Below are 50,525 nucleotides of genomic sequence, written 5' to 3' on the forward strand. Positions count from 1 at the left end.
AGCATTCCGACGGCAGGTGATGGGTTGAGACACGCCTCACGTTGGAATATTTCAAGTGCAAACATCTAGTTCACTTTTATGTGGAATACTGTAATAGATATGAACATTCCCCCTTCTAAAAATGTTTTTCAGTGTATTAACACCACCATGACACTTGTACAAGTCATATAAATATGTGTCATGTAAATATGTTTATCTTTCTTTCATCATTGTTGTTCATATTAGTCATCTAGTGCTTTGTTGTTTGAATGAAGACTGAAGTGTCCAAATTGGTTAGTACACAATGCTAATACTAACATCAGGTCTCACATGGAATCTAATGTCAGTGTGGGGTGTGGCTAATAGGTTTGCGTGTTGTTAGCCACGTAGTGATGGTGAAGATGAGAATGTCCAAAGTGTTTCCTGAGGTTGTGACGAAGACTCGGAAGTCATGGACACGTTTTGTAGGAGTAAATCTAAACTTATTATGTTCATCCAATAATTTTGCTAAATTGTCCAATATAAAGACTCCTAATGCATTAGCATACAATGCTCATGCTAACTGTGCGACGTGTCTAATATCTGGGGATAGTGCTCTCGTGAAGATGAGGATGTCCAAAGTATGTGCTGAGGTTGCGATGAAGATATGAAAGCCATGCAGACATTTGATCGTTTGATTCTTTTTTATTGTATTTCTTCAAGGAAGCTTTGCTGCTGTTGTCAGTAGAAACACTTTGGAGAGAAAAACTCAGCCTGCGAGACTTTTCCCCTTGTTAAACATGCCCATCTTCATTTAGCACCATCACCATGGAAACCAGGTGTCGCCATGGAAACCAGGCAAGGGCCGGACGAGCACAGTAGTGGAGCACAACAACTAAACAAAGTAAGCGTGCAGTAGAAAAGCAAGCGCAGGGAATGTTTATTTCCAAACTTTATTTTTGGACTTTTACACTTTAGTCTAATTAATGTCCAATGGAAGCACGTAAAAAGAAATTTAAATATGATTTAAAAAAAATAAAACATTTACATCAGAAGTCTTTAGTTTGACGTTAGTTTGTGCATGTTTCGCTTTTGGAATTTTTGCTTGTTTAATAGTGGTATAAGGCAGAAAAGATTGTTACTTAAAAAAAAAAATAAAGCAATTGGCACCAAAACAGTTTTTTTCTTTAACATTTCTTTTTTCTTAAACTTAGCGATGAGCACCTCATCCCGAAAGAAGCGACTAGTTGTGTGGCGCCTCTGCTTGTGGGGGACGGAACTTAGATGAGGAGGTCGGTGTCCACATCCTCTGCAAAGACACAAACCATTTACGAGCATGTCAATGTTAGCGGTGGTGAATTCACATAGAAAGAGCAGTTGTTGCTGTTCAAGTCCTTTCTAGGTCAGTAGTACTTTCTAATTGTCAAAAAAAATGCAGAAGAAGAAAATATTTGTGCCGTCTGTGGACAAGGAACGTTAATGCTGTCAACCAACTTTACACCAAACAAGTGTACAGTATGAACCTTCAATGATATCACAGAATTAGTGCTGCAAGAGTTAATGGATTTATTGATTATCAACTTAATTGACAACCCTTTTGATCATCAATTCATTGTTTCGACACCTCATTTAACTTAAAATTTTCCAAATCATGTCAGCAATTAAAAATTTGAGTTGTCCCGACCCGATTACATGACTGCAAATCCGGGCCGATCACGTAATTTTCAGCAGATACATATCGAGTGGAACAATCAACAAAAAAAAATGGAAAAGTTCACAAACATTTTCAAATTTACATTTTGGTTTTTTGAGACAATAAAAGGACATCACTTCCGGTTATGCGTATACCACGTCGGATTCAGTTTCTTTTACTTTTGTTATTTCGCCACTTCCTGTAATGTCACTTCCTATTTTGAATTAGCCAAAGCTATTGTAGAAACTTTGCTTGGAGCTATGCTACTACATATAATGATCAATCTTTTAGTGGGAAATTAAAGCATATAGTGCACGATATAACACTCCATCGTTCCGATTGTTGATTTGATGTGTGAGTTATCGGGTTAGTTGTTTCTACACTAATTTAGCAGCCAAGACGCTAACGCAGCAACAGTCGCTTCCCTGTGATGTCATCATTGAGCCGCACAATTCAGGCACGACCAACCAACCCACGTTAGTTGGATATTCTTTTTTTCATCGGCAGATACTCTTAATCAAGTGACTTGGACTAGGACTTTGGTGCCCAAAAAATGTGATGGGGATATCCCTAATTATTATTTTTATTTATTTATTTATTTACGTATTTTGCCGCTTGCTCGTAGGTGGGCGACAGGGATAGAGAGCAAACACTTTCCTGCAGTCCCAAAAATATCAATTCGTAGAAGGCATTTGCTCAGCGTGCAGATGAGGAATGTCAGGAGGTTGTGGGGTTGGATGTAAGAGGCTACTCACGCTCCTTGATGCCGAAGCAGCCGGCCCACTCCTCCAGGGCGATGTACTTGTCGCCGTCAGCGTCGCACTCCTCGAAGAAGCGCGTGGTGCAGTGCTCCATGGGAATGAGGGGGGCGCGCAGGGGCGCCAGCTCGCTGTGCGTCAGGTAGCTGTCAACCAAACAAGCGTAGTACAGTCAAGAGCTGACCTATCCACGGTCAACAGTTGCTCACCCGCTAAAAATGCCCATGTCGTTTTTTATGGGTTGTGCAAAGATTAATCTGCAATTAATCAATTATTAGTGACAACTGATTCATAGTTTCTTTAACCCTTCATGAAAGCAGATGTATTTTATTTTCCTCCAAAAAATACATGGAAAACAATGATCAACAATTTTGCCAATTTTCACACGTTACAGACTGAACCATGAACGTGAAGTTTCCCTTCATGTTCCGCGAGCCACAAACTGAGTTCCTATCGCTGGTGGGTTTTGGAACATCCCCTTCCTGATAAACCTGTGACCACGGAGGGTCCGGGAGTAGGTGGAGGTGTCTGAGCGCACGTACCCGTCGGCGGGGTGCTGGTCCAGTTGTTTGAACTGCCAGTGCACGGGGAAGATATACATGTTGTAGTTCTTGACGAAGTCGTGAGCCAGCAGGTCCAGGGTGTGTTCTCCCGCCTTCAGCCTCTTCTCATTCTCGTAGATCTTCTTCACCTGCAGAGCCCGAAGTCAAAAGGTCAACACACAACACCAAAGGTGCCATTTTGTTAACTTCACATTGTTGACGTCATAGCCAGCCAATGACAGTTTAATCGATTATCAAATTCATGGACAACTATTTTGAGAATGGGTTCATAATTTTGACGCCTTTTAACAGTAAACATGATCCAAATTCTTTAGTCCTCCTTTTTGAAATACCCTGCTAAAAAAAATGCATTCAGCAGCAGGGTTTTGTTTTCGTGCTGGTTTCACCAGCAAGACCAAAACGTCACCAGCAGCAAAACAAGACAGCCCAGATTCAAACAGCTCAATCTTCAGTCACTGGGCAACCAGCGCTATGGAATGAGCCACAGTCACCCGACAGAGCCAGTATGTTGGTAGGAGCTGGTGACCAGCTGGAGTCTTGCTGGTGTCACCAGCTACCAGCAGGGCAACACCTGCATGTTGGTCTTGCTGGGTAGCTTTGGCTCAAGTGGTAAAGCAGGTTGCCCACTGACCAAAATTTTGAATCTTGGCTGTTTTGTTTTGCTTTCTCTTCTGCTGCTGCTGTTGCGCACCAGCAAGATCAGCATGAAAAAAAAAACCCAACAGCATTTCAAATAGTCGATTGATTCCCAACCAAAACCTTATCCTGGCATGAGCCCCTTTCACGCAGTCTGTGAAAATCAAAGCCGGCTTTTTCTCACATCGATCTGTATGAAAGGTAGCGATACAAAATGGCGGGTTTTCGGTCATTCGCCAATTTCCTGGCTTCCGGGTTATATCCGGGGCATGACTTTAGTGGTACAGTAGCTGTGTAAAGGGGAGTCGTGGAAAGTTGGGACTGCAGTGTGAAATTTAACACCTGATAGTCACTTTTCCCGTGTACTGTCGGTGTGAAAGGGGCCAGTGACGCCGACCGTAAAGGTGGTATTCCTGAGGAGCAGACTCACCCTGAGCTTCTGCTTCTCGGTAAGCAGGTTGTTGTCCTCGTCACGCTCGTACAGAGTCACCAGGACGTTCTTCAGCCAGTCCCTCATTCGCAGAGGAAATTGGTTCAGCTCGTTGTCCAAGCAGGGCTCAATTTCTGCACAGTCACAAAGCCGGTGCCAGGATTTTAAAATGGAATTGCCGTGCTTTAGTGTCTTTGTGCCAGATAAAAGCCCCGCAGTAGAATTCTCAGGAGGGCTCAACTGAGCTCAACTTGAAGTGCATCGCAGCAGTTGAAACAATTTGGCATAAAAGCACAAACTAACAAAGTGATGTCGAGCAGTGTCCATATTTCCCAACAAATCAACGACACATGACAACTCTTTACTCCCGATTCCCCTGGGTGATTTTCTAATTAGTGTGACTTTTGTAGGGAAAGAAATGCAGGTCCATGATCCAAATCTGCGTAATTCTAGAGGAATGTATGGCTCCTGGCTATGCCTCCGAATGGACTTGTTAGGACTGCGAGCGACAGTGTCCCTGATGCTATTTACATTCCCAGCCACCCTAACTCTCAAACCTCATGCAGTTTGTTCCCTTTCAACATCTGAAAACTTCCTTTGGTCCTGAAGTTTTTGATAATCTGTAATAATAATAATAATAATAATACATTTTATTTATAAGCGCCTTTCAAGACACCCAAGGACACTTTACAATAACAAAAAACACAAAACAATACGGGTTGAGCAGCGGCAGCCAAAACGCGCCAGCGTTCACTCAACCCGGAAGTCAGAAAGAGAGTAAATCACACGTTTGGATGGATTGAAATTGACTTGAACTGAAATAAAAAAAGTTCTCAAACACAAAAAGTCCTGTGTTCAGCAATCATTTTGGGTCACCCTATATCATCGTCCATCTGTCTCGGATACTTTCTTCCAATTGGGTCTCATTAGGACCAAATTTGAAGTAGGAGTTTGTTAAAGGACACACCCTAGAATTTGCCCCAAATAGCTACTTGGGACAAAAATATCTGACTGTCAGTTTTGTGCTTGGGTCTTTGAGATTTTTTTCGTGTGTCTGATACTGACACTGACTGATCGATCAAAAAGGTACTAGTGGCTATGTGTGGCAGAGAGTGCTGCTGAGTGAGTTTTGGAAGGACTTGTGTTTGGGATCTATAAACGTGCTCGCAGGAATTGGTGATATGTTTATCTTTCATCAAATCAACAAACAAACAAAAAATGCAACGCACCGTCCAGTTCTTGGATCCTAATCATGTTTCTGATAAAAGCTTGTGATGCTAATATTGACTTGCTAGCATGCTAGCATGTCATTTTCTAGACGAATGGGAAGCATCTCTTTATCAATGCCGTCAGCCTGTTCTCCACTTGAACCTCGCACTCCCGCACTCCAGCCCGGTTTGAGTGTGTACACAAACGTGTTTGGGCACGTCTCAGGCGACAGAGCGGCTGCAGCTGCAGCCGCTCCCGCTTGGGATTATTTTCACACTTGGCAGTACACTGCAACCTTGATTTACAAGTTGAGTTCCGAGACGAAGATGTTGATGCAAATTACTCGGATACAATAAATATCATTAATCCGTTACAGTCCCTAAAATATCACGACTATCTTTTTAAATAACAGGATGTCTGCCTTCAAGGGGTGTAGCCGAGTGAGTGACATCAGAAGCTGAAGTGAGTCAGTGGCTTCATGCTCCTTGCAAGTGTTGTCATTTTGTATTTGTCTTCCATTTTTGTCATAGTTCTTAAAGATCTTATGTCGCATTTATTTATCCCAGTAAGGCAATTGAGAACCGTTTCTCATTCGCAAATGTTTTCCTCGGATAATTTGTTGAAAGTCACATGACCTTGATTCAAATGGCTCAATATTTACGGGGGTTAAGGTTCACCTTTGCATGGCCCGATGTAGTCCAGGTGCAGTTTGTGACCCTTCTTGGTTCCCTCCAAGGCGCACTTGGCGGCAAAGAAGTGGCAGGAAGTGTCGTATGTCTTGTTGTCTGTGCCGCAAACCTGAACACAACAAGGGAACAGTGAGATGCAATGATTTGGGTCTTCTAAATTCTTTCTTCATTTACTTTTGGTTCCTTGTCTCGTTGAACAGTGCGACGTTCAGTACTCAGCTTGGACCTTTTGTGTATTCAAACTGCGGTAACTAAGCCAATTCAGTTCCAAGGCCTAAAAAACCCCCACTGGTGATAAACATTTGTTATGCTCTGTACGGTGCAATACGGCCAAATGGACGACAGGTTTTTGAGATGCAATTCACTTTGCACTGACGTTGCGTGTGTGCGCGCCGGTAGCGCCTTCACCGATTCAAAGTGCAACCACGAGCATGCGCAGAGGATTTGAAACACAGAAATTTGAAGAACGTACGTGTTCAAACTGTCCCTCGGCGGGGGTGCAGGTGGAGGGGTCCTGACACACGCAGATGGGGGTGTTGCTGTCGTCCACTTCGCACACTTTGCCCTTCTTGCATTCGTGCTGCAGGCATGGATCTGGACAGAAACACATCATCATCAGGGGTGAAAAGGGAACATTTTAGACGAAAAATACAAAACTACAAAATTATTGCATCAGAATTTAAAAAAAAAAACTTTTTTTTAAAAATATATAAAAATGTTTGTCTTAAAATACACAAATATTGGAAACAGAAAAAGAAATTGGGGCCGGTTGTTAAAAAACAAAACTGTTTTTGTTAAAAAACAAAACTGGGTCATACTAGTTCAAAAAAAAATTACTGATAGCTAAAACAACCGAGAAAAATAGACTAAGAAGTTCCATCCATACATCCATTTTATGATCCACTTATCCTCACAAGGCGTGCTGCAGCCTATCCCAACAGCTTCGGGCAATAGGCGGGGTACAGCAAGATTAATTTACAGTGTTCTATTTACCTGCCACACATGTTTTTGGAATGTGGGAGGAAACCGGAGTACCCAGAGAAAACCCACACAGGCACGGGGGAAAACATGCAAATTCCACATAGGAAGGAGCCGGAGCCGAAATCGGACCGTGCACCTCTGCACTTTGAGGCCGACGCGCTAACTAGTCGACCACTGGTCCGCAGACTAATAAGTTAAACTGCCTTAATGTTACTTGAAGAAAAATAAATAAAAACTGACAATACAGTTGAATGACAGGTGATCGTGGGTGTTCCGACATGGGCGGTTTCAAGGTTAGCAACATACACAGTGAATGAGTTTGCTTGTTGGTTCAAGAAGACGCACTTACAAGAACGCACACTCACCTACTACCCGACTTGCAATTTTTTAAAATTCTTTTGGATTTATGACCTACAAGTTTTACTTTACGACTGTGTTAGCCTAGCTTAGCGATTTCACCATCGCAACGGAACTCCGTCGTAAACTGTGGGACTCCCTCTATATTTCTGCGCAGTTTGTTTTTGGGGAGAGCAAATATTTATAGCTAACATTTAGATTTTTTTTTTAATCCCATGTGGGTATGCATGTTTGTATTTCTTGTGGCAGTGTGCCTGCTTCACGACCACACTGCGCAATTTACAACTGTTGTCCTAATTATACGCCATTTCAGTCCTGAACATGCCATCTAGCTTGTGGTTTTGGTTTTGAATCTGGAGTCCACACGAGCGTGTAGCCGGTGAAATACCCGCAGCGAACCGTGGACGTGTGTGCGGTGTGACGTGCGTGTGCGCCCGCTCACTCTCGGCAACGTCGTCTTCCAGCTCGATGGCCTCATCAAACTCGCCGATCTCCACCTGAACCGGGTTGGCACCAACCTCCGTCTCCTGGGAAGCAGCAAAGGTCAAAAGGTCAGACTGGAAGTTGATTAAGCGGCGGCAGGAATGCGCGAGCCCACTTGGAGGAAATGGAAAACAATCGCCGCTTTTTAGAATCATTTACTATTTTTTCAGATCCTTGGAACCTGTTGGTTTTAGGATGGTCCTAGTTCTTATAAAGACTTCTCCATGATTGATCAACAAATTGATGACCCATTTAGTTGAGAAACTGTTTAGAAAATACTACTGCAGGGGCTGTTAATGATCTAATTGCTGTGGCCAATAAACGTCAGCAGGAGTTTGCTGTTTTTGCGCTCAGGCCATAGCCGCGTCTAATTATAAAAAGTATTGCTTAGGCATAATCTCAGGTCTCGGTGCCTAGGAACTATGTTCAAGTGAGGACAGGAGATTCATTTAGCGCCTGTGGTGTCAATCATACAGCCCGTGCGCGCAATGAAGAGGTTCGATCCGGTGGCCCCCAAAATGAATTTGAAGTGGGGGAAAAATACTCTTGCCATCCTGCAGTCAATTTAGATTTTGTGAATACTGAGAAAACAAAATGCAAATAATTCATGAATTAATTTCATTTTAAAACTGGAATACTGTCGTATATTTTTCAGTTCCAAACACCTGTGACTTAGTTTTGTGCCTTTGTTTGCAATTACTCTTTGTTTCAAGTGAATAGCAGACAGACAGACGGCTATACTGTACACGGACACCTGTACAGTACAGAGATCTCACATCATCTCAGCTCTTCGCAGAGGATATAGAATAAATGACAGAGGGGTGCTGGTATACTGAATGTCTAAATGTGTTGCTGTACCATTTGTGTTCAAACGTCATTTGCTTCAAGGGTTATATGTGTCCCCGCGAACCTTGTGAGGATAGGCCGATCAGAAAATGGACGGATGGATGGTTATACGTGTTTCATACTATTTGTTAAGGTTAGCAGTAAATGAGTGGGCTAAAGTCTAAGCCATGCGTTTGTTGTAAAAACACAACCTGTAATTCTCTATTTCATATAAACCCGCGGAAATGGAGTGATTCCCAGCACAGCCAAAGATTTATTTGTGACCATCGAGGCTTTGAAGTGGGACTGGCCCCATTCCAGAAGGTTCCGCCCTGAAGGAACCAGCTCATGAGCGGCGGGACCCAAATGGCTGACGGTAATGAGCAGCTGCGTCTCCCATGCGGTGAAGCTGGGAAGACGTCAGCGCTTCCTGAGAGGTTGCATGAGGCTGCTTTTTCCAGCTGTGGCGTCTGTGGTCCTTCGGGAGCACAGTAGTAGCCAACGTTCACACGCTAAAGTTCCCCCCCCCCCCACCCCCTCCTTCGAAAACAACAAAGCACTTCCAGAACATTCTGTCTTGGCATTTGATTTCCTGCTGAATGACTTCCAAGATGTAAGCGTCCTGTTTTTTCACATAAAGTCCTCCAAAACGGAAATTTGGGATTTGAAAACGATGAAGATGATGATGCGGGTGATCGGGACTGAAAGGAAACATGGTGACATCATCAGGACCAGCTGGAGAATCAGTCCTGCGGTTTGTCACGCAACCGTCTCCTAGCTGGTCATCCACTGTCCCACCTGGTCATTTTTCTTCCCATAGACAAAAACAAGCAGCACCGTTTGGGGTTTTGTCTTCTTCTGTCTGGATGTGATCATCTAACTGGAACATTTGCGGTTTTAAGAAAAGAAAATGGCAGCATTTGAACCAACTGTAGTCATGTTTTGAGTATCAAAGTTCCGTCTCGCCTACTGGTTTCCTTTCAATATCGAGAATGTTCTTGGTCACTCCAGTAGATGATCTTTTTTGAATTCCAGGGTCTGGTAATTCTAAACATTGACTCAGACTGAGTGAGACCACATTCGACCTCAAAACTGATCCATGTAAAAACGTAGTCATCCGATCCTCGCCTGGGCAAATGGAAATTAGGATTAGGCTTCTCCATTAGCCATTTAACAGACACGTTTTTCCAAGGTACCTTGAATAGCTCTGACAGCAAACCGCACAAGCATATTTTGTATAATAGAAGTAACTAATGACATCATCTTGTGCTGGAGGCAATGTAACCCCGTCAAGTTAGAACGAAAATAAAATTGAACGGGCGAAGTGGAATAAAAGTACAACTGGGATCAAACTATGAATCTTTCCAAAGACCTCAAATCTGTCTTCTCTGGATCACATTGCTCCTATCTGGAAAACCCAGAGTAAAAACTACAAGATCAATGTGATCTGTAATATCAGAAAAAGGGATTATGAAATCTGGATCAATTTGATCCAGATTACTTTTTTAGGCAAGTCTTTCTTTGGGCCAAAAAACAAACAGGAGCATCTTGATTTTTGCTTGAAGTCGAAGTTGACAAACCGCAAAGACTGCGGAGGAACTTTTCAGGGGTCTGACTGCTCGTGACTCACCTCAACAACCGAATCCTCTGCCGCGGGCTCGTCCACCACCAACTCCTCGTCCGCCACCAGCTCCTCATCCATTGGCTGCTCCTCGACCGCCACCAGCTCCTCGTCCATCGGCTGCTCCTCGACCGGCACCAGCGCCTCGTCCATCGGCTGCTCCTCAGTCTGACAAACCCGAGTAAAAGCGCTTTAATTCAACGGGCAGTGCAGACGGTGCACAAGTGCGGTCTTCGAGAGCCCCTATCCTCCATGTTTTGGATGTCTCCCTCCTCCAAGACACATTCAATTGTTCAGGATCATTGTCAAATTCCTGCAAAGTTTCGTAATGAGCTGATCTTTCCAATCAGGTATGTTGGATGAGGGAAACATCGGAAACAGGCTGGGTAAGGGTTCTCGAGGACTGGATTTGGGCATCCCTGTCTTAAGGCCAGAAGACTTTCTGTTTTTTCTGGTCTTTCTGAAGAAGTTGAAGACTTTACAGTGATTGGTTTTCAGAGATAGAGAGAGAGCGGACTTACAGGAGCGGCCACGGCGTGTCCGGCCAGGCAAACCAGGAAGATGATCCACACCCTCATCTTCAGTGTCTGTGGACACAAAAATCAAAATGAGATTTTTTTTTTTTAATCATTTGGATTTCAACACAAATGCTTAAAACAAAAAGTGACAATGAGCAAGGCCTCTCAGGGGTTCCCTGAGGGACTATTGTATGGATTTTTATGTCACAGTTCACTTAATTTGGTCTCACATCTACTGCAGAAGACTGCAGAAGGAAATTACAAAGTTATATTTACAAAGTTACAAAGGTGCAATCTGTCACGGAGGTTTTCTACTCTCATTTAATATTTTCTGAATATTGTTCCTGTCAAATGAACAACTACACTAAAGAATATGTGCATTTTGCAAACATTGAGAAGGTCCCCCGAGGACTTCATGAAGTGTTTCGGAACGTTTTCGCCCTTTCTGCGGCAAACCAAAATGATTGAGACGTCAACATGATTGCACGTTTTGTTTTCCAGATGTTGAACAAGCGAGCGCTCTGTCTTGTCCGTCTGAGGCCGTGTGAGCTTTCATTGTTGGGGAATGCCGTCTGCCTCCATCTCCCATCAAATGAAGGATTCCATCAAAGCTCTTTTGTTTGGGTTTGCGTTTCTATCATGCAGACATCAGGAATGTACGAAGAACGCTTGCAGGCTGCTCAGTACCGGCATCAAAGCACAAAAAAGCTCCCGCTGCTCTTCTGGCCTCCTTTCAACATCGGTATCCGGAATGTTCTCCTCCTCGCTCCACCGGAGGGTCTGATCATTTTTCTTTGAGTTCCTGCCCAGTTGAACGTAAAGGTGAACGCCGCTCGACATAACACAAAGAACACTCAAGTTGCCCTTTTGTTTGATCCACTTTTGTATATGTTGTCTTAATTTCACCACGGAAAGGTTCCGGTTTTCTGACAAAAGGAACTTCTGTTTTCCCACAAGACGAAAGCATACACTTGTCCAAAATGTACTCAGACGACGATGATGATGATGCTCAGTGAGCCTGTTTGTTTGTTTGTTTTGGTGGAAAGTTCCAGAGTGAGAACATTGCGCACAAGGCAGCATCTCTTCTAAAAATAGCCAGGAGGCAACATTGAGAAGATGATGAAAAAAAAAAGATCTCATCCGAGTGTGTTTGACTTGTAGGAACACCGCCGTGCTCATTGAGCGAGGCGGGGAGAGGAGGAGGTGACGCAAGTACCAAACAAAGTGTTTTATTTGGAAAAGGCCCAGTCGCTCTCATAAAGTAGCTCTTTGCTACACACGCTTGTTTGATTTGCTGCCGGACTCGGCGGTGTCAGCATGCCAGGAAAACTGCCGGACACAGAATGAGTGCTTTGCTTTCAAGGAGAGACTGACGCAAATACGGTCGTCTCCTCGCCGTAAACATCCTGACGTGTGGATGCATGAAATGAGAAGTTCATCAAACGGCACTACTACTACTACTACTACTACTACTACTACTACTGCAATCATACTTCATTTATCATGTGGGGACTAACAAAGAGCGTCCATAAAAAAACATTTTCTCTTAAATAGTGTGACCTTCTCCCACACGTTAAACTGTGAGAGTCCAAACTTTTTCCTCTGAGGTTGGGATAGAGAAAGATTGAAGGATGCTGCTTTGACATTTTTCAGCTTTAATTTGAACATTAAAGAAATATGTACAGTCGGAATTATTGAAAAACTCTTGATAATAGGTGGGAAGGTAAATGGATAAAAGTGACGGGTGATATCAGACAAGGATTCAATACGATACAGATTGTGTTTTTGGCTTCAACAGCAATGTTGCTAATGCTAAAACTGTTGCCAAAGCAAGCTAACAGTTGCCCATGACTGCTAACGTTTACATTTGATGGTTATCAAGCAGCAGTTAACCTTCAACAAGTGAAAGTGGCAAAACGCATTTCAAATTTAACTGTGATGCTCCTGAGAGAACATTGGAGACTTTCCAAGTTGTGCTGTTTTTTTGTTTTTTTTCTTTTCAGGTGTGGAGACAACGGTTCCACAGTCCAGAAAAAAAGGACAAGGGAAGGAAAGATGAGCTCAGCAGAGTGGAAAAGTAACCTGAGAACCTTCCAACTTCTCTTCCCCTTTATTCCTCCTTTCTTTGAGTTTCAACTAAGATTCTCATCTACTTGCAACTTGTCTCACCACAAATTTTTCTCTCGCTATGTTAATAGACGTGATCATATATACACTGCAAATGGCTTAAGCTTCGATACGCTTCAGCTCACCGACAACCAAAATGAGAAGCACCACAGTTAATAGACTGAACATGTTGACATTAACAATGGGAGTAAAAAAAACGGCCTTAAGAATCACAAAAATCTAGTTTCCGATTTTCATGCGGTTTGTTCCCTTTCGCTAATAGAAAAATATGTTTTTATTCCTGTTATTAGCAAAGTCAGCAGCACGCTAGTGGTGGTGGTGAGGGAGGCGGGGGTGCGTGTCGGAATTGTTTCTTTCTGACTTTCGGGTTGAGTGAACGCTGGCGCGTTTTGGCTGCCGCTGCTCAACCCGTATTGTTTTGTGTTTTTTGTTATTGTAAAGTGTCCTTGGGTGTCTTGAAAGGCGCTTATAAATAAAATCTATTATTATTATTAATTGCAGCTCCGAGCATGCACCTGCTCGCGCACTTCAGTCGAACATAAATTTCCTGTCAGCAAAGTTTGGGAGACGCATTGCACACCTGCCCAAAGTACTCCCTCAGGGAAAGGCTCACCAGAACAAAACAAAAAAAAGACAAGTGTCGATGAACGAACTTGTGAAGACGACGCCAAGACAATAAATACGACAACTTTCTCTGGAAATCGGTTTTGATCCCATTTGGGAGTGGTTGAAACACAGAACTGGACATGAAATGTTGATTTCAAAACTCACATACACATACCGTATATTTGTACCAAACTTTATTGTGTACTTGTGTACAACTGTTCTAACTCTTTCGGGTGCTGTACTTTCACAATTCGGGTCAATTAAAAAGACTTCTCGGTTCAAAAAACAATATTTGGACTGGGTGAGTGTTAATGAACAAACTCTTTGACTTGATTTGAATTCTTTGGGCTCATTTTTTTGGTAGTCAGTGCATTAGCAATGGAGCACAAATGTCGGCAGATCTTGATTTTGGTGCAAGCGCAAGACTCACTGTGCATTTTTTTTTCCAATTTAGCTGTCCAGCTCCTGGCAGAGTAACAATTTGGTGGTAGAAAGTTGACCTAAATCCACGTCTGTTCCGACCTCATCAAATCCTGGCGCAATGCAGATTTTGGTGGATTTGATCGGGGCATAGGCAGACTGATACCAAGCGCAGCAGACAAATCGTTGGTGGTTATCGTCAGATCATTCTGCATACCTGCTCACGTCGCTTTGCCTGACTGCACATTTTCGGGATCTTTGAAGTGTCAAAGTCTGTAAGCAAGTGAGCGGTTGCCATGGCAACCTGCATTCCTTCACGTGGGAGGGAACACCAGGCTGAGATGTTGTCGCCTTTTTTGCTTGTCCCTTTTCTCCCAAGTCTTTTCTTGGCATTCCAAGTCAAATGTCTGACTTGGAATGACCACTAACCCTCCCCCATACCCACCACCACCCTCACCACCCATGCCCCCCTGAACCCCCCCCCCCCCACCCTTTTACCTCCCCCACTGCCGATGTGGCAAACAATTATCATCCCGCAGCAACTCCTTTCTTTGTTGCTGCTTAGCTCCAAATGTTCAAACCATTTTTTCCCCAATTTTTCTTTTTTTTTGTCAAGTTACATGTTGACAGTAAACATCTGAAGATCTACAAGCATGTCACTTTGATGTTTTGTGTGGTGAAGTATAGTTGAGTATTGAAGGTTGCTGTCAATCAAACAAAACAACCAAAAAATAAGCAGAGAGTGGAAGAATTCTCAAAGTCTTACCTTTGGGAGCAGAGAAGCAGCGGAGCGGACAAGTCAAGATGAAGATGATCTTTGAGGGCTTCTGAACGCTTCCCACTGTGGTAGGACGCCACCCCCTCCCCCTCCTTCCCCCGCTCCCACTTTTCCCTCTTCTTACCCCGCCTGGTGGGAGAGGCCAAACTGTGACCACAAATTGAGCTGCTCTTGTTGACATTGCAGACCAAAGTGCTGCTAAAAGCACATCAAATAACTTGTGTGCCTCCCAACGCCAAGCTGATGTTTATGTCATGCAGCTGAAAAACTTGATGGAATTCCAATTGTACGGTCAGTTTTTGCAGGGCAGAAACACAAACAACCAGGGCCGTAGCCAGATATTTTTCAGTGGGGTGGCCACGGTGACACTACACCTCAGTGAGGAATGGATAAGGGTCATTCTTTGTCTCTACCATCCACAGTCAGGATTTTCATGAAATAATATTCACAACTCTCCAGAACAATGCCCATCACAATCACAATCAAGCTGGAAGAAATCTAATTTAAAAGGGACGTTTTGCTGAGCTTAATTTACATGATAATATCATTTTCTTTGCAGCGACTTTGCTTTTGTGTACTATCACATAGTCAACTGCAACGATTCGCTTGATAACAGCCGATTACAGTGATCAATTGTCTGAGACGGCCAACGCCATTTTCCACACTACGATCACTGGCTCATTCACTCACATCATATCTCAAAAGCACAAATACAGCAAAGTCTCTTCATTCTTCACAATTATAAATGCTGCTTGTTACAGACGTTTGCTCCTGATTATATTGGTATATGTATGCATTTTATTTCATGAAAAAACATGACTGTGGGTGGTAGGATAAACAATTACTATGGCCTTGCCTGCTTGCTGTATGTTACATATACAGCACATTTGACAATAAAGTTGTATTCAATTCAATATTCAATTCAATTCAAGTTCAATATTCAATTCAATTGCTATGGTGTGACAGTAATGATTTTGATTGACGTTAATGGTAGGGATTTCATGTTTATTATTTTACAGTTTGCATTGGGATCAATTATACATGTATGCTTGAAATATGCAGTTAATCTAAAAACAAAGTTGTGTCAGCGTAGCAAGGGGTCTCAAAAAATTCTGCATCCATCTGAAAATGGCAGGAAAAAAAAATCAGAGGTATTAAAATGTTACCCTCGGTATGGGCGTTGCCCACAGAATGACAATGGGTCCCTTGGGCCACCCCTGGCCATCCTGTAGCTCCACCCCTGCAAACAACAGACTGGTCAACAGTCAAACTCAGGGCTCACATATAGACACAAAAAAAAAAGTACAGGTGGTGATCAAGTAGCAAAATTTCGCATATAATTGACCCAGTCACGTTTTATTTATTTATTTATTTATTTGGGGGTAAACTCCAAATTCTTGGAAAAACGAGAATAGACTGACAATAAGCAGAAACGGGGGCAGGGGGTAACCTCTGCCCATACAAAAAAAAATTGGAAAAAAAATATGCAAATCTGTATTGGCATAGCGCAAGTATGTCGGTGTGCACTGGAGGTTCATTGTGGCTCTTTTTGGTGTGTGTATCTTGTCTGCCGGGGGGCAGCATTCTCATATTCATCTGTCGATCCGTTTGTCAATTGCTTGATGAATCAAGCAATACTGTATATTAATTTTCACAGGTAAATTCATTACGATTCATTCATTGATTTGGTTCATAACATGCAGGGTTCACAAATATATTCTTCGCTGGCAGTAATTCAATTCAATCCGGCTCAATTCCGTTCAATTAAATTCAAGTGAACGAGTTCACTGCCATCACACTTGAACTCTCTGGAGGAGGCCATTGACACATTTGCATTTGTCCATCATGACACAATGCATCTAATGTCTGATGTCAGACAGAGGCAATCGAGCGTGCCAGCTGTCTCATCCCTGCTGACAGAAACAGCTGGATTGGGCGAGGGGGTGGTGGGTGTATGGGTGCTGAGGGACGCGCAACGTGGCGTTTTCCATTCTGCCTGGAAGCTTCGGGAAAGGCTTAGAAGAGGGAGGGAGGTGAGGCAGGAAGGGAGGGACTCACTCACCCACTTTTTTTTCCCCTGCCAGGCTGCTCTTTTGTGTGTGTGTGTGTGTCCCTCCTTTATTTACCTCCTTACCTCCTCCTACCTTCTTCTTCCTCGTCGGTGTGCCGACGTGGCGTTGGGGCAGGTTGGTGTGAGCCCCGGGGGCCGTCACGTGAACGAGCATTGAAAAGTCACGTGGTTGAAAATGGTGCGGTGATTATCACAGCTGCAAGAGAGGAGAAGGTGTATTTTACCGCATTTTGCACCCACCAACCAGATCTAAAACGTTGTGGGCAAGAGTTGTACTGCTACCTCTCGCTGGAAAACACATTTCAACTTCTTAAAACAGACTTCAAGTCATTCAGATACTTTTTAAACGCTTCCTTAGTGCCTGTTCGCTCTCCTTCACTGTCAAAAAATGGGAGGCGGTCGAGATGACTAGAATGTATTTTTGAGATTCAAGTCATAGTTTTATCATATTTTTACAAGTGGAAGAATGACGTCTCAGGAGAACTGAGTGTTTTTACTTAAGTTTGTTACATCATTACTTCGTCAGTGTATCGTAGTTTCTGTAATATTCATTAGTTTGAAACTGTCATGTAGTTCAGTTTGTCGCATAGTTCATTTGTTTATTCGTTATTTAGCAGAATTAAAATGTTACTGCATAGCCAGGTCAGGCATGAATCGGGTTGTTTGTAATGTGCATTACTGTCACCTACTGGACGGGAGCGCAACATGTTATAATTCCTCAGTCAGTATTTTGATTTTTGTGCCTTGGTGGAGGTAATTTATTTTGACTTTTGCTGGTTGGAGTTTAAGTGGGGCTGTGACCCATCACATTCACTAGATGAGGCTGTAAAAAAATAAAATCATGGGTGTCTGGAATGGATGACTTCCGGGGCACCATGGCTCAGGTGGTGGGGTGGGTCGTCCCCCCAACCGATCGATCCTCAGCCCTTGTGACCCTGTCCGAGTGTCCTGCAGGAAAATCCTGAACCCTCAGTTGCTGCTGATGGTAATCAAGTGCCTTGAATACTATGAAGGTAGAAACACATGAGAGTCAGAGTTTTTTTTCCATATGTTTAATGTGATTTCAATGGTGGAGTCAAAATTTTTTCATGTTTTATGAACATGTTGGAACGTGCTGCGCATGCACGCACACGCTGACAAGATCCCATCTGTGAGAGTGAAAGAGTTTGTGGATGCGAATGAAAGCTTACAGACAAAATCAAACGTGCCCCGTCGACATGTTGCGATCAGATTAGCAGCATTTGGAGACTTAAAGAGCGTTACCGTGACGGCGGCATGCTTTCACTTCTCTGCGCACGCATCTAACAAAGACAAACAAGGTCCTCAGAATGCGGTAAAACAAGCTGGCGATCGTCTGCGCAAACTCTGAAGGTCCTCGGAGGACATTTAAAGTTCAGCGCTTCTGACATGTTGACTTCTGCTGTGACCTCTGACCTGTTTTCCTCAACTCCAGCCAAGAGTTCTGTCGCCACCTGCTGTCAGGCTCAGGAAAGAAGCGCAGCACCAACAGCTTTCCCTTGATGCCCTGGTGATGGGTCTTCTGTGGGGTCTAGATGATCTGCTGACGTTTTGATGTCCTGTTCACCGTCTGTGATGATCTCGTGAGATTTGCTCTTCAGTGGACACTAGCAGGGACTTGTGGACATTTTTTAGCTCTTCACCGAGTGTCAAATGTCAGAAGGAAGACAGAAAAAGTTTCCTGGTAGCTTCTGCTGTTGATCTTTTGTGATGTTCTCCAGTGGAATACGTTTCTCAGTTAAGAGTGACAAATATGTGAATGAGCAGATGATTTATCAGTAGAAATTCTGATGATCTCCTGTTGATCAATCAATCAAATGTCAAGGTTGGAAATAGAGAGATGGAGGAAGTTGAAGTAGATGCCACACATACAGTTGCTTTTGTTTTACTACCATTCAAAAGTAATTTGGAATCAATGAGCATGAGGGACTGGCGACCTGTTCAGGGTGTACCCTGCCTCTCGCCCAAAATTAGCTGATAGGCTGCAGAACATCCACAAACCCGTCAGGAGAAGCTCTACAGAGAATGGATGAATGAGAGCAAGCTCCAGTGTATCAGCAACATACATGTGATACTGTTTTAGAAAGAGAAGTGGTCCTGAAATTGAACCTTGTGGGACCCCCTTTCCAAAAGGTGATTCGGTCAGAGACAATGATCGTTCCTGGTCTTCTGTGATGTGCTCCTTGGCGGACATTAGTGGCCAAGAGTCATTTTTTTGTCTCCAGGTGAGTGGGGAAAAATGTCAAAAGGAAGACAAGAAAGATTTTGGTTATCCTAATAATATTTTGCAAATCAAGCTCCGTAGAAACGTTCTTGTATTTCAAACATGTATAGATTAGCGAGTACAATATTATATTTTTAAGGAGAGTGACAAACAGAAGAAGCGAGACATAAAAGGTTGTTGATAGAGACTATTTATTTATTTGATGTTCAGAGCTTTATTAGCTCTTTTTGTATAAAAGTAAAAATGTCAAAATATGTAGGATAAGTAGCAAAATTATATACAAATGAAATCTGACATGTTAGATGTGATGCTTGGTGCTCATCAATAAACTTTGGACCTACAGGAAGAAAACATGAAGGAACATTTTAGTGGGATCACATGAGGTAATGCATGTATTTTTTTTTTTAGGGAAGGGGGTCTGCAATGGATGAGGGTGCGTGTAGTTCACCTGGCGAAGGCGGACAAGGCCAGGATGCTGAGCAGGAACTGGAGGCTATAGAAGCCTAGCAGCACCAAGCCCAGCAGGAACTCCAGACGCAGCACCAAACTTTGCAGAAACAGGAAGTAGGCAGACAGCGTGATGCACGGCAGAAGCAGGAACAGAGACACCGCCGTGGTCACCGCGTGCTCACACAGGTTACCCTTCCATCCTGACACATACACAATATGGTTGTCACCGATATCAACAGTTTCAATCCACATCAAGAAGTTTGCTGAGAAATGGCCAGGGTGACCTTAAAACGGTCGCTTCAAACACAGATGCCAGACTTCCTGTGCTGTATCTGGGTTGGCTTCTTCACACGTTTTTGTGGGTCTACTCATGATAGGCGTGCCTAGCAAATTTCATGTTGCTATGTCAAATTGGGTTAAGGGATTGAATTGTCATTAAGAGTGATTAGTTTTACATTCAAACCAAAACGACATTTCCAGCATGACTTCCTGAGACTTTTTTGTAGGTCTTCTCATCATAGAAATGCCTCCTGAATCTCATGTGGAAAAGTCAAACTGACTTCAGGGTATGAATTTTCAAAAGATTTATTTCACATTTTAAAGTAAATTATCACACTTTAGCCGCTTTAAACTAATATGGCAGAGTTACTGGGGTGCTCCGGACATGGCTTCTTCAGACTTTTTTGTGGGTGTACTCTTACCATACAAGTCTACCAGATTTAAAGGTGCTAAATCAAACTGGTTGGTTCTTCAAAGTGTTATTTATTTTGGGATTTATGGTGAATCATCATACTTTGACCACTTCAAAGTAAGATGGCAGACTTCCATTGGTGTTAAAGGCATAGCTTCTTGACCTTTTTGTGGGTCCTCTCATGATAGATAATTCTACGAAATTTAAGTCAAACTGGCTTCATGGGCCTAACATGTTTTTTTTTCTTTTTCAGGTAGTGTACCGTGTCCCTTTAAATGTCATTAAAAAAACGAAACGTCCCGAGTGCAGCGTCACCACCTACCGTAGAAGATACGCAGAATCTCCAGACCGAGGAAGAGAAACAGCAGCGCCACGTCCAGAATCAAATTACTAGCCGGATAGGGCAGTAAAAGTCCTGCCGGGAAGAAGCAGAAGATCTTCAGGAAACTTCTCAACGCTCACTGTAGTTGGAAGTTTGTCGTCGGACGACCTTTATAGATGAACATGAGGATGTTTGCCAGGAAAAAGGCGGCAAAGTACCAGCAGTTGAGGTACAGGAGCACCTGCAAAGGGGTCGATGACAGCTGCGGGTGCATGTCAAGGTCACGCGCACAAGGTCAAGCAGACACGCAAGCAAAATGAAATCACGTGAAGGATACGATTGGCTGGCTGCCTGAAGCACAAACAAATGACATCACAGTCAAAACACCAATACAAGTTGAATGCCATGCACCTCATTAATAATACTAATAAGAAGAACATTTTAAAGCTCAACCTACTCAGCATGTCTTTACTGCAATGTTGGGAATTAAGAGTACAAATACTTTGTTACTCTACTTAAGTAGAATTTTAAGATATCTATTCATGCTTGAATAGTTGGTTTTCAGCCAACGTTTAGCTTTTTCTCTGTATAATTGAACACAGATAACTGTACTTAAAAATATTATCTTTTGTTAGCATAAAAACTATTAGCTTCTGCCCTTTAAAAATGCCTTGACATTTATTTGTTTTAGTTTTCATTAGCTCATTATTTTGTTAGTAAATCCACATTAGCAACGCTGTGGAAGCATGTTTTAATAGCATACATCTGAGGGAACAAAGGGAATACAGATTTCTTTTTTTTTTTTGCAGATTATGTTGAGTTTTTTTTTTAATCGTACCGGATTATCAAAGCTTTTTTTCCTTACATGTAACTGACTCATTTTTACTTTTTACTTGTATTAAGTACATCTCGGAGTCTGCACCTCTAAACGTTTATTTTGCGAAGGATTTGAATACGAACTTGGGCTTTTACCGAATCATCAGTTACCAGCACAAAAAAAGTGACGTAAAGCGGGCTGAATTTGCTTGACAACGGGACCATACGGACGGAAACTTTTAACATTTGGTAACTGGTGTTTTGAAAAGTTTATGATCGACGATCAGTGTTTCGCCTTTTTTCCAAATATTGCAGTTCAGTCTAAAGTACAGTACTCTTAGTAGGCAGACGCGGTGCTAGTCAAATTTATCACATTAAAATGCGTTAAAGCTCATCACGTGGTAGCACTAAGCATTAATTGACGGCATGTAACTGTAACGTACAAAATATAAAGATAAACGCCGAATTTTTTGTAAATAACGATAAATGTAGTAGTTATGTTCAGAGACGGAACGACTTACCGGTCGCCATTTCTAGTTACCGTGGAAACCGCTTTGGGGAAGCGACACTTCTTCGCTTGTCGACGTAACTGAACGGTAGTTGTTTTCCTGCCCTCCACTGGATAAAAAGAGCACTATTAGGCGTTTTTTAATTCCTAACTTTTAACGTCATGTTTTCTTTTTTTATCTGAGCGTTAATATTATTTTTTTATCAGCGTCGGTTGTTTTTTTTTAATGTTTCAACTATTCATTTTTAAAAGTTAAAAATTTCGAAGGTGCTGATTGGTCAGGACGTAGTTATTGGTTGACGTGGCATTACTGCTTCTGCGCAGCTGCAGTATAGCGCTCTCTCCTGACAGTAAGATGGCAGCTGTCAGGATGTGGTCGGCTATGTTGTCGTTTTTCCTTCTCAACATTTTTTACGGCCTCGTCACGTCCTTGTACTTCCACATCGGAGAAACGGAGAAGAAATGTTTCGTAGAAGAAATTCCTGATGAGACGATGATCATCGGTGAGCGCCTTGGCGTCGGGGAAGTGGAGTTGCTAATGCTAATTGCTAGCTCGCAAACTTTGAGATTCAAATCATCGTTTTCATAAAGTGTGATTTTGAAAACATTTTTTTTCTGTACAACTTCCGTTCACTTAACGGTAGTGATACTTGAGTTGTAAGACATTTTAATATGCAAATGTTCCCCTTCAAGTTGCATATGACCCTTTGAATCTTACTATAGCTCGGAACTGTTTGGCACAACATGTATTAAAGCAGATAGTAGTTGCCTGGTGGCGCTTTATTTTGTGTTTTTGCCAGTAAAGAGAAAGGACATTTTATATTGACACGAATCCACTCTGTTGTGTTTGCAGGTAACTATCGGACTCAGCTGTATGACAAACACAAAGAGGAATTTCTGCCAGCCACTCAGGGTCTGGGCATGTTTGTGGAAGTCAAAGACCCAGATGAAAAGGTTTGTTATTCTTCATTAAAACTAGGGCCCTACAGATGTGATTTGTTTTCAGGCTTATGCTGAAATTTGCTTAATGACTTCAAAATGAAAACCAGGAGACACTTTTCTCACATGTCAAAAAAATTTTACTGAAATGCGAGACCGTTTTTTTTTCTAATCCGTTGTCAAACATTTCCCTGGACTAAATTGGGTGTGCATGTGTTTTTTCTCTTTGCAGATGATCCTGTCTCGACAGTACGGCTCCGAGGGAAGATTCACCTTCACGTCTCACACCCCCGGAGAACATCAGATCTGCCTGCACTCCAACTCGTCAAAGTTCTCCCTCTTCGCCGGAGGCATGCTGGTGAATATGCACCGCACAACGCGACCGCACTTGTGCCACCATTTTCCTTGACCAGCGCTTGCCGCTTGCTCGCAGAGGGTCCACCTAGACATCCAGGTGGGCGAGCACGCCAACAACTACGCCGAGATCGCCGCTAAAGACAAGCTGTCGGAACTGCAAGTGCGAGTAAGGCAGCTGGTGGAGCAGGTGGACCAGATCCAGAAGGAGCAGAACTACCAGAGGGTCAGTGGGGGATGAGAAATCATGTTTATGAATATTGCAGTGTTTCCACAACATTTTATTGACCTATGGCACATAATAAATGCCTCCCCAAAGGACCACACTGATGCCAGCTATTACAGATATTACCCTTTAATGTAGACCAAAGGCATAAAGTAATGGTGAGGAATATGCAAGTATGAAAAAGTAAAAAGCCATTTTGGTTCATTCCTGCGGTAATTTCTGGGGAGTGATGTTCACGTGCGGCCCCTACTGTCCGCGTGTCTCCTGCAGTACCGGGAGGAGCGCTTCCGCCAGACCAGCGAGAGCACCAACCAGCGTGTCCTGTGGTGGTCCATCGTGCAAACCCTCATCTTGGTGGCCATCGGCATCTGGCAGATGAGACACCTCAAGAGCTTCTTTGAAGCCAAGAAGCTGGTCTAAACACTCGCTCGCGTGCGCGCGTGTGTTCCAAGTCTATGAAGAGATGCAGTATGGAGCAGAAATGCGATGGACAAAAGTTACTTGAGACCATTATGAATATTTATGATTTCCATTTGGATGGAAATATTTTGATCATCCAGTGAAATGTGAAGCAGACCCATGGCGTTGTGTGTTGCTGGATGATTATTTCAAAAGTCGCCACTGACGGCTGGACGACGTGTACATTGCATTCATCATGGCGAGGTGTGTGTGTGTGTGTGTGTGTGTGTGTGTGTGTGTGTGTGTGTGTGTGTGTGTGTGTGTGTGTGTGTGTGTGTGTGTGTGTGTGTGTGTGTGTGTGTGTGTGTGTGTGTGTGTGTGTGTGTGTGTGTGTGTGTGTGTGTGTGTGTGTGTGTGTGTGTGTGTGTGTGTGTGTGTGTGTGTGTGTGTGTGTGTGTGTGTGTGTGTGTGTGTGTGTGTGTGTGTGTGTGTGTGTGTGTGTGTGTGTGTGTGTGTGTGTGTGTGTGTGTGTGTGTGTGTGTGTGTGTGTGTGTGTGTGTGTGTGTGTGTGTGTGTGTGTGTGTGTGTGTGTGTGTGTGTGTGTGTGAGAGACGCCGTCACGTGTTCACCGCACATGAACTTGTCAATTTCAGTTTAGTGGTTTGAATCTCCGCCTCCCCCCCCAAATTAAGATTGGTTTGTAAAGTTTTGACAGTTGAAAAGTGAAAACGAACGAGTTACTGCATCCAGTGTTAATGTTCACTTTTTTTGCAGATTTTAATGTGCTCAACATTTAATCTATGCAGGAGGTTGAATTCATCAGTAGTGTGACACTGTCGTTTGTTTGTTTTTTCCCTGGATGTTTGAGTCAACATTTGATTTTAGAAAATACTGAAAAGCATTTCCGTTGTTTTGAAAAAAAAAAGGGCTGGATATTTTTTTCAATACAACACTTGTGTTTAAGGTTTAGCCCGATTTGCTCAAAACAAGTTTTTAATGCTTTTGTTTTCATTGCAATTTGATACAAAATGTAATGATGTAAAAGATATTGAAATAAAATTATTTCACCCATTGGGTTTTCTTTTCTTATTCCAGAAACACAACGTGTCTTCCATAGGTGAACATGTACAATTACTCTGCTAAAACAAAGCTGCCTTGTCTATTTGAATGTTAGTCATTGTATGGTATTTGGAGAGCTAAGTATTGTAATATCTGTTTCTTGTATTTGTGTGACGTCATAGAGAGGGGAGGAGCCAGGTTGGGGGAATATTGACTCCGGTAACTAGTCTGAGTGTGGAGCGCATGAGCGTGAGTTGTGACTAACAGCAACTCCTTTGAATGTGTGTGTTATTGCTGTTTTGTTTTTTTATTAAAAACGACAGATTACATCAGCGACTGCGTGCATCCTTCTTTCCGTATTGAAGGGCGTTACAGTATTTTATTTAATTCCAATTTGGTGTCAAGTGTTCGTGCCACCGTTGGAACCAATTTTTGTTTGTGATATTCTTGTTTCGTTACGTTTTCAGAAAGGGTAGGAAACTATGTGTGCTTTGTTTCCGCTCGAGCAGTAAATTAAGTTGAACCCAATCACGCTCGGCTCCAAATTGATCTTTTTCTCCCTTCTTTCGGCGAAAAAAATGGAGAATACATTTTGACGAGTAATTTAAGCTGGCGTCGAGTCCATTTTAAACGGGCTCGTCACATGTCAGGACCCCGGTACCAGTTCTCGCTCGGAGCATGTTAGCTTAGCTTGGCGCAGGTGAGCTATATGCTATTGCTACATGCTACGTGTCCAGACATTGGGCGAGATGCCGCCGACATGAGCGACTCTTGGCCGGAGGAAAAATGCTGATCGCTGGACGAGTCAAAATGAAGTCCGATTAAACGAGAGATCGTCAGCATGGCCGATATTAAGAACTCACGCAGGAGTTTGAATTGTGTTTTAAAAAAGTGAACGATTGAAGAAGCACGATGATGTTCTCATCGAGGAGGAAACCTGTGCTCTACTTTAAGGAGCAGAGAAGGTAATTTTGATGTCAAACCAACTTCATAATAACCAGCACTCATATTTTGTGTTGTGACTATTTTGACATTATTCTAAATTCTGAAACTGCATTATTTGAAGAAATGTCTCCTCAAAAGTTGTCGACCAGGAAGACAAGGAGTAAGTCAAATATTGAGTGGGATTGAATGCAAATGTGCTGCACACAGTAACCGAACTGAATTTAAAAATGTAATCTCGTAGAAAGTTAAAAGTACTGTAGAATATAAAAAAAAACGGTTGATCAGGCTTGTATGCATTGCTCCAAATTCGGATTATTTAATTCAGTGATTCTTTTGCATATCACTTGAGAGACCTGCTTTACAAAACAATACTAAATTAGATCTAACATTACAAGTGTGTATTTGTTTCATAAGAGACCTCCTGAGGTGTGTGCGCCTGTCAATTCATTTGACTTTGTTGGCTTCCTGCATGACACGCATTCTTTGTTTCAATGTTTTCAAAGATGATGATGACAGATGATAGGGGAGGTTTGTCCTTTACAGAAGAAAGTTAATTTTATTTGCCTGAACATTGGAATATACGCTTATAGGACACTTCATTAGGTATACCATCAAAAGACAAGACAATAATGTAAGTGAAGTTCACTAAAAGCATGTTGCATTCAACTATGTGACTTCTGTTGCGTGTTAGTCGTAAGTTAACTTCTCAGATGTTAGGTTTATTTTTTTTGTTTAGTAGTGAAATCTAGTGCACTTTGTAATCATTTAAAGCAGTGCTTCTCAAACAAGTTCCAAAAAATACTAAGAGCATACATACAGGGTGTTTCATAGTCTGTGTTACTTTATAAAATCTCCCAATTTTCAAAGCGTTTGGCACGAAACGGAATACCGTTTTGATGTATGCCATGTAACCACGGGCTAGTACATTGAACGTTTGGGATTTGTGTAAAATGTAATAAAATCTAAGTTCTTGGATTTTTGTGTTCATTTTTTTTCCTCTAAAAAATGTAAGATAAAATATAAGTTGAATCTTCCTATCTTCATCAGTCATTGAGCTAAGGTAACACAGACTTGCTCTCTCGCTCCGTCTCTCTTTCTCTTTGCTGAAGTAGTAATGCTGCTTTTTTGTACAGGTTAACGTGGGACCATTGTTCGGTGTACAAGCTGTTCGGCGTTTGTTTGCTGCTGCTGCTTGCGTCAATGCTGTGGCTGCAGCTCAGCTGTTCATCAGACATGACCGCTGCCGCCTCCTCGCAGCGGGACGGACGCCTCCCGCAGCAACCGCCCCCAGCGTGCCGATCCGAGAGCAGCCCGCGAGATGAGGAGTCGTGGGGTCCGCACAAGTTGGCGCTGCTGGTGCCCTTCAGGGAGCGCTTTGAGGAGCTGCTGGTTTTCGTGCCTTTCATGCACTCCTTCCTCAACAAGAAGAAGATCGCGCACCAGATTCTCATCATCAACCAGGTGGACCATTACAGGTGAGACATAGCAATGGGAGAAACTGTGCCGGGGCTTCCAACATTGTGTGGAAAAATCCAGGAAGCCATTTTTGGAGCACGGACAGAAGCTTGATGTATTTGAGGCGCCTGATGCAGTACGAAGAATTGGTTCACATGCTGGCATCAAAGTCACTTGATAGATTCTTTTGGGGAAAGCTTGAAATGTCCACAAGGTTTCATGTCGTCCAAGTTAGCATCTACAGTAATCCCTCGTTTATCGCGGTTAATGGGAACCTAAGCCACCTGCGATAAATGAAAATCCGCGAAGTAGCAACCAATTAACATATACAGGTTAAAAAAAACGTTTTAAAGTCCGCAAAAAGTCTGCAAACAGTCCGTGAGAAGCTGCAAAACAACAGTGAGTCACATAGAGCAACATATACAGTACTGTACTCCATGTATATGAAAGAAAACCCAAACAATTTTTATGAATATGTTTGAAAAAATCTGCGATAAACGAACCGCGAAATAGTGAGGGATCACTGTATTCTCACTTTCTGCCTCGCACCGGTATCCAAATAAAAGGCCCAGTGTGCTTGCCTCAACCTTTTTTTTTTTTTTTACCCAGATGAATTTGAAACAAAAGACCAAGAAAAAAAAAGGACACATTGTTGATTTAAACAACAAAATATTCAACCAAACTGTATAATATCTAATGAAAGTATGATAGCTTGATGCTAACATGTAATGGGGAAATCCCATGAGCATAAATGCTGCAGTTAGTCTAAACCTTCAAATTGCACAGAGCAGCAACTCATACAAACAGCGCTTACAACGGTCATAATGGCTCTACTCTGCGGGAATGTCGACGACACAGCTTCGTAGGGGGCCATCTCGGCCTCAGCAACTCTTCCAAGCAAGCAAGCGCTGCCTGACCTGTTGTGGCCCAACGCGGTACTACACTGCAGGGTCTCGCTTGTGTGCTCAACGCAAAAGCACGCTCGCATGAACGCACTCGCCGACTGCGGCAATTGTGCCGGCCGGCAGGTTCAACCGGGCGTCGCTGATCAACGTGGGCTACCTGGAAAGCACCAATGACACGGACTACCTGGCCATGCACGATGTGGACCTGCTGCCCCTTAACGACGCGCTGGACTACGGATTCCCAACCAACGGGCCCTTCCACGTGGCCTCGCCGGACCTGCACCCCCTCTACCATTACAAGACCTACGTGGGCGGCATCCTGCTGCTCACCAAGAAGCACTACCACATGGTAACGGCCGCCTTTTGCATGTCGGCACGTTCCACATTATCACGTCATCATGTTTTGCCATGATCAATTTCACATTATCGCGTGACAAATTACATTTTGACCAGAAATTTCACGTTTTAGTTGTGATCAATTTGAATTGTGTGCGTGTGTGTGTTTGCGCGCACAGTGTAACGGGATGTCCAATCGTTTCTGGGGGTGGGGCCGCGAGGACGACGAGTTTTACAGACGGCTGCGAAAGGCGGGCTTGCAGGTAAGCGGCGCGTCTCTTCAGAATTAACGGCCGAGGTTTCTACACATCCCAAGTTGTGGCGGCAATTTGCAGCTGTTCCGGCCGAGCGGCATCACCACGGGATACAAGACCTTCCTGCACGTGCATGACCCGGCGTGGCGCAAGCGGGACCAGAAGCGTGTGGCAGCCCAGAAGCAGGTTCGCCGAGACACACGCTCAAGGGAGGAAAAAAAATGCTCACGGCACTTTTGCTTACTTTTAGCATTCAAATAAAACAGTTGTTGAAGCCCTTCTCTCCTAAATTTGGGAAGTTAAGATGAACTTTTTTGAGGTGATTTTTTTTTAATTCATTGATCTCATGAAATAATAGGTTAATGCATCCATTGTATATTATGGAATAAAAATTTAAATGTATAATTTTAGAACATTTTTCAACCTTGCTAATTTGGTCAATTCTAGGTCAATGGCAAATTTTAGTCAAATGTTAATCAGTTCTTTTTCTGGAATCCGACGGCTGATGAGAAATCGATTTCAAACCGAGTTATGGCCGTCTGCTGTCATGACTGAAGCTTCAGCAATATCCCACCCACTGTCTTTTGAAAAATGTTTTTAAAAAATTAACATTTAAAAACGTGAATTGATGAATTATAAGTAATAGCACAACGAGTGTGAATTATTTAATCATTAAAAGGAACTAATTTGTGGTAAATTTAACTGTATGAAAGCAAGTGCAAAGCCAAATTGAAACTTTTCTTCAACGTCTTCCTTAAGCGACCGAAATAGGGTATCCACGTGCGTCCTTTCACGGTAAAATATTTTGGTTATATTTTTGGGCAGGAGCAGTTCAAAGTGGATCCAGAAGGGGGCCTCAGCAACCTGCGCTACCATGTGGAGTCCCGCCAGGAGCTGACTATAGGGGGCGCCCCCTGCACCATCATCAACACAAGGCTGGATTGCGACCAAGACCAGACGCCCTGGTGCCTCCTCTTGTAGGACATGCACGCAAACACGCACGCAGGCTGCCACACAAGCATTTTATTTTGGAAAGCTCCTGAACAGGAACCAGTTGAGGCACAATTAGGCAGTGTTGAAAATGCCTCCCTCCAGTACCATGAAATCAGAGAGGTGGCCATTTTGTGGTCTGGTTCCAATGGAGGCTATCCCTGAAATCAGGTTTACCAACCTTTTATTTTTTAACTATAAAAGGAATGTTACCCCTAAATGTGTGTCCGTGTAAATTACAATTCAAGGACACTTAACTCCTGCTCAGCAAAACAACATGAAGTGCAAAAACTCATTTTGTGCACTTTCTTTTCACTGAAATCAGTACCATGTCATTCCAAATGTACAAAACAATTATGAGGGCCACTCACCTTGAAATACTGTATAGTGCAGTATAAACCCATATATATATAGAGAGGGGGGGGGGGCAGTCAGAGTCTGAGCCCCTTGTCCTCTCTGTTGTTGTGCGACATAAAAACTCTCGCACAATGTCGCGCTCCATTGTACCATTGTTTTTACGTAGGGGGGATTGGGTTAGCTCTTTCTCTAAACTAATTCTGTGCCCGAGACACCAACATGTCAGTCGTCACTTTTTTTGTTTTTTCTTGCATCCCTTTGTAGCTATTAGTGTGTGCAGATGTGATGAATGATTGATGAATCATTCGCTCATTTCCGAATCACGAGTAAGACATTTTTGGTGGATATTTGAGGAAATACCCAGGTATGCTTAATTCAAATAATGTATACTGTCGGTATAATGATAAGGGAGTACAGAAAGACTCAGTGATTCCCAACATCTTCTTGAATAGATTGTTAGAAGAGCAAACAGCAGGTGGCGCCGCCAACTGGACAAGATTCTCCAGTCTCTGCTGCTCCAACTCTTTAGCAAGGGCGCAGGGGTTTATTTTTTCATATGCCACATTATCATTATTGGCAACTACAGTAATTTGAAAAGGACTGGAAAGTTTAGTGTTAAAAGTCAAATTGGAAAAAAAAATAGAAAAGGCATTACATTGAATGTTTTATTGTATTCATCTATCCACCCATCCATTTCCAACACCACTTATCCTGAACAGAGTCGCTGGGAGTTACTGGAGCCTATCCCAGCTGACTTTGGGTGGAAGGCGGACTACACCCCTGTCGCCAATCAGTCGCAGGGCACACATTAAGAGACGAACAACCATTCACACACACATGGACAACATCAAAGAACAATGCCGATGTAGTTTAGAAAAGTCATAAGTGGCCCCTGAGCTCAAAAGTTTGCTCACCCCTCAACTGAGCTAGCATTGCTAACATGTAGCCTAGCTAGCTAGCAAGCAGCAGCAGAATGTTCTGTTTCCAAAAGTGTTTTTTTTAAATTACGTCTTGATGGAAAGTCATGTCAAGTGGAAGAGATGCAACACAATTATTTAAATGTGTTATTTTTCCTATTTAAGTGGGTTTTTTTATATTTTAGTTTTGCTTGAGGAGCGCCACAAATGGACTCCATGTTACTTGTAAGATGATGACATCTCTGAACAAGAATAATGATGATCATGATAATCAACCTCAGACGGCTGTCATCCATTTTGTTGGCAATAAACGGTACGTTTTTATTTTTATGTTTTCCCTTTTGTGGTTCTTCCACATTGTCTCCTGTCTCAAACTTCCAAATATTCATAAATTTGGGACATCCGGTTGTCCTTATACACTCAAGGAAAAGGTCTTCTCAAACAGTGAAATGTATAACCCGGATTTCATATTTTTGTTGTCGTAACACCGAAGGAATCAGAGTACTTTTATTCATGTTTTTTTTTTTTAAATGAATCGACCAATTCATCGGTTATCGGAAATTTCTTCTGCCAAATATCCAAATCGGTTGGACCTTTTATATGGCTTGTGATGAGATGGAAAGGAAGATGTGCATTGTTTGCTTTTAGCATCAAAGCTTTATCAGTGCATGAGTTGGGAGTGTCGTGTCCTTTCTGAAGTTCAAACCATTCCAACTCCAGCTCCTCCATGATAGATTACAAATTATCTTTCACATTCATCAATTCCACTCAAAAATTCCTAATTCTCCATTTCAAAGAAAAAAAGACAAACTAAGCGACGTAGAAATGGGCCATTGCCCTCAACTGTAAGAAATCGCGTCGTTTGGTTTTGCCCAATGCGGAAGTCAAGTCATACCACGTTTGCTTCTAAGTTGACTAGTCAAATTTAATGTTGACTAGTAGTGTCTTACAGAAGGCAGGTGCTCCTCAAAGTTGACTCATAATGTGCGACAGTGGCCCAAGACTCTACGCTTAATTAGAGATGTCTAATCGTGGCTCAGTCCTCTTTAAGTCCACGAGTCTTGGTCTGATGGTGACCCACTTCTCTTCTAAGTCAACGAGTAATGGCTGAGATTGGCTGAGTGTTCCTCGAAGTCGACTAGTTATGTCTGCTGTGAGTTATGGGCTTGTGACATTCTTGTCATAGTTGGAGTGCAGGTGATAACGTGTGTGTGTGTGTGTGTGTGTGTGTGTGTGTGTGTGTGTGTGTGTGTGTGTGTGTGTGTGTGTGTGTGTGTGTGTGTGTGTGTGTGTGTGTGTGGGTGTTGTTTATCAAATAACGAGCCTCCCGGTCCCGCCGCCACAATGTGACCCCCCGCCCCCGACGTCTGGTAATTTCTCGTGAATCTTTCTGGAAGCGGAGTGCCGATTGACACCTTGGTCCTCAGGGCTGAAAGGTTTGCTTTTTACGAGAATTCGTCACAATTACACACTTGGGCTGAGAGGAGCCCCGCGGCCATCTTAGTCACACAAGGCTCGTTCGCAAACGCACAAGCCTGCACCGACAAAACATTGATCTGTTCGGCATTAGGTGTCATCTTTGGACTGCAACATAGTTGAGTGGAATCTAGATTTAGGCAGATGTGAAAGTCCCCCACGCTTCAAGTCTTTTGAGACATTCATAGTAAATGCAATTCATATTGACTGACTGTCACAGATGATGGCATCCCACTCAAATACACTTTTTTGCGGAACACTTAAGACACGAACAGCTTGACTCTGAGTTGCACAATTTGTGTGTCGCCCCTCAACTTTGTGGATAGTAAGTGCATAAATGATATCAATTTCTAATAAAAGCCATTACATCCTCGTCTTGATACAATCGAAATAACGACACGTAATCGTTCCAACACATTCGCAAATTCTCACAGCGCGGCAATCACACCCATCTGCTTTGATGTCTGCTAATGGGTGAATGCAAAATGGCTGCCTGATCCCAGCGCTTTAGCAAGGATAGCACAAAAATATTGTGCAAACTGTACAGATCCCTCTTTTGTGTTCACAGTTACACCTTCATCCAAATCACAAAATGAACTTGTCTGACAATGTCCATCAAGAATCCTGCCCAAAGATTAACTGAACCTACAGCCGTCGGTGTCTGTAGGCCTAATAAGCAGGATTGTAGAGGATTTCAGCTCGATTGGTGAGCTAGTCCGCCTCGCAGTGCAGAGGTGCAGGGTTCGATTCTGGCTCTGACCTTCCTGTGTAGAATTTGCATGTTCTCCCCATGCCTGCGTGGGTTTTCTGTGGGTACTCCCACATTGCACAAACATGCATGGCAGGCTAATGGAACACTCTAAATTGTCCCAAGGTGTGAGTGTGAGCGCGAATGGTTGTTTGTCTGTGCATGCCCTGCGATTGGCTGGCAACCGGTTCAGGGTGTCCCCCGTCTACTGCCCGAAGACGGCTGGGATAGGCTCCAGCACCCCCCGCAACCCTTGTGAGTATAAGCAGTTCAGAAAATGGATGGATGGATGGACGGACTGTCAAACTAAGTGTGTCGCCATCTCGTTCCTGACAATGGAATTACACCGGAAATAGTGGGACTGCGAACTAGGAACTCATGATGGAGGCGGGATTACTTTACAGATCACATGGAAGCTTATTGACAAAGATAAGATAAGAAAACCTTTATTAGTCTCGCAATGGAGAAATTCCCAATTCACAGCAGCAAAGTTATGAAAGGAAGAAGTAGAACAACAAAATATAGGAGCTGCTGGAAAGGCAGCCACTCTCGCGGCGCCATTTTGAAGTCAAAATAACAAAAATAACACAACACAACACATAGGACACAGACAGTCGTGCAATCTTCACCAATTTTCTGCATACACTTTGTTGTCTGAAGCGGTTATAGAGGAAAGGGGAGAGGATCAAAGTGTCCTTTCACCAGTGGATCAGAGACGTCATGCTGAAAATGTGCACGCGTCTGCTACAAGCTAAGTTTTGAAAGCAAACACGAAGCTGTAGCGTCCATTGATGAAAAGAGATGAGTTCACTTCTCCTGTCCCACGTAATCCGCTTCAAACTCCAAGCCGCGACTCCCAGTTCCAAATCCGCATCGGCGCTCCGCACTAACGCTCCTTTCTTCTCATCGTCGGCTCCTCAAGACTTACATCCATCCAGCCGCAGACCGTTCAACAGCACCGACCTCTCCGCTGAACAAAGCGGGGCTGTGAAAAATGCTGCCCATTACAGGCGCAAGACACAAGCGCCCCAGGACTGTCCGGCAACGACAGTCAAATGGGGCCGACATTCCTCCCAGTCAAAAACAGTGCTGGTATAACCATGCTGCCGAGAAGGCGCAACCACCAAGCACAGAGTCTTCTCCTTGATGAATATCGTGGCCAAAAAATGCTGAAAAAAGTCCACATCAGGTCCACACGACGTAACAACAAACGCAAAGTGACAAAACAAACACAAAAACAACAAAAAAAGCAAGGCTCATAAGAGCACTTGCTGACGGCTGCCTACTCGGGCGCCATCTTAGGCCCCACACATCAAAATACAGCAGCGAGGACCAAATGAAGGATTAAAAAGTACAGTCTGTCAAGGGAATATTTGCATAATTGATTGGAATGCGGCATGTGTGAAGAGCTTTGTGATTGGCTCGCTGCAGTTTATGGGGCGTATCTGGGTGTGGGGTCCTACGGGCGCTGCCCGGACACCTGGTTATCCCCCGTCCCACCTGGCTGAAAACGTCTATCTGTCTGTCGTCACTTTTGCGGGCCATAAAGTTGTGAACGTTCATCATCGGCTGACAGGAAGTTTATTTTCGGGGGAGGCGTGAAAGACAAATGAACAGCAGACGAGCGGCGGCGTCCATTCGCGTGAAAAAAAACCACCATACGCCGCGTCAACAGACGCTTCATCTGTTTGCCGGATTCAGGTGCCATCTGCTCAATATGTTTCATTTCTTTTTAAATTCTGTTCTTTGCAACTCCCGTCAGACATTAACTTCATGACATTTACGCTGATGTACAGTAGGAGGCGCTGTATGGTTCATTTGATTCACTTTGGATAAACATGGTCATAAATAGAATACACCATGTAAGTCCCGCTAATTTTAGTAATTTAGTAGTAGTTAAAAAAATCGAGTTAGTGTCCTGCATGTTTTAGATATCTCCCTCCTCGGTAAGCTTTGCAGGAGCTTGATAACGATCCAGGCGAACCCACAAAATACAACACTGTGTCGGGCAAGTTTGTTTTCGTTTATGGCTGCCATTTTCTTGATTGGCTACGTTCCGTTTCACGTCACGGAGAGATGATTCGGGAGCACTCCACAAACACTCCATATATTAAAAAATAAATAAATAAATAAACAACCCCCCCCCCCCCCAAAAAAAGTAATACTAAAACGAATAAAACTGAATCAAAACTGTTTTTGAAGAAATAAAAACTCATCAAAACCATCCGAATTCGAAAAGCCAAAGTCAAATCTATTTCTAACCCTGGTGTGTCATGATGGCGACACCTCCTGATTGGTGAGATTGTCGACATCTGATTCCCGGACAAGTCTAGACTTTTCCACCCCCTAAACTGAGCTCAGCGGACAAACACAAAATCGACAAGTTATCTTCTTGACATATATCACAAGAAAAGTTCCCTTTTCCAAAACCTCAAGAGAAACGCAAATTTCCAAAATAAAAGCTCGTTTACATCAGCAGACGCTTCTGAAGGCAACGTAAAACCGACTCCACGCCGTAAACAGCTCAACGTGGCGTCCGAAGGCACAACAACACCAATGTGGCACCTAAAGGTACTGGCGCCCAAAAACGTCACCTGAAGGCAACAAACACCACATGACACCTGAAGCTAATGCTAATTCGGCACCCCAAGGAAACGCTAACGACGTACGCCCTGAAGGCAGCATTAACTCGGCACGTGGAGGCAGCACAGCACCAAATTGGTCCAGGCGGCGAGTAAACAAATGTGAGCGATGGGTGAGTGAGTGGTGGGGGGGGGGGGGGCGTTTAGGCTCTAATTGTTCTCACCGGGGAACACTTAGGGACCCGAATACCCCTCCTGGCCCCACGAGAGGTGGGGGAAATGCGGCTACAGGAAGAGCCTGGGGACACACACACGCACACACACACTTGGAGACAAAAGGGGGTGTCACATGAGCACACACACCCATCTGTCAAGGGGCCGCTGGCGGGATTCTGTCCGGCAAGTCGGATCAGAACATCAAAAAGTGTTTTGATGGACAGGTGTGACGAGTGACAGACACCGCCCCCTGCTCTTCGTGCGATGACATCATCAAGAACACCTGCTCAGGTACAAACACAACTTAGCATTTTTGGGTGTCACTTTCTCTTTCATTGAGAGCCTCACTTCTTCTGTGGTTGGGGGAGGCATGATGTGGGGGGATGCTTTCTTTTTGTACTTCCTGCCCCCCGGCCCAGACGACGCTACCTGCTGATTGGTGGACATGGACATCAAGGTGTTGTGGTAAAGTGGATCAGATAAGAACACACAACACCATGACAGCCTCACCTGTGTCCCAAGACTTTGTTGCAAAGTCTTGGCCCACTTTTGTTTAAGTTGAAAACACTAACGGATTTTGGGGGGGGGGGGGGGCGCTTAAAAAAATAGCCTTTGGGGGAAAAAAAAACATTTGTAATTTTTTTTTTAGGACTGGCTATGCAACTTACCAGTTAAGAATGACTAGCATAGATTAGAATCTTAGATCAATATTGATGTTGAAGAGTTGAGTTTGAGCATTTCTCAATAGATCCAGTACAGATGTTTCGAGCCATCCACTTTTAATTGCATGCTGAGTGAAGTTCAGACTTTCAGCAGAATCTGTTCCAGAAGGTCCACTAAAACAGAATTACGTGAAATCCAAAGCCGCAGACATGCGGTTAATAAATTATTGGATTTTTGTTTTGCTTGTTTGATAGCGAAGCCGATTCTGTTTTCTTGATGTTGTAGTATTTTGTCAAAATCATTCAATGTATAATTAACACTAATTAAATAAATGATTAATTCTACAAAAATAGGAGACTAAAACGATACTAAAAGCTTTTGGAGTTTTTCGTGACTAAATCTGGACTAAAACGTTCACAAATAGAGATGACTAATAAGCCTTATTTGTCCTAAAATGGCTGCCAAAAGGTACACTGCAATAGGAGTCATTTTAGAATAGTGTTGATCGGGGCGGCCCGGTGAGCGAGTGGCTAGCGCGTCAACCTCACAGTGCAGAGGTAGCGGGTTTGATTCCAGCTCCAGCCCTCCTATGTGGAGTTTGCATGTTCTCCCCGTGCCTGCATGGATTTTCTCCAGGTACTCCGGTTTCCTCCCACATTCCAAAAACATGCATGGCAAGCTGATTTAACACTCCAAATTCTCTTTAGGTGTGATTGTGAGCGTGGATGGTTGTTTGTCTAAATAAAGACAAGAGTTGATTACATACGGCGAGAATGCGTTGCTTTCGCGCTCTGTGTTCACCCCCCCCCCCCCCCCATTGAATTTTTTTGGTGATTTCCACTCTTGATTTTCTGTTTGGCGCATTATATATTTGCTTTTCTGAGTGTCATTGAAGTCATCATTGATTTACGTTTTCATGGGCGGTCATTGAACGCCTCTCGAGCAGAAGGCACGGAGACCGAGAAGGAGAAGGACGTGCCTGTACAGTAGTTGCTTGAGTTGTGTATGTTTTAAAAAGAACCAACACGACAGCACTTTTGTTTTCTATCGTTTTGCTCCGCTGCAGAAACTGCCGTGAGACCGCAAGTGGGGCTGCACCGGTGCTACGCCGGAGTTAACACGCTCAGCAGCTTTGTACGTGTGACTGCTCCACAAAATTTGCTCCGGTGTAAAATATATCGCAACAAACTACATCAGTGCAGCACCGGAGCAAATGTGTGCCGTGTGAACACCCCTTAAGTGTGCCCTGCAATTAGCTGAAAACCAGTTCAGGGTTGTACCCCGCCTCCTTCCCGATGGCAGCTGGGATAGGCTCCAGCACGCCCGCAACCCTCGTCAAGATTAGCGGTTCAGATAATGGAGCGATGGTTCATTATGGACAGCTTGTTATCCATCGAGAATAAATTTGATGGGTGTAGAAATGGATGCTGGAATAGCGCCACATAGTGGTCACATGGTGGTCATCATGCCAAAGTCTAATTGCTCCTTAATTTGTCTCCTTGTGCCTTACTCAGTCCCACACAAACACTGTGCTCGTGTGTGCGTGTGTGTGTGTGTGTGTGTGTGTGTGTGTGTATGTGTGTGTGCGCGTGCGCGTACATGCATGTGTCGCCTCCTTCCAAGCTGTTTCTTTGCTCACTCACAAAAACTCAAATCGTCACTTCTTCTTTTCAATCTTCTGTTCTCCTCCTCTCATTTCCTCTCCTCATCCTCTGCCCCCCCGTCCTTGTCTCCCCCCCACCCCCTTCCACACCCTGCAGCAAGTGTGAGCGTTTTAATTGTGCTTAGCTGGAATCAATTAAATGCGGCATCAGCAGGGGGTGTTTACACCACTTACACACACACCATTGCAAAGTCGCTCATTAGCATCAGTGCTAGCATCATACGACACTTGTGGGTAATAATCACAATTAGCCACACGATCGTTCACTCTCGTTCGCTTTAGTGATCAACAGATAGCATTACACACTGACCAAGTGTCCGAATGACTCACGAGCTGCTTCAGCGTCACACTACTTCTGCTGATTGGACGGCAAGTCCGCACTTGACCGCGTCGAGTCAAAACGCTGACGTTAGCTCACGGGCTAACAAAACGGTAGCATCACTTTTCATCCCAAAGATATGATTATTAGCTTGCTCCCTAGCATTACTTTCAATCGGGGCTTGATATGAATTGCATCAGAGGCGAGTGATGTCGCCACTCCCACAAACCACTCCTGCGGCTTGAAATTTATCATCTTACAATATACATCAATAACAGGGCCCAACGGTGTACATTATAAAATAAACCCACAGTCCAGCAGTTACTTGTTCTGTAGGCGTAAAAAGCAGGATTGAAGAGGATTTTCATGGCTTTTCTTTCATATTTACACAATCGAATTAAAATTTGTGGCACCATCTACCGGCTGACAGTGAAATTACACCCAAATCAGGAGACAGAAGAAAATTGTTAAAAACTTCGACAAAAGAAAATCCACCAGCAAACCAGAAGCCACGATGGAGGGGAGTATACTGTTTATATTTTTAATTGTAGTTTTCTGAAACACCATCCGTGATCACCAAAAGTGACTGCAAAGTGAGACCCGTATTGTTTTGTGTTTTTTGTTATTGTTAAGTGTCCTTGGGTGTCTTGAAAGGCGCTTATAAATAAAATGTATTATTATTATTATTATTATTACTACGAATCCCTCCTGACAAGGAGTCAGACTGAACGGCGATGATAGGACTCGATCTCAGAGCGGGGTGGATGCCACGAGAATAAAAATGCGTGTTAACATTCACTCAGATGTGACAGTACTTCCTCATTTTGAGATATCATCTTTGTCGGGCAGAATCCCTGAACCGCTTAAATGTCGCTTTTGCCACTGCGCTACTAGAGAGCCGGAAAACATCATGGCGAATGGGGCCTATTGTTTAATTTTGCTTTGTTTCCTCTTTTGCTGCGGTTCAAAATGTCAACAGGGGGCGCCATTTGAGCCAGAAAAGGAGGCCTTGATAGGCAAAGCTTAAATGGTTGTTTAATGATGCCGTGTGAAGGAGGAGACACCTCATGCCGCTGGGAACCGGATTATCCCCCTTTTGTCCGCTTGGACCAGCTCAAAGGCACGCACAATAACACCCCCAGGACTGAAGCACCTCTTAGGCCCCCCACCGGGGGGCCACAACGCCCCCTACCGAAGACCAAGCCTCTTAAACCCACCTCACCGCACATCCTGCCCTGTGACATGAGCTACCGTCATATATCATTGCTGTGATGTCATCACAAAAGATGGCTTGCTTATGTATCTCACATCATAACAGATGTGATGGGATGGATCAGGGGTGTCCAATCCCGGTCCTCGAGGGTCTCTATCCAACCTGCTTTATGTCTCGCTCCTCCTACACGCCTGATTCAAATGAGCAGGAGCCGTGATCAGGCTTCAACAGAGCGACACAGAGCTCTCTGATAAGATGATCATTTGAATCAGACGCGTTGGAGGAGGGAGACATAAAAACAGGCTGGATGACATTAAGGAAATGTTGGACATGTTATACGATGGACATAGGTGATGATTGGCATGAGCTGTGACATTATAGACACATGAGATGACGGACACGTGACATGATGGACTTGGTCGACATTGAACATGACGATTGTATTTGTGGAACGGCACGATCGAATGGACGTGTTGGAACGGGCGGCCATGTTGGTCACACGGCGCGACGAACACTTTGGCGGCCATGTTGGCCACCCGTGTGGGTGTTTAGCGCGGCGGCGAGGAGATGAGCAGTCGCCATTTTGTCCCATCGTGCCAAAAATAAAGATTGCGAGGCGGCGGCCAGATGGTCAGCTCCTCCCGATCGCTCGCGACGCTTAGGCCGCCTCTGCGACCAGTCAGTGAGCAGCCGCGGGGGCATATGTTTTTCACTGCGGCGACCCGGCCATTAGAGGGCCGCTTGTTTGGAAACGTGAAACAAGTCAGGAGACAAGAAACTTGGTAGCTACAGTGGCTGTCGTTTGGAGTCCCTCGGTGATGCCTTCGCTCACGTCGGACATTGAGCCTCTTTGCCTTCCTCAAAACAGCCGGGGGGGCTACCCCACAGCCAGGGCCAGTGTGATGCACACGTGCATGTACATACACAATAAGGCACGAAGCTAAAGACATGTCAACTGATGCCACAAGAAGTTAGTCACTTATTTTGTGTGTGTGTGTGTGTGTGCGTGTGCATGTGTGTGTGCGTGCGTGTGTGTGTGTGTGTGTGATGTGCAAGTGAGTTTTGCATGTGTTATTTTCTGTATTTGTGTGTAAGTGTATGTGTGTGTGTTATTGTTGTAGTGTCTGTGTGGTGTGTTGTGTTAATGTTGTGTGTGTGTGTGTGTTTTAAAAGGAGAGAGAGTCTGTTTTATGCTATGATTGTGTTCTGTGTTTGTGTGTGCGTTTGTGTGTGTGTGTATGTGTGTGTGTGTGTGTGTGTGTGTGTGTGTGTGTGTTGCATGCTTTGTATTGGGAACTGGGAAGTGTCCCCATCCCTTCCCGCTCCCTCTCAGTTGCGCCCACTCTTCTGGTTTGACGTTAACACCTCAGATGTTCTCAGGATGCTTTGGGGGTTGCTCATAAGGGGGCTTCTGTGGGTGATAATGAAGCTAACACGTTTTCACACGCATCCGCGCACACAACGCAACGCAGGTGAAGAAACATGTTGACGAATGTTAAAACTTGCTTCTTAAACTTTTTGTGTCCGGGGATTTTTTTTGAGGCATGTATAATGAGCGGCGATTATTTGCGGATTTTCAAGTGTCCGCTGTAATTGACTGTTTGTGGATATTAAGTTAAAATTTTTATTTAATATATTTTGGTGACTTAATGTTACACACAGAACACTTTGAGACAGTAATTCATGCCTTTGTCACATCCCGGCTCGATTACTGCAATGCCCTTTACTTTGGAGTCAGCCAGTCCTCCATTAAGCGCCTTCAGCTGGTCCAGAATGCCGCTGCTCGCCTCTTGACTGGTACTCGTAAGAGGGAGCACATAACTCCTACTCTGGCATCCCTTCACTGGCTCCCCATTCATTTTAGAGTTATTTTCAAGATCCTCTTATTTGTTTTCAAATCTCTGAATAATCTCGCGCCACCTTACCTCTCTGAGCTCATCCGCCCCTACACACCTGCCCGGCGCCTCAGGTCTGCGGACCAGACTTTATTAGAAGTACCAAGAACTAAACTGAGGCTCAGAGGGGATCGAGCCTTTTCTGTTGCTGGTCCCTCTCTCTGGAATGACCTCCCACTGAACATTCGGCAAGCCTCCTCGCTGCCCATCTTCAAAACCCTCCTCAAAACTCACTTGTATTCTTTGGCATTCGACTCAGCGTGACTTAGATTTGTTCTTGGTTTTACTGTTTGGTTGACAGTAAAAGACTAATAACAACACCACCAAAAACCCCAACACACACGATTTACTAACCTGTCATAAAGCTCAATGATGTCGAAAAAATAACACACTCACAACACACGACACTAACGATACAGACATACACAAAAAATGCTAACACTTTCAGATTGTCACACTAACATCATGCAAACATGTACAAAATTACATCAATAAAACACAAAACACCCAAATGCACAAGCAAAGTAAGGCAATAGTTTTGCGGTGTTTTCATCAAAACGAAGAATAATGACAAAAGTAACACAAAATAACAGACAGTGACAACAGATCCATAATGGCACACGGTGTGTGTGTGTGTTCCAGTAAAGGTTCATTAGCATGACGCACTTGCCAACACGTTTAACACACGCAAACTTGTGAGCGCGTATTCGGTTACGTGAGCAAAAATGGGCGCCAGGAACACTGATGCGTGACGATGGTTAACGAGCTAATGCTAAATGTCGACAACACCTGAGCTCTCGCATGCACACACGCAGCTTGAGCGGAGCATCAACAAACGACAAGTTTGTTCCCTCTCGCTCACTCAGGTCCTCATCCTCCCTCCACCTTTTTCTACCCTCTGCCCGTCTCAGTACAATGGGGTGCAGAGCCTTCAGTCGCTCTGCCCCCAAACTGTGGAACTCACTTCCTCCCAACATTCGTAATATTGACTCTCTTTCCATATTCAAAACCCAGCTCAAAACCCACCTATTCAGACTTGCCTACCCGCCTTAAATCTTTCTTTCTTTGTTTATTATTTTATCTGTGTTTTACTATTGCTCTTGGTTGTACAGTGTCCTTGAGTGTTATGAAAGGCGCTTGCAAATGTGATGTATTATTATTATAAGTGACGAACATGCTTGCTTTCACTCTGCGACATGCAGTTTATTACCAGAAGATGACAGAGAAAAGAGTTTCAGGGAGATTTACAAACACATTTAAAAATCCTTATCATTATTATTCTGATGATATTACTATTTTTATGATAATGTAGGTGTGTTAATTTTGTTTCCCCCCCACACACACAAAAAAATTGTGTGTGTGTGTGTGTGTGTGTATGTGTTGGCATGGTTGCATTGGCCATCTGCGTCTGGCGCTGACATTGGCGCTAATCACGGCAGCTAATGGCGTCTCATTAGACGCTGGCCATGATGGCTCCATCAGATGTGTCACTTGTACACAGCTAAATGGCTAAACGGCTCACAGAGCAAACGGCAAAATGGCTAAATAACTCGACGGTTCAAGGGCCGAAGGGGTAAATTGCTAAATAGCGAAAAGGTAAACGGCTAAATTGGTAAACAGCTAAGTGACTAAATAGGTTAGCACATCAGTGGCTGAAGGGCTAATATAACAGCTAAATGGCAGTGTTGTGTCCAAGGACCGGCAACCCAAGGCCAAGGCCAAGGCCAAGGACTTGACTCCGTGGCCAAGGCCAAGGCCAAGGACTTGGAAAATTTTCCGAGGCAAGGCCAAGGCCAAGGACTTGAGAAATTTTCCGAGGCCAAGGCCAAGGACCAAGGACTTGCCTCCCAGGCCAAGGCCAAGGACAGATTTTGAAGCTGAGGCCTAGCCGAGGACATGTATAAAACAATGCTATCATACCACTTGGCAGGTCTTCATGATTTGCAACACCCCTCCATCATAACCCCTTGCACTCCCTAACGCTTGAATGAAGTGTTTTTATTTAAAGAGTAGAACAGTCAGGGTACGTGTTATTTATACTGAGAAAAAAAAAAGCATATGATATACATTTATGAATTAATGTTTTAGTGCAGTAGTTTCTTAATATGAAGTAAATCAAAACTCAACAGGCATGACGTGGCACGGAAGACAAGTTGAGAAATGACTTTGCATAGAAGTCAATCACTGACTGCAGAAAAAGTGGTAATCTCTCAGTGATAATCTTACAGTTTACCGGCAGCGAGTCCCAGGGACTCGCTGATCGGAAAAGTATCAGAATCAGAATCAGAATCATCTTTATTGGCCAAGTATGTAGAACACACAAGGAATTTGTCTCCGGTATAACACGCTGCATTAGTATCATCGTAAACAACAAATCATTGAACCATTTTAGAGTAACCAGTAGCAGTATTTGTAGTACAAGAAGAGTGACTACGTCAGTGACTGTTTAAGGAGTTAATGGCTAGAGGGAAGAAGCTGTTTAAGTGTCTACTGGATTTGGTGCGCATGGATCTGTAGCGTCTGCCTGAGGGGAGTAGCTGGAAAAGGTGGTGGGCAGGGTGCGGGGGATCCAGGAGGATTTTCCGTGCCCTTGTCTTGATTCTTGCAGTGTGCAAGTCCTCAAGAGTGGGTAGGGCGGTGCCAACGATTTTTTCCGCCGTCCTAACTGTCCGTTGAAGTCGGATTTTGTCCTTTTTTGTGGCGGCCCCAAACCAAACCGTGATGGAAGAACACAGGATTGATTCGATGACTGCCGTGTAGAACTGTCGTAGCACCTCCTGTGGCAGGCCATGCTTCCTCAGCAGCCTCAGGAAGTACATCCTCTGCTGCGCCCTTTTCAGGATGGAGATGGTGTTGACTTCCCACTTCATGTCCTGGGAGACTGTGATTCCCAGGAACTTGAAGGTCTCGACGGTTGACACGGGGCAGTTGGATAGTGTGAGGGGCAACTGTGGAGAAGAATGTTTCCTGAAGTCCACGATCATCTCTACAGTCTTGAGCGTGTTCAGCCCGAGGTTGTGTCGGCTGCACCAGAGCTCCAGCTGCTCCACTTGTTGGCGGTACGCAGACTCGTCGCCGTCTTTGATGAGACCGATGACCGTGGTGTCGTCAGCGAACTTTATGAGTTTGACAGCTGGATCTGTTGAGGTGCAATCGTTTGTGTAGAGAGAGAAGAAGAGCAGTGGAGAGAGGACACATCCCTGTGGGGCTCCAGTGCTGGTGGTGCGTATTGATGATGTTGTTGCTCCCAGTCTCACCTGTTGTGTCCGTCCCGTCAGGAAGCTGAGGATCCACTGGCAGATCGTAGGGGACACACCGAGGTGGAGAAGTTTGGGGGTGAGGAGTTCCGGGATGATGGTGTTGAACGCAGAGCTGAAATCCACAAACAGAATCCTTGCATAGGTCCCTGTGCTGTCGAGGTGCTCGAGGATGTAGTGCAGACCTATGTTGACCGCGTCTTCCACAGACCTGTTTGCCCGGTAGGCAAACTGGAGAGGGTCCAGCAGGGGTCCGGTGACGTTCTTTAGGTGGTTCAGCACAAGGCGTTCAAAGGACTTCATGACCACAGACGTCAGGGCGACAGGCCTATAGTCGTTCAGTTCCGATGTTGCCGATTTCTTGGGAACTGGGATGATGGTAGACTGTTTGAAGCAGGATGGGACCTCACACAGCTCCAGGGATCTGTTGAAGATTTGTGTGAAGACCGGAGCCAGCTGGTCAGCGCAGACTTTCAGGCAGGAGGGGGACACTTTGTCGGGCCCCGCAGCTTTCTTGATCTTCTGCTGCTTGAAGAGCCGTCTCACGTCCTGTTCGTGGATCTGTAGTGGAGAAAAAGAGGGTGGGGGGGTAGATAGAGTAGTTTCTGGCAGAGGTGGGTGTGTGTGGGAAATGGGGGTGTCCTTTTCAAATCGGCAGAAAAACATGTTTAGTTCATTAGCAAGACCCTTATTGTTCACTGTTTGGGGGGATGGCATTCTATAGTTAGTGATTGCTTTCAGGCCATTCCATACAGATGCAGAGTCGTTAGCAGAGAACTGGTTTTTCAGCCTCTCTGCATAGCTTCTCTTAGCGATGTTAATTTCCTTTGTCAATTGGTTTCGGGCGTGTTTGTACAGTGCCCGATCTCCACTTCTAAATGCGGCCTCTTTCTCTTTCCTGAGTTGCCTGAGTTTGGGAGTAAACCATGGTTTGTTATTGTTGAAGGAGCGGAAGGACTTCATTGGTACACACATGTCCTCACAGAAACTGATGTATGATGTTACAGTGTCTGTGTATTCATCCAGTGTGCCCGTTGAAGTTTCAAAGACGCCCCAATCAGTGCAGTCTAAGCATTCTTGTAGAGCTAGCTTTGCTTCATCTGTCCATTTTTTCACAGTCTTAACAACCGGTTTAGCACATTTGAGTTTCTGTCTGTATGTAGGTATTAAGTGGATTAAATTGTGGTCAGAAAGACCCAATGCTGCACGGGCGACCGATCGGTATGAATTTTTGATTGTTGTATAGCAGTGGTCTAGAATGTTGCCTTCTCTGGTGAAACAGTCGATGTGCTGCTTATATCTGGGAAGTTCACGGTTAAGATGTGCTCTATTAAAATCGCCCAAAATTATCAGGGGTGACTCTGGGTATTTTAGTTCGAGGTTGTTTACTTGTTCGGCTAGCGTTTGTATCGCCGTGTTAGCGTTAGCTTGTGGCGCAATGTAAACACCGATTAGTAAAAAGGAGGTGAACTCACGTGGCGAGTAGAATGGCTTGCAGTTTAAAGACAGCGACTCCAGGTCCGGGCTGCAGTGTGCGTCGAGCTTCGTGACATCAGTGCACCATTCTTCGTTGATATAGAAGCAAATCCCGCCACCTTTCGATTTCCCTGATAGCTCCGTGTCGCGGTCGGCTCGGAGAAGGCGGAAGCCGGGTAGATGTAGCGCGGAATCCGGGTGGCGGTCACTGAGCCAGGTTTCAGTGAAGCAGAGCGCAGCAGAACGTGCAAAGTTTTTGTTGGTCTTTGTGAGGAGAAGAAGTTCATCCATCTTGTTTGGCAGAGATCGTAGATTAGCAAGATGGATCGATGGGAGCGGGGTTCGAAATCCGCGCTGCCGGAGCTTGACGAGCACGCCGGCTCTCTTCCCCCTCCTCCGGCGGCGTTTCCATGCTCCGTACAGCGCAGCCGCTCCGCTCGCGATTAGCTCCGAAAAACCTTGTGGGTTTTCGCGTGCTGGTGAAAAAAGACCGAGCGTAGACTCCCCAATGCGCAGCAACTTTTCCCTCGTGTAAGTAAGCCGCTCAGGGTCGCCAAAAACTAACGAAAATGACAAAAACAGGGATAATACTAGGGAGCGTGTGACCGAGGCTGCCATACCTGTCGGCGCCCAGCTTGCACTCATAATGGGACAAGTATGAGTCCCATTATGCATTGAGAGAGTCCCAAATTTCGAATTCTGAAATGGTCTACTTATTCAATTGCATATGATAATAACACAAACAACAACATATACATACAATTATAAACAAATGCTGCAAAAATATAAATAATTCAGTAGCAGGCCTGAGGATTTTGGAAATTCATGGTAACCGTTTTTCGGTTCCGTCGGATTACCGAATGGGAAACCACGCTAACTCATGTTGGGTTCCGTAAACGTTCATCATGGGAACACATTGTTCTATTTTGACTGATATTCATAATCAAGAATTCTGACACTCAAAAGTATAATGTTTCAAGGGTAAATGTTTGAAAACGATGCATTAACAATGAACATTACATCAGTAGCTGTGTACTCCAGTTTTATTCCAAAAAATAAATGGATCAAAAACTGGTGTACTCATGTGACATCATCAGAGTATTTTTTCCAATCTCACACTGCAAAGATTAATTCACTGGTAATCATTAATACAGGTAAGTATTGATGTGGCTTGAGATCCTGTTCCCAAGACGATGCATGTGTAATCTATGATCAATTTGACGAAAGAATTTAACACACATCATCATGAGTTCTATCAACAGTTAACATTAGCATTACTACACCTTGTGACGAATGTTTTATAAAGTTACCATGCAACAACCAGTAAACTAAAGAATAACCAATACTGTTTCATAATATTTTTCATAACGATTAGCCTACAAATCTAATGACCAACTTGCCTCGTAAAACGACCATGTATAGTAAGGCGTTTTTGACCAAAAAAAAAAAAAAAACGACCATGTAAATATAGTAAGGCGTTTTTGGAAAAAATTTTGGGCCGAAAAAAACAACCATGTATAGTAAGGCGGTTTTAGCCGAAAAAAACGGCCATGTAACGTAAGCCGTTTTTAGCCGAAAAAAACGACCATGGAGAGTAAGATGATTTTAGCCGAAAAAAACGACCATGTATAGTAAGGCGTTTTTGGACAAAATCTTCAGCCGAAAAAAACGACCGTGTATAGTAAAGCGTTTTTAGCCGAAAAAAATGACTATGTATAGAAAGGCCTTTTTGGACGAAAAAAACGACCATGCATGATAAGAAGTTTTTGGTCGAAAAAAAACCGACCATGTATAAAAAAGGCATTTTTGGACGAAAAAAACGACCATGCATGATAAGAAGTTTTTGGACGAAAAAAAAACAACCATGTATAAAAAAGGCATTTTTGGACGAAAAAAACAACCATAAATAGTCAGGCGTTTTTAGCCGAAAAAAACGACCATGTATAGTAAGGCGATTTTAGCCGAAAAAAAACGACCGTGTATAGTAAGGCGTTTTTGACCGAAAAAAACGACCATGTATAGTAAGGCGTTTTTGGACAAAATTTTTGGCCGAAAAAAACAACCATGTATAGGAAGGCGGTTTTAGCCGAAAAAAATGACCATGTATCGTAAGCCGTTTTTAGCCGAAAAAAACGACCATGTACAGTAAGGACTTTTTGGACGAAAAAAACGACCATGATGAATAAAAAAAACAACTCCCGTGCTCTATGTGGTGCTTTGGGTCAGTGGTAGAGTGATGGAGTGCCACACCAAAGGTTAAGTGTTCAATCCCTGGTTGTTGCAAGAATGTCTCCTCTTTAACCACCATATACAACTTATTTGAGGAAAAACACAAAACAATCCAAAGGTTCATTGTGGTGGGTTAGCTCAGTGGTAGAAAGCTGAATTCCCAAATCCAGTGGTTGGGTGTTCAATTCCCAGTGTTTGCAACAAGGTCACATCTCTCTTTAGCCACCATTTGCAGCTTTATTGAAGAAAACACAAAAGAAACAAGAAGCTATGTGGTGGTGTGGCTCAGGGGGTAGCGAAACCATGTCCCAAACCAGTGGTTGGGTGTTCAATCCCCAGAGGTTGCAACCATATCCCTTCTTTCTTTGACCAACATGATAAGTAAGGCTTATTGAAGTCGTTTTTGTTATCGTAAGTCGTTTTTCGCCGAAAAAAACGACCATTAATTGTAAGGCCTTTTTGGACGAAAAAAACGACCATGTATAAAAAGGCGTTTTTGGACAAAATCTTTAGCCGAACAAAACGACCATATATAGTAAGGCGTTTTTGGGAAAAAAAATTTGCCGAAAGAAACGACCATGTATACTAAGGCGTTTTTAGCCGAAAAAAACGACAATGTATATAGTAAGGCGTTTTTAGCCGAAAAAAATGACCATGTATAGTATGGCCTTTTTTGGACAAAAAAAACGACCATGTATGGTAAGGCGTTTTTAGCCAAACAAAATGACCATGTAAGGCGGTTTTAGCCGAAAAAAATGACCATGTAACGTAAGGCCTTTTTGGATGAAAAAAACGACCATGTATAGTAAGGCATTTTTGGATGAAATGTTTAGCCGAAAAAAACGACCATGTATAGTAAGACGTTTTTGACCGAAAAAAACGACCATGTATTGTAAGGCGTTTTTAGCCGAAATTTTTAGCGGAAAAAAAACGACCATGTATAGGAAGGCGTTTTAACCCGAAAAAAACGACCATGTATAGGAAGGCGTTTTAACCCGAAAAAAACGACCATAGCCAGGCGTTTTTAGCCGAAAAAAATGACCATGTATAGTCAGGCCTTTTTGGACAAAAAAAACGACCATGTATAGTAAGGCATTTTTGGACGAAATTTTTAGCCGAAAAAAACGACCATGTATAGTAAGGCGTTTTTAGCCGAAAAAAACGACCATGTATAGTAAGGCGGTTTTAGCCGAAAAAAATGACCTTGTAACGTAAGGCCTTTTTGGACGAAAAAAACGACCATGTATAGTAAGGTGGTTTTAGCCGAAAAAAATGACCATGTAACGTAAGGCCTTTTTGGACGAAAAAAATGACCATGTATAGGAAGGCGTTTTAACCTGAAAAAAACGACCATGTATAGTCAGGCGTTTTTAGCCGAAAAAAATGACCATGTATAGTCAGGCCTTTTTGGACAAAAAAAACGACCATGTATAGTAAGGCATTTTTGGACGAAATTTTTAGCCGAAAAAAACGACCATGTATAGTAAGGCGTTTTTAGCCGAAAAAAATGACCATGTATAGTAAGGCGTTTTTAGCCGAAATTTTTAGCGGAAAAAAACGACCATGTATAGGAAGGCGTTTTAACCCGAAAAAAACAACCATGTATAGTCAGGCGTTTTTAGCCGAAAAAAACGACCACGTATAGTCAGGCCTTTTTGGACGAAAAAAACGACCATGTATAGTAAGGCGTTTTTGGATGAAATGTTGAGCCGAAAAAAACGACCATGTATAGTCAGGCCTTTTTGGACGAAAAAAACGACCATGTATAGTAAGGCGTTTTTGGATGAAATGTTGAGCCGAAAAAAATGACCATGTATAGTCAGGCCTTTTTGGACAAAAAAAACGACCATGTATAGTAAGGCATTTTTGGATGAAATGTTTAGCCGAAAAAAACGACCAT

The 50,525-nt window shown here is 43.6% G+C and overlaps 4 protein-coding genes and 1 long non-coding RNA gene across 5 annotated transcripts; 3 read left to right on the forward strand and 2 right to left on the reverse strand.

Moving 5' to 3' along the window:
• Window positions 1-892: 892 nt before the first annotated feature.
• Window positions 893-14,754, reverse strand: sparc (secreted protein, acidic, cysteine-rich (osteonectin)). The gene is made up of 10 exons (XM_086101693.1): window positions 14,641-14,754; window positions 10,725-10,790; window positions 10,213-10,371; window positions 7,717-7,801; window positions 6,409-6,530; window positions 5,925-6,045; window positions 4,039-4,172; window positions 2,952-3,100; window positions 2,407-2,555; window positions 893-1,267 (listed from the first exon to the last, which is right to left on the reverse strand). Exons 2-10 carry the CDS (start codon window positions 10,779-10,781, stop codon window positions 1,239-1,241), a joined length of 1,005 nt encoding a protein of 334 aa, XP_085957819.1. The 5' UTR covers window positions 10,782-10,790; window positions 14,641-14,754; the 3' UTR covers window positions 893-1,238.
• Window positions 14,755-17,653: 2,899 nt separating this feature from the next.
• LOC147208899 (uncharacterized) lies at window positions 17,654-20,447 on the forward strand. Its single transcript, XR_015098975.1, has 3 exons — window positions 17,654-17,736; window positions 19,374-19,601; window positions 20,360-20,447. It is a non-coding gene; the product is annotated as an uncharacterized LOC147208899 (long non-coding RNA).
• On the reverse strand, window positions 19,140-20,836 carry tmem216 (transmembrane protein 216). The gene is made up of 5 exons (XM_086101707.1): window positions 20,766-20,836; window positions 20,597-20,690; window positions 20,429-20,521; window positions 19,414-19,615; window positions 19,140-19,302 (listed from the first exon to the last, which is right to left on the reverse strand). Exons 1-5 carry the CDS (start codon window positions 20,799-20,801, stop codon window positions 19,287-19,289), a joined length of 441 nt encoding a protein of 146 aa, XP_085957833.1. The 5' UTR covers window positions 20,802-20,836; the 3' UTR covers window positions 19,140-19,286.
• Window positions 20,837-22,075: 1,239 nt separating this feature from the next.
• On the forward strand, window positions 22,076-24,024 carry tmed9 (transmembrane p24 trafficking protein 9). Its single transcript, XM_086106002.1, has 5 exons — window positions 22,076-22,255; window positions 22,606-22,706; window positions 22,924-23,049; window positions 23,125-23,271; window positions 23,542-24,024. Exons 1-5 carry the CDS (start codon window positions 22,108-22,110, stop codon window positions 23,689-23,691), a joined length of 672 nt encoding a protein of 223 aa, XP_085962128.1. The 5' UTR covers window positions 22,076-22,107; the 3' UTR covers window positions 23,692-24,024.
• Window positions 24,025-24,129: 105 nt separating this feature from the next.
• Window positions 24,130-31,216, forward strand: b4galt7 (xylosylprotein beta 1,4-galactosyltransferase, polypeptide 7 (galactosyltransferase I)). Its single transcript, XM_086101729.1, has 6 exons — window positions 24,130-25,694; window positions 26,808-27,149; window positions 28,158-28,383; window positions 28,550-28,633; window positions 28,706-28,810; window positions 29,450-31,216. Exons 1-6 carry the CDS (start codon window positions 25,642-25,644, stop codon window positions 29,603-29,605), a joined length of 966 nt encoding a protein of 321 aa, XP_085957855.1. The 5' UTR covers window positions 24,130-25,641; the 3' UTR covers window positions 29,606-31,216.
• Window positions 31,217-50,525: the final 19,309 nt, after the last annotated feature.

This window comes from Hippocampus guttulatus, chromosome 2 (assembly GCF_054856545.1).
Source record: "Hippocampus guttulatus isolate MCC_2025c chromosome 2, RoL_Hgut_1.0, whole genome shotgun sequence".
Lineage (NCBI taxonomy): Eukaryota > Metazoa > Chordata > Actinopteri > Syngnathiformes > Syngnathidae > Hippocampus > Hippocampus guttulatus.

Coding starts and splice junctions, on each gene's coding strand:
- sparc (XM_086101693.1), bottom strand. CDS start 10,781: ATGAGGGTGTGGATCATCTTCCTGGTTTGCCTGGCCGGACACGCCGTG. Junction 3,101..4,038: donor CCGAGAAGCAGAAGCTCAGG/GTGAGTCTGCTC, acceptor CGGGCTCTGCAG/GTGAAGAAGATCTACGAGAA. Junction 1,268..2,406: donor CTGCTTCGGCATCAAGGAGC/GTGAGTAGCCTC, acceptor GTGTCTTTGCAG/AGGATGTGGACACCGACCTC.
- tmem216 (XM_086101707.1), bottom strand. CDS start 20,801: ATGTCATTTGTTTGTGCTTCAGGCAGCCAGCCAATC. Junction 20,691..20,765: donor CTTCAGGCAGCCAGCCAATC/GTATCCTTCACG, acceptor ATGCACCCGCAG/CTGTCATCGACCCCTTTGCA. Junction 20,522..20,596: donor CCTCATGTTCATCTATAAAG/GTCGTCCGACGA, acceptor TCTTCCCGGCAG/GACTTTTACTGCCCTATCCG.
- tmed9 (XM_086106002.1), top strand. CDS start 22,108: ATGGCAGCTGTCAGGATGTGGTCGGCTATGTTGTCGTTTTTCCTTCTC. Junction 22,707..22,923: donor TCAAAGACCCAGATGAAAAG/GTTTGTTATTCT, acceptor TTCTCTTTGCAG/ATGATCCTGTCTCGACAGTA. Junction 23,272..23,541: donor AGGAGCAGAACTACCAGAGG/GTCAGTGGGGGA, acceptor TGTCTCCTGCAG/TACCGGGAGGAGCGCTTCCG.
- b4galt7 (XM_086101729.1), top strand. CDS start 25,642: ATGATGTTCTCATCGAGGAGGAAACCTGTGCTCTACTTTAAGGAGCAG. Junction 28,384..28,549: donor CCAAGAAGCACTACCACATG/GTAACGGCCGCC, acceptor TTGCGCGCACAG/TGTAACGGGATGTCCAATCG. Junction 28,811..29,449: donor GTGTGGCAGCCCAGAAGCAG/GTTCGCCGAGAC, acceptor ATTTTTGGGCAG/GAGCAGTTCAAAGTGGATCC.